The sequence below is a fragment of the Tauraco erythrolophus genome, chromosome 9 (assembly GCF_009769465.1).
Source record: "Tauraco erythrolophus isolate bTauEry1 chromosome 9, bTauEry1.pri, whole genome shotgun sequence".
Classification (NCBI taxonomy): domain Eukaryota; kingdom Metazoa; phylum Chordata; class Aves; order Musophagiformes; family Musophagidae; genus Tauraco; species Tauraco erythrolophus.
The window spans coordinates 5,370,487-5,442,575 of NC_141473.1; the positions used below are offsets into that span (position 1 = coordinate 5,370,487).

Sequence of the window (72,089 nt, forward strand, 5' to 3'; positions counted from 1 at the left end):
TAAAGCCACAAAAAATGCATGTCATACTTTGTTCTCCTCTTGTTTTTTTTGTGTACCCCCCACCCCCTTTCAGACTGAGCCTGAGTGTTTTCAAATGGTTAACTTGAGTCACCTCTTCCCTTCCATTGATTAAAAGGAAACCTGATCGACTTCCCTTTCATAACAGGTAAAATTCCACAGCAGAAACTGGGAACAGTAAACGAAAACCAACTCATTCTGTTTGATTTCTTTAAGCTTCACAACCTGATCAGATCTGACAAACTAAAAAGACATTATAGCTGGATAAAAGATAACCTGACTGCTTATATACTAAAAAGGATTATATTGTTCTGATAAAATATTTAACCTGGTGCAAGGAAACTCAGTCAGATGTAAGTTACCCAAACTGATTTATTGACAATTTAAATGTGACATATTTACAGCACTGTTTCTAAAATAATTTAACAATTTTCATAGATTTAAAAAAGTACTGATAAATAGGAGACCCTGACAATTACCAACCACAAATATTTCCCTATGCTACTCTGAACTACAACAGTAGTTCTTCTCTTTTTTCTTTGCTTTTTTTTTTCCTCTTTTTGTAAGTCCCATAACGGAGCTGCTTTACCTCCACCCAAATGTGTAAAATTGTCAATACCAAAATATAATAAAATGAACATGCAGTGTGAAAGCTGTACCAGAGCAAGTGATTTCAGATGTTAGACTACAGTAAAAAATATTTCAATGCAAAGTGTCTTCCACACAGAATGTACTTGTGAAAAAATAAGCTTTTAAAGAGCTATTGTTTTATCTTTATAGAAGTTAAAACCTACAATACTAGTTCAGACATTTACAGTAACTTCCAATTCTGTGCTAGTTTTCACATATATCTAAAGAGTCAAACAAAACCAGTAATTTACAAACACCACTGCCTGAAGACAGTGATTAGTTAGCTTATGGATAAAAAAAATGTGAAGGTGCTGATATAATTTAATGTTTTGTAAATAGATTGTATTTCATTCTTATATGACACCAATTATCTATCCTTGGATCAACAAATTATTGTGGTAAAGCCATCCGTATCTCTCAAGCAGGAAGTCAGTTTGGAAGTTGGAGAGAAGATGGACTTGTATGATATGCATCTTAGGTTCCAGTAGACAAAAAAAAGTATCACAAAGCTGGACGATCTGAATCACAATAAGCAGCAGCACGAGATATTTGTGGGGTTTCGATTAAAGCAAACATTTTTCAAAAACGATGAGAAGAACACACTCAATCTAATCCGATACTTGAAATGTAAAGGTTCTTTCTATTTGCATCACTGAAGCCCCATAACACAGTGTACACAAACAAATATTCTTTTTTTTTTTTTTTAAAAACATATTGCACAGCTAGTAGGTGCAATACCAGAACACTGGTATCCCCAGCCTAAGTTTTCTATTTTAAATAGCTGTTTCCAACTATGCTATTCAGAACAACTCCAAGCCAACGCTCAAAACCATTACGAATGGTTTGTGTACACGCCCAATCCCAAAGTGTTTCCAACAATGTGAGAAAAAAACCACAGGCACTTAAGATTATTAGTGCACCAAGAGTTACAGGCCCCAACTGCATGGCTATGAACAGTTCAGTACCAACAGTGATACGACTAAACCAGTTTTCCACTGCCCAAACCTAGAAACCAGGAACTGTTCACAAAGCACTGATAAGAAAACCATTCTCAAAACAGTAATCGAACGATACGTTTAGGCATTTGAAGAAAAATAATTGCTGCAGAGCCTAATGTAACACAATATAAACCCGAGTTGGTTCGAAAGATCTAAAGTGTCCAAATTTAAAAGTCCAATTTCTCTTCTCCCCCCTCCAAAACACCATTACATGCAGTCCATTAAAATCCAAATGTGCAAAAAGTTACAACCCACCTAAGGAGTGCATCAAAAATAAGCTGGCTATTCAAAATATTATTTAGTGGAAATTTTACAGCACCATAATTAGAATTCCAAGGGAGTTCAGAATTCTTGTTCTGATAACAAATCAGTTGACACTGTTGATCCTAAAGAACAGAAAAAACATTTTGTGCATTTCCTGGTATCTGAAAGTCATGGAGAGAAACAATTCTCATCTATGCCTAAAATCTTACTGTAGTTCAAAATGAAACTAAGAAATCACATCTGTTGGCAATAAGTTTTCCACAATATAGCATTAGTTGTGAATTTAGTAAATTTGCCAGATTAGGAATGAAAAGTTGCTGGTACCTTGCTTACTTGCAGAAGTACTTTTTTGTTTTTGTCTTTTGTGGGTTTTTTTTTTTTTCTTTCTTCAAAATTGTGCAGTTTGGCCCCTCCCTAGCTAGTGATTTACTATCAGGCTTTGAGAAGACACATAAGGTCCATTTCTGACCCTCAGCTGAAAGGCAACATACAAACACATTATATATACACGTGTGCACAGAAACACACACGTGTATAAAAATCAGTGTTATGGTTTTTTGTTCTCATTTCCTATAATTTTCTTTGGTTAAAAGTCCGAGCAAGGAAATTAGAGGACCAAACGAATGGATCTTTCTCCAAACACTTCCAACACTACACATCACTAACTGGAAGGCTTGCATCATCCAGATCCACAAGGCCAGGATCCTGTTCCTGAGTGCCATTTTTACTCTGGGGTTCCGAGAGGCCCCGTTCAGTCACTTTGGAAGCTGATTCTCTTGGAGTGACAACCTGGATCTTGTAGCTCCCTGGCCTGGCCTTGGTAAAAGATTCGTGAAATCCTCGCTTCTCCAAGGCAGGGTATTTGGTGTGAGGGTTTGGGACCAGAGGGCTGCTGTGAGAGGCTGTGGAATGTGAGGTGGCTGGGGCTGGGACGGCAGAACGGAGAGCATGGTTGGGTTCGGAAGAAGACTCGGTATGCTCCTGGAAAAGAAGAACACGTGTCAGATGAAGTCACTGACGTCATGTTGGAGAGATACAGTTTCAGACTTCACTCTCAGAAAAACAAAAAATCAAGACAGAAAACACAAAGCGAAGCATCAGCCACAGCAGCAGGAGGCAGGTGCTTTCTCAAGGCGATGTACGATTAAATGTGAGCTTACAGCAGTATGTGACAGCAACAGGAGTTTCTTCATGTGAAGAAATTAAATTTCTCAAATCCAGCTCAGCAGCTCTTTAGACTTTATAGCATAGTCCAGCAAATTGAAGCTTCTCATTTTACTAAGATATTAAGTAACCTTTTGAAGATACACACTTTAAAGGGCATCAAAAGTGACATCTTTCCAAAAGTAAAGTGTATTCAAATGTATTCATATACATCAGGCACAGAGATCCTAAATCCTGAAGTAATGAACATTTTACTGTTCCCTCTTCTTGGGGTATCAATCTCCCCATTTTTTTCCAGGGACTAAACAAATACAGTAACTATTTTATGCTATCAAGACTGCATAACAATTTCCAAAGTTAATAGACCTAGAAAAGAAATTGATCTTTAAGCTCGATCCTTCTAATCATCAAATTATTTTCTTGTGTTTATGATTAACTGCCATTCTGTTGACCTTTACATAACTCTGTTAGGTCGATACCATGGAAATAATCTCCCACCATTTCCTTACTGATAGAAACAAGTTCCCAGACTACCCAGGAATGATGTAGATGTTTAAAGCATAGGCACGAAGTGCCTTTTTAGATGTCCCAGGATATCCTGCCTGACCTACAGCTGTATCTCCAGAGCAGAATCTGAGGAATTTTTTGTATCGTGTATCTCAGTTCTGTCAGGATGATTCAAACACCTTGGGATATCTAATCCAGTGCTGGAGAGAGTGTTAAATGATCCGCTCTAGATGATGTGCAGTGATGCAGTGAATACTTCCCTCTGCAGGCATTAGGAGCTGCAGCTGCTGCCACTTCTGCCGTCACCAGCGTTAGTGCACGAGCTACAGGAATCGGTGAACCCGTGTGTATACACAAAGCGAGTCACTTTTCAAGCACATTTGTTAGCAAAAAACCACCACAGATGTGTGTCCAAGATGCAAAAATACATCCTCAATTAAATCCTTATTTTCACAGCAGTTTTCCAAGTTTCTTTTAGAATGCTATGACATGAATTCATAAATTCAATAATAATGGATTCTGCCAAATATTACGGTATTTCTTTTTATAAGTTAACTAATATTATTGGGTGAAGGAGCTGTGCAACTATTTTTGGACTTCAATTTCAGTTGTTTACGTTGCCCTATTTCATACCTGACTTGATACTCCACTTTAAGAAAAACATTTGCTTTAGGAGAACATATGATCCAGTGATTTACCTACTATTCTTCTTATAACTAATAACGTTAGTTCAACAAATAGGACAAAAGTAAGGGATACTAGGACAAAATCTTTATAATAAACTTTCTGCTGAATGGAACTGAAGGATACTCAGATTTCACTACCCACACTGACTGCAATTTCACAGTTAAGAGACTAGGCTGCTGTAGTACTCCTAAGGTGCACTGCTTTGAACAGTGTACTGATGACACATGATAACGCTTCTACGTTTGAACTAATAATTTCATGCAGAGACTTGTAAGCCATGCAAATCAGGCTACAACATTATCCTTCCAATTGCCAAGAGTTATGACGTGCGTTTTTGTGTGTGCACGCATCTGTATTAGTTCGTGGGTAGCTTAAACTTTGCTTTTGCGCAGTTTCAAAAAAATGTAAAGTAAAATGGAAATATGAACTCTCATGCAAATTAGTTTGAATACTTTCCTGTTAAAACGACATCACATAACTTACGTTTAGACATATAGTATGCTTTGAAGTATAAATACATGTTTTTGCCATTTTAAATTTCCAATTATTTTAAAAGCAAGAAAAAATAGTGCAAACCTGTAAGTGAATGACATAATTTATGAGTTAGTTTTCAGTAATGGTAATGACAACAGGTAGCATTATTCTTAGGGTTTTTTTATAATGCAAATTAGTCTCTAGTCCTAGCCCTCTGTTAAGAAGGCAAGTTTACATGAGAGCCCACATACGTGCTGCATTCACCAGTTCTTGATGTATACCTCTGTATACAAGGATTCGACAGCCTTCTGGCCTGCCGCATCTGGAACACAGTGCAAAGCTAAGATTAGAGTAACCTATACTTGGGGAAAGGAGGGAAGAGAGGGGAAAGGAAAGAACTGACGCAGACAGTAACAGCTAGATTGCTCAGTTAGCCCCACAGAAAGAAGCATACACAAAGAAAAGTTATCTGCATATCTTCATTCCCCCAAAAGAAACAAAATTTTCAATTTACTTAAAAACACGAAGCAGCTCCCAGCTGCAAAAACAGAGAGCTTAGACTGAGTTAAATGAAACATAATATCGATGCAAATGTGTAGTCAAAAGCCAGATTTAAATGATTTGATTTCAGATTATGGGGGTAATGATATATGCAGCTTATTACCAAATATCCCACAGCCAGGAAGTGAAAAACCATAGCTTGCAACATCTGAACTGTCAAGTATTCCACTTGTTAAATCTGGACACGGAGGCACTGTGACACTACAGTAACCGTCACTAGTCACAAGTTCGTGTACTTTGCACTGAACATCTAGTCGAGTTTAAATACATATAAAACGCTGGTATCCCCATGGCTTCACAAACATTAAGATTTGTCACAGTGCCCCAGTTCAGTAATGCTAGATGGTGTTCACACGACATTTCCAACAGCAAAAACCAATTCATGTGAGCACAGATCTCTTAGAGGAGTTACTTCAGATTTGAGATCGTCTCTGCATATACAATAAACTATCAACAACAGAGAATGAGTATTTAGCAGAAAGAGCTGTTAAAAACAAATTAGGATATTGTAATTTGATTGCAAAATTCAGTGATTAGCAGAAACACCTTGCAGGAATTCAAAAGTTTCAATTCTACTTCCAAACTAGCAGAGTAGTAGTGACAGAGATCATACTGAACTCAGAAAAATTCTTGTAGGTTAGCACTTGCATTATCTATGTGTTGAAGACAATGCAATGCACATAAAGTTACACACAGATAAGACTAAGTGCTCAGTTAAAAACACAAAATATTTTATGCCAGTCTGTATGAAAGTGCATGCAAAGATGCCACGTTACTACAGGACAGGATAGAGGACAGGAGAAAGGAAAAAACAACTAGAACTTCATGTGCACAAGTGAACATCAACTAATCACATTTTCTCTGGGGTTCAGAACAACATACGGAAGCTGCTGATCTTCCAGGTCCCCGCTGTGCTACAATGGCCCCAGAAATTGCTTTTATCCAACTGTGCATGTCTTCTGGGCTGTCCGCCTGGATCAAACAATACGAGTTATATTTAACATAAGCAGCTCTCAACTTTCCCAGTGTCCTGACCATCTGCGTTCCAACAACAGCCTTACCCTACTTTAGGAGTCTGTTACTTAAAGCCATAGGGTCTTCCATTTCTTAATCCAGAATTTACTACTATATAGAGAGAGTTGTATAAAATCATAAGCAAGAAATCAGTATTTTTACACTATTTGCATACTCTAGACTCAAGTTTTGACTTTAGCAAACAAAAAAATTAAAGCACCCACAGAAACTCTTAGAGGAGAGCTGCTGACCCCTCTCAGCAGGCTTTGGCCCACGACACAACTTGTCCTTTTCAGTCACTCTTGCACTTCGCTTCCATGAGATATTTACTGAAGAGTTAAATTAGTCAAATAAAAATCAGTCTCTGTCGGGTGTCAGCTGTAGGTGGTTTACTTAGAACTACAATCCAACAAGATGCAATAGATGCACAGTGAATACCAAGGGTGTACACGTGTCGAGAAAAAGACAGATAAAAAGCGAAAGCTATCTCCTCATTATGTTGTAGCTTTATTAAGCCAGCACAGCTACCCAGCAAGGATCTGCAACATGTCAGTTAATTATGTTCAGCTACAGGACAGCTCATAATTCAACATCTGGCACCACTGCCTGTGTTAGACTATGCAGGCCTTTCTGAGTCTACAACAGAAACTCAAAAACTGTTTCCAGTACTGTAAGCATCACATTCCCACACAGCTAGAAAAAGCAAGTCTGTCATTTGTATTATATCCAAACATTTAGAAGGTGACATGGTAATGGTAATACATATTACCAAATAGGTACTAAAATCTAAATATTGCTGTGCTTTAGTAGATATTTTAAGGTGGCGACTAACTTGAATCTGAGAACTCAATTACTATACACAAAAATTCAGTACTTCAAAATGAAAGATTCAATATATTGAGTTGATCCATCTGAAGACCCAAATGCCAACAAAACCACATTAGAATTTATTTTTTATTATTTTCATACACTACCAACATAACACTTGCTGTTATGTGGAATATTTCTTATATGCATCCTTCTGAAATATAAGGAAGATCACATTCCCTCTGAAAATCACAGCATAGTTAAATATAACTTTAAAAACAAAATAACAGCACTTCTTTGCTTTCGCTACGGTAGTCTCTTCGTATTGCCCAAAGTTTAAAAGAAAGAAATTACCTGTACATAAAAGGTTCGAGAAGTTGTTACAATTTCAAAGAGATTGTCTCTCATCATTATATCACTGTAAATGAAACAAAAACACTTCAACAGCAAGTACAACTTTCCCATTTTATTTTAAAAAGACTCTAGGATGTGCAGAGAATCAGAGAGTTTGTTGTCTGAAAACCTTTCAATTTCTTTATCACTCCACTGTTGTTGGTTTTTTTTGGTAAATACCAAGTAGAAAAAGAAAACCAGCATCTCTTACTCATTTTAGTCCTAACACTCTCTAGCTAATCGGTGGCATGTGTGCTACTACATATATTTTAATTGGAACATGCTAAAACATATGTTGAGTTTAAAAATATTTATTGCTCTAGTCAAATTTCTGTAAAATTTCACATTTATATTTTGTTATGTCTTCACAAAGCATTAGTTCTAAACAGCAGCCTGTTAAAAGAAAAAAATTCAACATCCATCATGGCTACTACAAAGGCAATTCATTCCTTAGCACATTGCCAGTTGGTGGGAAAGAAACGGCAGGAGGAAGAGTGTTCTCATCTAAATTCAGACATTTAACACAAGGTAGTGTCCTCTAAAGGTTTGGAGATTATATAAGCAGAATAGAGACTCCTAAAATTGCTGCCTCAAATCAGACAGCACTCATGCATCTCTAACTCATGATTGCACGATATTCCTTTGTTCCACCCTTGTCCAATGCATTTGCATTCCAATGAACGTTACAAGTTTGAAACACACGCTAATACAGAACCCTCAAAACCAGTTTTATTCACAAAACTACCTGCTGTCCTAGAAATAAAGAGTATCACACCTGCATACATCAACCAAAGTTATTAAAAAGTTCTCCATTGTTTCCAACGAGCAGTCTAGCCACGACAAAGCAGTGTACTACATCCCAGGTAATGGCATCAGTGCTTCTCTCCTCACCTTTGTTTGCATTCCTGAACTTTATGGACCTCCTTAAGTGGTATAACCCTGAGAGGTTCCTTTTCCTGAAAAAAAAAGTGAAAATATTTCAGTGGAGTATGCCTACCATTAGAATATAGCAGAAAGCTAGAGGTCAGGACTGTTGACAGGAGCAGACTTCTATAAATGAGACTTTCAAGGCAGTCACTTATGCAAAAGGTGCTGTCAATCAAAATTTAATTTGCTTTTCTAAGTATTAAACCAACCATGGCACTTGCAACAAAGAGGAGGCCAAATCAAGATGTGAAAAAACGTAAAACACTCCTTCACCTTGCCGTAATGGAGACAACCACCCCTGTCCCCCTTCCTTTAACCAGATCAGAAAACTGAATCTGGCCTCAAGCAGCTTATTTCAGTAAAACCGCGATTATACTCGTTTGCTATGAAAAGCTACAACACCAGATGCTTTGTTAATTGTACTGCATGACGTGGCTTTAAATAAGATGAATTCTATCCCATAGTCAATACAATTTCAAGTAATACAAATAAATCAATCGTACCAAAACCTGCAAAAGAGCAAGTATTCCCAAAGCAGATGAAAACTCTGTTACTGTAACAAAAAGAGGTGTTGCAATTCTGTCAAAGTCTCGCACAACAGGAAAAAAGTGAGAACATTCAAACAGAAATACTTTACATTGTCATGGCAAAAGTGAATGTCATAAATACTATTGTTTTCCTGTGGTTGTTGCCGTAAAACACAAACAAACAACAATTTATTTTACCTCCTAAAGTGTTTTCTTTAAGCAATGTCACAACGGACTACTTCATTTGGCTCCAGCTTACAGACCAAACACAGGCTGTCAGCTTCAGGAGGACTATTTTCTCTACAATTTCTACTACATATACTTAAGAGATTCGAGCAAACAGTGAATGTCACCCAAATATCACCATCCTCAAACATCAGTTTTCATTAGATCGTTTTTCTCTATAGCAGATCGAATGTACAGATTTTAAAACTTGATGTTTTCAGTTATTTTGCCCTTCTTCCCCCCTCTCCCCAGGTTCACTCATCCAGTACAATGGAATTTTCCAAGTAATATCTCAAACATGAACTGCAAGATTGTCCCTGGAACACAGACACCTGTTGCAGGTAAGACATCAGCTCAGAAATTGTAATTTTCTGAGTCTGATCCTGCCTGTATTCCACAATGCTCCACCTGAAGACTGACAAGGGCTCTCCCTTGAACTGAAAAGAGATGATTAAGGGGGAGGTGAGGGGAAACAGGGCAGGACACCAAACCACCATAACAAAAAAAATCCCCAGAATCTACACATTTTTAAATTAAAAAAACAACAGCATTTTTACATTTTTGAGAGCAGAAAACTCACATATTTCTACAGATGCAACACAACAGCATCTCAAGATATCCAGTAAGAGTCATCTGGAGTACTGGTGAGCAGGCTGGCTGCCAAGACAAACTAACTTCAAGTAAAGAGCCATACTTGACTGCAGACTGCAGCTACTGGGAACTGCAGTGCAACAGAAAGTTTTCCAGAATTAAAAGTCTGATGCCAGGCTAGCTGGATATGACCTCCATGTCACAGCCTTCTTAAAAACAAAGGCACGACAATCGCTCTTGAACTTTTTTGCTATCTTTGGGTTACTTTCATTAGGAAAAGAAGATTATTAGGGAAACAGAGATCCCACACATCACTGGAAGAAATCATTCACCACTTGAAACCTTCAGAAGAGAGCACTTTACTCTTTTTGTGTTTGTAGGAGATAAATAAAAGTCTGATGGACATATGGTTAAGTTGCTGCAGGTGTTTTCTTCTTGGTGGGCTGCACTCTGTGAAAGTTTTGCTCTTGCAGGTGCAGATTAAATGTCTCTTCAACATGTATACTTCAGACAAGGCAGATCCTAATTGTTTAAAAAAACTATATGAAAATCATTATCATGATAAGGTTTCCTCATCATCATAGGTTTCCTAACCATGGAATTCTTTGATTTACCACTACAGCCTGATAAAAAGGACACTATATTCTTTATCTATTCAGTACTTACTTTCCCGAAAAGAAGAGGAATGACTCTCTTAAAACGGAAGAAAAAAACTCCTGATTTCAGTAAAAATTGCGAAGCAGGATATACTTCCCTGTTGTCTGACAGCTTGTCAGTCCAGTACCTTCCTCAAGCTGCATCAAGGGGACATTAGTCTGAAGAATAGAGGACACTACAAGATTTTGCATTATTCGTTTCAAATAAACTGGGAAGGAGCATGATGAAACACTGAAAGTGTATGCATTTCCACCAGCTTTCTAGTATGCTCTCTCATAGTACAATTCTTCACTGAGTTAGAATTTATCTGCACTCGGATTTCATTTTAAAATTAAAATAGAGCGTTTATTATAGGCAATGTGTCAGAACTGTGTTGACAGTTTAACAAAGACAATGATGCAAGATCAAACTCCTGCTGCTGTTGTATCCCCTCATCAAAAGTAAAGCAAGAGTTCTCTTGAAAAATGGTCTGAAATTTGGCTTCTTGACATTCTGCATCTTACACTTGGCCTGTAAGCTCAGTTTTCCTTGATTTATAATACTCTACAATTCAGACTTTATTCCTCATGCACAGATGTTCTCATGGTTAGTAAGTGTGGGGTTCCTTTTTGAGGAAAAAAAAAAAAAACGTTTCCAGTACCAGCCACTTCATTTTTAAATGAAGCTTGAAGGCATTTAATGTTTGGCCAAAACCTTCAGGAGCAATGAGCGGAGAAGAAAGATCACGAAACCAAAACAAACTCTCTAAGTGTCCCTTTGCTTGGCTGCCCTGGTGAAAGGAGCATGTAGGGAAAGATCCCACCACTTGTAGGATAAAACACCCTAGAATCCTAACTTTAAATTAGCAATTGCAAGATTACAGTTCTATCTCTCCACATAATGCCAGCTGTTTCAAGAACATAATTCATTATATGTGTGCACAAAGTTACATAAGATGTTAACAGAAAAATCAGGGTGATGGCAGAATATGTCCCATTACTGTTCTTCAGTGCCCTACAGACTGGCTCCCAAAAAGAAGACCGAAGTCCCACCTGACAGCCACCCTATGAATTTTTTGTTCTTCCCGATCATGAGAAGTTATCACAGAACAGAACTAAGAGCTGCAGGATCAGCACAGCACGTTTTTCAAATACAAGTTTATTTCTTTAGATTTTCTCACAGCTACCACTGGAAAATAACACACATTTGGAAACTTACCAGTTCAGATTTGAAATATCCTATTGTGTTTTCATCTAACTGAAAGTATCTTCTCTTCCAGTTCTTCATCTGTTAAAGGAAAATATTTATATATTTTATATATAAAATACAAATACACCTACATTTTATATATTATTCATATATTTATGTACTTATTTACACTACAATTCTAGTTTATATTTATATGTGATACTGTATATTTCATCTTTATAATTTATAATATTTACAAATTTTACATATTACATCTATTTGTGTGTTGTGTGTATATGTATAGTGCCCCCAAAATATTTCTGCAAGACTCTGCCCAATTATTTTTTTTTAAAACTGTCAAAAATAATAGAATAGTAGCTTCTAGAGTTTAACAATTTTTCAACAATCTCTACTGAATACATAGCAACTCAGCAGCACAATACCCCATAAGAAACATTAAAAGAAGTACATTAAAGGTTTCTAGTTTGTTTTTAACTAAAAAAAGGCATGTTACAAAAAAGCTTCACAATCCAAAATAAAATGAGTCTGAGGACTCACGAAGCATGCATATCTTGCTTAATCTGAACTATCTGTTCCTTCTTTTAGCAGCAAGGCATCATGTGAATAGTTCCCCTTGTGTTAATCAGTCTGACAAGTTGTACAACTCTTCCTCTGAACAGAAGAATTCCTAGTTGCATGCACTAACCACAATGTTAAAGTCTCTGTGCACACAACTTTTCCTCTCCAAAACACCTCCAACAACGTAACACTGAATAAAGTCAGGAAAAGAAGTAACACAGACATAAATAACATGCTATTGGAGGGTAAATTTTTATCTTTAGCCATCCTTAACATTGTCAGTAGTGCTAAAGTTACTGGTAATTGTGTCTTCTTTTTTAAATCATCTAATTGCTGAGTAGCACTACCACCTTAGGATCTTTGTTCTCAATTAATGAAACACACTGATCTCAAATACTTACCACTGCTCCTTGTTTTACACAGTAGCCAGCTTTGATAATAGCATTATCTGGGGGATGCTTAGCAGTGAAATAAGGAAGGTGACTTTGTGATCGTTTCAAATAATTCCTATCAGCCCCTTCACTGCACTCACTGCTTTCTTCTTTCTAGGAAAAAAACAGGAAAGCTCAGAATATTCTCGTTTTTTTTCTAAAGATCAAAGAATAACTACAGTACTTATAACAGGAAATAATTGCATCATCCCATGCTCACAAATCCTATTTCTAATCTGTCCGAAAGGACAAAAATATTTCAACTGAGACATTTCTAGAGACAACTAATGAGACTCTCCAAGGGCTCTGGTTGAGGACTTGCAGGCTCCGTTTAGAAACCACACTAAGGAAGTGCTGAATATTCTCACACAATATGGACAAACACTCAATGAAGAATGTTACAGACCTAAAAGCAATGTCTATGCATGTATTTAGTGCAAACTCATAACATGACTTTAAGTGCAAAACACCAGAGGCGGCCACAGCAAAGAGCGAGCTATTGCTAGGACAGTAAGACACAACAGAATTCACCAACTTTTTAAATGCAGTTCAGATATATACAAGTAATTTACATGATAACAATCCAATCTGCAACAATTTTCAGCTCAGGGAACTTCCAGAAACAGATACAGGTCTATGTATTTGATACTGCATGGTTTTTGTTTCCATGAGCTTGTCCAATCTCTCAAACACAGAAAAGTTTCTTGCATCCATGCCATCTTTTGGCAAGGAGTACCTTATAGAATCATAGAATGGTTTGGTTGGAAGGGACCTCAAAGGTCATCTAGTTCCAACCCCCCTGCCACAGGCAGGGACACCTTCCACTACACCAGATTGCTCAAAGCCTCATCCAACCTGGCCTTGAACACTGCCAGGGATGGAGCAGCCACAGCTTCTCTGGGCAACCTGTTCCAGTGCCTCACCACCCTCAGAGGGAAGCATTTCTTCCTTGTATCTAATCTAAATCTCCCCTCTTTCAGTTTAAAGCCATAGTGGAGAAGAGTTTACACCATCCACTTCTGCCAGTTGTGATTTTGTAGAGCGCTTACATCCTCCTCTAGTTATTTCTTTTGCTCACAGAAGAGTACTAGCATACTCCATTGGTCCTCATATGGAGATCATTCCACATGGATCAATCATCCTCAAAATCTTTCTCTGACAGTGAGCAATGCCAAAGTTCTGTCTTTTTAACATCAACAATTCATTTCACGCACACAAAGATGTTTTCAGCATAGTGATACCTGTGATTAAAAGTCAATACTCAAGCAATTCCTTTGAGTCTTGTATAATTCTCTATAATCTTGTATAAAAGGAATAAAATCCTCAGAACAAAGAACCCAGTCGGTATCAATAAAAGGTGCACATCAAAGCTTAAGTCCTCTGAGCAAGGTGAGAAGCTGACAGCTACGTGGCGATACATAACCTATTCTCACCTGTCAAATGACAAAGCTTCCTCTAGCAAACACCACCACACTCGTTTTAAGGTAATTACCTGGGTAGGTGTAATTATAGGAACACCACCAACGATTTCTGTCCTGTAAGACACTTGCTTCTTTCCACCTGGGCTTTCAGCTTGACGGTTTGCATTATCCATTTGACACAGAGGATCAGACTGCTTTGGTACCTGAAGGGGGAATATGATCATTAACATAAAAAGTTTTATGAAGACCTAAAAAAGGCCTGTAGAACAGCACAGTAAGGCCATAAAGACAGGGCTAGAGTACTGAGACTTTTGTCAAACAGGATGCCTGACCACTGTGACATTTGCACTCACATTCCAGTGCTTGGCACGAAGACTGTGTCTATTGCCTCCATTAATCCTACATATATTGCTAAATTCTGTCCAAAACGACCCTAATACCTATTTCTAACTATCATTAACTATTAGATAATTATCTAAACTGTGGAACTACAGAACCACAGCAATTTAATTTCCCCAGTAAGTGTCTTGATCTAAAATGTTTACTCAAATTTCTGAGTTTGCACATGAAGTAAACACCTGTAACCTAAGAAACGCACTAACAATTGGCTACCGAAGACACTTTCATTTATAATCTCCTTTCACCTCTAATATTAATATAGTAAATTTGAAGTGACTTCAACAAGGAGACATCAAGAGTCTCACAACAAAATATCCTAGCCAGCAGCCTACTGGATATTTACCTAGGACATCCAAATTCCTTCAGAAAGGGACATGCAGATTGTCTTTACACCGTGCCTTACCATGCAAGACTGTGGCACACTCAAAACTTGAAACTGAACTGATCTAGACAAAAATAAAGCTACTTTATAGTGTGCTGTGACTGTAGTTCTATGCCCAGCCCTGCTTATTTAAAAAAAAAAAAGCCTGCAAAGAAGTACAAACAGTTGTAAGAGCACAAATGTCAGCCTGGGACAGCTTCCTCCTGGCCAAGCATAGGTGACACTCAGCAGCTTGCTCAGCTCAGGGCCAAGCTTGCTGCCACTTCCACCTTCACCCCGCACAACGCCCAGCTTTGCCAGCACAGGTGAAGGTGACTTGGTTCACAGACAAGTCTGGTGCTGAAGGATCAAGACCTTCTCCTAGTGCTCATGGATCACGGGCCTCAGCCTTTCAAGAGAAGGGCTTGCAGCTACAGCGTTATGGGGAAGTGCTTCAGCCGCCACAAACTCCCACTCACAACATTCAGACCAAACCCACAACCACCTTCTCAAATGAACGTGTTTTCAGATAGTCCTCATAAGTGTGCGAGACTGCAAAGGCTCATAGTTCTTTTGAAATTATCAGCACTCAGTAGTAAAAATGTCACCAATCTTGGAGGATTACAATCTACAGCAAGGAACGCTCATCTGAAAATTAGTAACAATGATCTTAATTATCGGATGAAATCACTGGCCATACTAAACAACCTCTGAACTGATTAACAGTTCAAAGTGTTTGTCCTTCAAAGACAAAAAATACTAATGGTTTCACCAGCCATTAAGAATGCAAGTTAAACATATGATGTGATGCAATTAACTATTCACTCTGCTTCTTGAACTGGAAACCATTCCAGTCTGGTTGTGCTGTGTCCTCCAGATGAAAAACTCAAGTGAGAAGGCTGTTTCTGGTTTTATTATTAGTAGCAACGTTTTTATAGCTCCAAAGAAAGTGCTACATTAAAACAACGCAAACAGCTCATGGAAACATCCTTGGAAAACCTGAAAATGAGAAAGTTATTGACAACAAACACGAATTGTGCACACCCACGCCCAGAACCCCTTCTTTGCAAGCGTATGCTCTCAAAACAGTTCATGTCGTCACTTCCCCAAAACTGGAGAGAAAACAAAACCGTAACTTCTGCCTCCTGAAAAGACTGAGGTAACACGTGGGTTTTTCTATCATGTCCTGGCACAAACCAGAAAAGTAATTTAACACTTATCTGAAGAATGCATTAATGTTTCTTTGAATGGATGTTACCTGAAATCAGGAGAGCGCCTTTGGAAGACGGCATGATGTGTTTGCTCATTATTTTAGTGATACTTTAAAAACAAACTTTTGACACCAGACAAACGTACGTGTACGTTTGCACTGCTTGCAAGTGTCTTCTGGATATTTCAATTAATGTTAAATGTGTATGGTTAATTTTAAATTATTAGAAACCATCATATGCAAAAGATAATCACATTTTTGTCCATTTTCAAAGCAAAAAGTAAAATAAACTTCAATCCAGGGGGAGTTCTGTACAGTTTCTCCAAGTCTTGGAAAGCCAAGCCAAGACTTGTTCGTAGAAATAAAGACTCTCTCTAGCCTAAAGACTGGAGGCAAAGGCTACATTTAAAAGCATTGCTAAATATCAATTAAACCACTTACTGTGATTTTGGTAGCTTTGTTCAGAACATTTACCCATTCAACTAGGTCCTGCTGATCATTGGCTTGTAGGAAGTACTTCCTCATCCCTGCATTCATAACTGTTAAAAACCGTTACGAAAAGTTAACAACACTGAAATTTAAAAGCAAACTTAACACCATCATAAAAAGATTTGATTTCAGATGGACAATCCAGTTGAAGTATTTAAGCTCTCTGCTGCATTTCTTTTCAGAAAGTCGTTTTAAGACACATACATCCACTTGACAGGCTTGCTTTATTCTAAAAAAATCTTTTTTGAATTTTTTTTTTCCAAGCTCTCTGCTTGAACAGCATCATACAGAATTTGTTAAATGATTTTTATTTCATAGAAATAAAATCTTGAATTTTATCAGAATTTTCTACAGCTCCATTTCCCTTTTCTCAATTTCCCTAAGCAACAAAGTTTTATAGTTGGGGACTTCTACAATTTCTCCTTTTAATCTTTTGACTAGTATCTGTTATACTTTGCAACAATCTCATCAACATGACTATGATCACTGGTTTTATTATTATTATTTTTTTAATTTGTAGAAAAATCATATTCAGTACTAAGGACCAAACAACTTTTAAATAGCCAGAACATAAAACTTTGTTTTACTTTAGTGACTTAGCAGAGAAAGCATAGTTTTAGTAAGTTTATATGGCTACCTGGCAACATCTAGCATATCTTTATCCAAAAAGGACAAACATGTTTCTATGTAACAGCAAAATAATCATGGCTAGTTTTCTCAAATTCTAAGAACTTATCTTGAAATTAGTTTTAAGGCAAACAGTGACTAAAACCTTCCCAGAACTTTGAAGCATTGCAGCTAAAGTCTGAACAGATTTCGCTGCTCTGTCTATAACATAAGAGTTCTTCAGGTCATTGCTAACAGCAAACACATGCCAGAAACAGATACTTTTTACTCTTCTATCATCTTTCTCCTTAAAGTGGATGGTTTGAAGCAAACATCATAGATGCAAATAGAAATTAAAAATATAGAACTGTGTAACGAGTTGACTGAAATGACTCCCAGTATTTAAATTTAAAAAAAAAAGTAATTTTTTTCTCTAAAAGGTATCAAAAACGCTTTAACAAATCAGAAATACTAAAAGCTTTCAGGCAGCATCTTGAATCATCAAGGCTCTTCAGAGCTGGCCCGCTGACAAGAGCAACTTTACAACTGATTGAGACAAATGCCCCTACACATGCACATGCGAATGACAGTAAATTCTGGACAAAGTTCTTCTAAGAAAAAAATGAAAAAATCATAAGAGGCTTTTATGATTAGCTAAAGCTTTACCCAAGTTTAAACAGGTTTAGGTATCAATAAACCTATAAGGTACTTCAATAGGGAGTGCAGCAATAGGGGTTGAAATTTAACATAAAAGCATTGGCTGACACTATTTTTAGATCAATTAAATCAACTTTTTTATCAGTACTACAAATTAAAACAGTTAAACCACTTGTTTTCAAAGCTGACAGGCATGCCATGTTTCTGAAAACACCGATCATTTTTGATTAGCTTACCAATGCCTCAAAAATTTCAAACATCTGAAAAACAGCTCTCACCTACTCTTCATTAAGCTGCAATATTTCCTTACGAAAAGCCACAAAAACAGCTTATGAGAAAGCCAACATTTCGCTCATACTAAAGAAGAAACAGTGAATAAAGCTGTTTTTTAAAAATACATTACTAGGTGTCCCTAGTTACAGAATTACATAACATTATCTTTGTTTCAAATTTCTGAAGAATGCACTTAATTCACATGCTGCATGAGAGAACGTACCAAAACAGAATTCTGCCTTTGGCCTCAGCTTCGTTGCATCGCTAACCTAGTAGGGAAATTAGGATTATAAATATCATCGTGCATACAAAATATACATCAGGTATCACAATTTTTTTTTTATTTCAAGTGGCTAAGGTTGTTAGATATAAAGATATACAGCTGTAACAAAAAACCCCACTATATAAAATTCAGTTCCAGATGTGCAACCTATGGTAAGAAAACAGCTTAAGCCACATGTTCCTGCTCCTCGAGTTTGAGGATTATCAGACAAGTGTTGAAATCTCAAAACATAACACTTCTACTTGCATTTTGAAGGCCTATGTCTCAACTGAACTGAAAATTCAAGTACAGCTCATACTGCCAAGGACATCACTTGTATTTTGGTTCATTAACATAAAAAGAATAATAGCCACTTTTCTTCAGGAACCTCTAAAACACTGCAGTGTTGGGGGAGGAGAGAAGCGGGTGTTCTGTTTTGAGAGAGGCATTGAAATTTTTACATTATAGAGCACTTCTATCAAGGGTGGGGGAGAAGGCAAAGCAGTCTCTCACATCATGTGTTTTGTTTTTTTTTTCAACCAGAAACAAAAACCATGTACTCTAACTTGAAGAACTATGGGAAGTTAGACAGAACATCTGCACAGGAGGCACACTTGAGCTGCCTTCAAAGGTGCACACAGGTGACCACCCTGCTCCCGTTAAAAGTGAGATACAAGATTTTAGATTTAAGATCTTGATAACTGTGAGGTCTGGGGCAAAGTAAGCTTAGAAGGAGGAAACCAGGAAGGACATAAGCAGGTCTCCACAGACGTTTCTGTACTCATGTTATAACCAGCATCAATATCTTTTACAAGAATAAAAAAGCAAAATAAGGAAGGCGGGAAGATGAAGTATGACAGCAAGAAAAGCAAAGGAAGGATGAGAAATGAGCAGAAAGACAAGAGAAGGTCAATTATTTTTCTCCACTTATTTGTTAATGCAGTATTTGCTACAAATTTAACCATGGCACTTTTAGGTAATAGCTTTCTTTCAGACATACTTAGAAGTGAATGCATACAGAGTGTAATGAACTAAGTATTTTCTAGAAATTTTTCTCTTCTATTATCCTATCCATTAAAGATCATTATTACTTGCAAACTCTCAATGACACTCAAAGACTTATCTTCCACTTCATAACCAGCCTGTCTTTTCTCCAAGACTAATTGGAATTCAAATACTCAAAGAACTGAAACATACAGTTCAGAAATATTAACTCTATGCAGCACAAAGAGCTGCCATTTGAAATCACAAAGACAACACAGTAATTAGTTTGTTCTTATTTAAATCTGACACTATTGAAGTGTTTGTAACACTTCAGGAGTAGCACAGAAGCAAAAAAGCTTCCCATGCACTACCTAAGAGGCTTTTAAAATAGTCTAAAGTTGAAGCCTTCAGAAGTGGCCCTTGGTAGTCATCACCAAAATTTAGCAACAAGTGTCTTACATATTACCTTACCTTCGAAATATAGGTAAGTTTAATGACTCCCACAGGTGGAGATCCAGAGGGAAGATTCTGAAATGAAGTGAAATTAGTTTATTCTCATCTCACAGTCAGTGTTTACACATAAAAAGCAAATAACTTAATTCCACAAACAAAAAGAAAATCCTCTGTGTTTTTATAGACAATACACAATGTACACTCGAAACAGGATCTAAACTACTTGTTTATTATTCACACATCTGTTAATCAACTGAAAACAGAAAGACTGCTAGAAACAATAGAAACAGTAATTGTTTCAGAGGTTTATGTATTTTACTAGAGGAAAAAGGATTCTTGCAGTTCTGCATCCAGGAAATCCGGAAAGAATACTTTTTCCTTAGCAGATGTTGGCGTCCTATGTATTTTGACCAGCGCATGCGGAAGGGACAAGAAGTGACACTCATCTATTATGTCAGATACTTCAAAGGCCGCCTCACATATTTTCCAAAATGGATTGAAAAATCATAGTCTTATCATTTAATATTAAAGTTATTGCAAAGAAAGACCAGGTACTTCCTGAAACTGCAGTTAAACTCAAGTATATCTACAGTTCAGAAAGGAGTTGTCCATTGTTTTTACACCCTTGCTTAGCACACCAGTCTTACCATTTACATTACTGTTTACATCAGCTAGTAGCCTAGAAATACAACAGTCGGACCTGAGCATCACAAACCGTGGTGAAATTTTTTATTAACTGTTGCTGATGAAACAGCCTTCCTAATTTTACTCCTTTAAATAGAGCGTTATTTTCCATACACTTTTTTCCATTACAATTTTTACTTTCAAAATGGCCCTTTATGTTAACAGTATTGTTCTTCCCACTATGGGCCTCCCAGGAGACCATAAAATGGTACTGCATGTGCTCGCTGATCCCTTCCCCAGCTGAAGTGCTCTTCATTACTCTGCAGTGCCTTATGAACTTCCAAATCAAAGATGAGCCTAATGCTACTCAGAGTCAGAAAAACAAATAATTGGTTTACACTTCATTCATATTTCAGAGGTAAGAAGTAGGTCAGGTTTACTACAGACTGGTAACACGGAAGCTTAATAAAAAAGTCGTTCCATTCTGCCCAAAATTTAAGTTTTACTTTATCAGAATTATTCTGATCCCAGCATACTCTTGTGTTATAATCTTTATATTAGGATAATAATGTGTGGCTAATGGTGGACTTAAAAACATCATTTCTTTGAACAGCTGAACTGATTTTCACAGATACAGAGAACTTCTTTCAGCAAAGGGCCCAGTGAAGTTCTGCACACACCACAGACCCATCCTATACGAAGAGTTTCATCACTTAAAGGATTAAGAATGGTCTCCACACAGTGGCTCTGTAAAAAATCTGGTTTTCAAAACTAAAGCAATGGAAGAAAATCAAGAAGTTTCAACTTGCCTCTTGCAAGGTACCCTTTCATTTGTCCGTGAACAATACCATTAAAAGAAAAAGCTAAGAAAGCCTAAACTAAAAACTCTTAAGAGGTGTGCACTGCAAATACCATTAGCCTTAAAACTTCTGAAGAACTGCAACTTCTACAGCATTTCAAGTTTTTTCCCACACACCCTGGTTATCACAGGAGAAAGTGAAAAAAAGAATTGCTTCATATCACTCATTGACATCAAACATTTGAAGTCTCATTTCCAGAAATTATTTTCTCTCCTCAGTAAGAACTGCTAAATGCTTCAGCCACAAGCCACGTTCATTGAGCTTGCACATCATTTAAACTTTTTTTTGTTGCTTTCTGAACAGTAGACTTCTACTGCATTTTAACTCCAGTCTTCCTGGCAGAGTGGTTCATGAATATTCTTCTGGCAGACCGTTGTTAGCTGATCTAGATCCTACACTTTCACTGTCTCTGTGCCCAAATTCTAAGCAATTATCTGTTCTCCCCTATGCTAGACATACACCTCGATGGGTGTATGTTGTAGAAGTAGCTTTTATATGAAGAATGCTGTCCATCATGACGGATACAAGCTTTCCCCATTCAGACAGTATTCGTGCTGTACTGAAATTGCAAGCATCACTAGAAATTGCTTCTCAATGACTGATCCTGTTGAGGTAAATATGAAACAGCTAACTGCCCCATGCAATGCAAGGAAAACCACACACTTCCACATCAGGTGTGTACTGAAACTCGTATGTGACTCGGCTCATCTGGTTGTGTCACACAGCACTACCCAGTGCCTGCAAGAACCTGCAATTCACACTCGAGACACTTCACAGAAAGTCAATACAGCACATCACGATTCAAAACCAATGACTGATTTATACGTGGGATCAATTTCAGATTTCCACCTGATCCCCAAATCTCCTGTTAATACTTAGATTCCATATGTTGGAAATTCACTGGATGTTCAAGTTGTTTCTAACCTTTTACTATTAAGAGCAATTGGTAACGTTTTACACAGAAATATAAACTTTTTTTTTAAAGACTGTACATATTAGCAAAGAAGAAACACTGATTTACAATTATTTCACTTATGTTACTATCCCCGCCCCTCCCCCAGCTTCTAGGTCCATAATATTAAAGTCAATTTTTAAGTAAATTTGTTAAAAAAAATAAATCTTAAGAAGTGGAAGTTGACAGAAGCCAGAAAACTATTGCCAAGAACACCTCACCTGTGGGTTATCCATGTACCACACCAGACTGTCTTCTCGTGTGTCCAAAATGAAGTACCGCCGCAGAAATTTCCCACTATTCTCATTTTCCTCAATATCTAGGAAACCACAAATGCGATTCTGACGATCCACATAAGGCATTTCTGACCCTGAACATCACACTGCAGAACAAAAAGCACAGAAGTTAAGTGAAGTTCCTCGTTACTAATTTTAAGACTGTTCTATGCCTACCCATGACATTTTCAGCAGTTTCAACTAGTAGCTTAAAGAAGTTTCTACAGAAGAATAAGTGAAGCGTAGCTGTTTCTCCCCACTACCACTGGATTTTTTACACAGGTCTTTCTTACTTCTTTGAAGCATATACTCAGGATATCTAATACCCTGAGGGCACAGATACAAGTGGTAAATAGCAGATGAGCATCAAGACGAGCTTTTACATGACCACTAAAAATAATCAAAGCTTCTCCTCCACAACTTGCACAAAGTTGAGACAATGCTTGGTTTACACTTCCTTCTTTGACATTGCCTTTCATGGTCAAGAAAGGATCTTTGTCAGCAGCTCTACTGTCCAATGTGATTTTTCATATTTTGCTTAAGCAAATGCAACAAAAAGGCTTTCAGAAGCATTGTTCACATTTTTCTTTTTTCCTACAGAAATAATTCCGTGTCTAACAATGTCTAAGAACCGACATCTTTTCATCCTTAAATAGTCAAAATGAAGTTGAATGTGCAGCAACAGAGATGTGAACACACCTGCTAGTCCAAAACCGAAATCTTCAAATATGGACGTGGTACTAAGCTTGTGGGTGGTGGGCTTTTTTTATTTTGGGGGTTGGGTTGGTGGGTTTTTGTTTGTTTGTTTTGCTTTAAAAAATAAATAGAGAAAAATCTGTACTGCTGACCACCTATTCCCATTTTGCCTGCTTCACCTTTTATGGCTCTGTCTCACTGCAGGCTATTGCATCATCTTTTTTTGCTTCCTTTTATTTTATGTGACAATCATTTTACCTTAAGAGCCAGCCTTGTAAGACCAAAGAAATTTGCATACTCATCTAAAAATGGCAATAAACCAACATTTAAATATGATAAAACTCAAGTCAACGCCGATTTTTCCCAGCCCAGGAAAGAAACAATTCAGTCCTCTTTACATTTTTGTTACAAAACTGAGAAATCCAAAATATCCAAAAATATTAACATGAGATATAGAACGTTTAAGCACTTCACACTTTTTGTAACATCTTCCAGCTTTCGCTGTGTAACATGGAAGTTTCTTTTTCATATTTCTTGAAATTGTTTACCTTTCCTATTTCCTTGCTTAAAGTTATTTGATTTAAAGATTGTTATATACACACACAATTAGGCAGACACCTGATAACTATCTGCAGCTAGTTACTGATGCACCACAGTAAAACCTGATAATTAAGCACATTTTAAAGCGTTTATTTTGGGGAATCAGCTATACAGATAAGCATACATTTATTCTGGGGGATCAAATACACAAATATGTAGACACATGCTTGTATTTACAGCTGCCATTTTATATGACTAATTAGAATTCTAGACAAATTTTGCTTCCACAATTTTTTAAAAATCTATTATCGCCATTCTGATACCATATTAGGAGAATTTCCAGTAAGCAGTTTTAAGGCATTTAGTTCAATCTGGAGAATAACTAACCTTTTCCGTGCCCAACAGCAAACCAATCTCCTGGTGCCGACTCAAGACTGCTACGCTAAGCCTGACATCAGGGACCGGATCTAACAAACCCAACTCAGCAATATCTGCAGAAAGCTGAAGAGACTGCAATATCATAGTGGTGACAGACTACTAAAATTTTCAGGTTTTTATATAAGCTATTAAATTCTAAAGTTATATGCATTTTTGTGTATAACAGAGCTACCACAGCTTTGTTTGAGATGCAAGACGTTTTCTATACAGCTGCAAGGACATTATGTGGGTATAAAACTTACATTAAGCGCTTGACTGATTTGTTCTTTCCACCTCCAAAGGTAAAAAAGACTCTATATGCAAGATATGCAACGATGGTTTAAAACTTCAAAGGCATAGGTTTGTTCTTCAATAAATTAACAAAATTTATTAAGGTAATGTAATTTTTTTTTAGTGTGCTCCTCAATTTAAATATCACAGATCTAAGACGAGTTCTGTAATTGAGTTATAAGCAACAGCAAAACCAAACACTTGGGCACTCTCAAGACGTCAAAATCGTAACCAACATTCACCAGTAATTCACATGCTGGGTTTTGAGATCACTTTACACTGAAGCAACATCTCATTACAAACACAACTGTAGCCATGGGCAAGCTCGAGGGCAGCTGTCCTCTAAATTACACCTTAAGCAGGCAGAACTTGGCATCACGCATGATTTCATTTCAATGGATTTTAAAAATTGTCATTTACCAGTAGTGCCCTCAGCAGTGCCAGGTGGTCCCTCAACGACATATACAGCACTTCTGGGAAACAGTTTGAGCTTAATATCAACAGTTTAAGCTTAAAGCCTGGAAAAGCTTGGTGGCTAAAAAAAGCAAATATTGGTGGCTTGTTTCCTGTTTGAGGAGGCTTAAGCTGCGTTTTCTACAAATGCGAAGAAAACAAAACAAGGAAAACTTGTTTTTGAAACAAGATAAAAATTAAGAATCCTAGAATAAAACCAACAAGAAGCTTTCTCTCATTTGTCAATAAACCAATTTTCACAGAAAAAAACCTAAATTCATACAGATTTTCTATTTCAAAGTACTACTAGTAATTTCTAGCCTACAGAATGATACTGTTTGCAATTCTTTTGTTCTCTGATGAAAATACAGGATAAACTATCACTGATTTAAAAACTTCAGTTGTATATACACTGCTGTTTTCTTCAGATTAGTTTGAAATTTCTCACAGATTACTGACATCTACCAGACCGATGCTCTTAGAGATAAAAAAATCAAACATGAAATAATGCAATTGTTTTCCAGTTTTAAAAGTCTGCTTCCATCATATTGCACCTTGGCAAGATCCCACCACAAATTAATAACAATTCTATTCAGCTTTCATTAACGAACCACAATTTGTAGCACTCAAAAAAAAAAATCAATTTGTGCCTTTCTTCCAGTTACTAAAGCAACTGAACACACATGACAAAACTGCCACTACGACACCCTTCCTGGCAACAATAGATTGACAAAAAAAAGTAACAAAGATGGAATTACCACATTACTTCTAAAGAGTCATAAAAGGAATTGCAGAACTCCAACATTAATCCTTCAGTGTAGGAAATCTGGCTGGAAGACCACCAGCCTAACAACTCACCAGAACTCCAAGTTAAAAATATCTTCAGAATATGGATCCTGTCTTACAGAGGTATGATTTATTCTTCATGAAATTATTATTTCAAGTGATTATAAAACAAAAATTTCCAAGTCCGTGTACATTTTATAGCTCTTATCACATGCATACTTCGTTATTTGCTGCAGCACAGAACAGTGTAATAACTCTTCTGCCCACTTTAAGAACCAAATATTTTAAAAATATTATGACTTAGAGAGAAAAGCTGAAGGTATCAAACCTGTAACAGATTACACAGAAGTTCGTTTTACTCAATCTTCCCTCCCCAGAGTGGGGGGCAGCAGGAAAGAGGGAGACAAGTGTCAGTGACATAGTGCTACTTCAGCAAAAATACCCCTGTGGTCCATTTTCTCTTGGTTCTCACCATAATCTAGCAGAAGCTAAAATATTTTTTAAAACCCATTTTGTGGTGGATAGTGACACTTACATGTAAAATTCAGAAAACTCTCAGCTCCTTAGAATTCCTTCTCAGAGGGCTGTGTTATAATCCAAACAGGAAGTCTCACTTATTTCTGAAGCCTTACATCCCTCTCTACCGTGGCAGTGCACTAATTTAACTGGGTACATACCTCACCAGCCCAGCTTCTCTCAGATTTCGCCTCTCGCTGCCCTGTTCCTCTGGGGTGTACCATATACCAACATTCCCCACCATTTACATCACAAACTGAAGGCTGCCCGGCCTCCTGGGTACCACTATAAATAAAAATCACGGCTCATCTTCTCTCAGTCTGTAACTGTAAATGCACGACTGCACAACTGGAACCTGCAGAGGCACACAAGCATCTCGTTTTCACCATCTATAACAGACTGCTTAAACTCTCCTACACTAATTTCTATTTTTTGTATCACACCAGCACCTGTTCTTGAGTTCACCTCCTTTCCAGTTTCATTGTAGACGCCACATCTTCGAGCACAAAGCCTACACGAGGCCTGTGTGGTAACACTTCTATGGCCAAGTCCCTCCTGTGACAGCTAATGCTGATTTCCACACGTAGGCACTGGCAATGGCTTGCTAGAGAAAGTGGAACTTCATATGAGTAAGAGGACAAAGCAACAGGCTTTGCACTATCCTCAGGAAAGCTTCGTTAAGGAATACAGCAAGATGAGCACTGTTCCTTAATGCCTGCCTTTCAGCTTTACTTTACATGTGTTTTCCCCAAGCTTTGTGTCTATTTTTTTTTAATTTCTTTAATTTAGACTAACACTTCTACTCCTTGCTCTATTAGCGTATGGACATTTTGAACTTTGGATTTAACTGACCACAGGAGATGACTTTGGGACTTTTTTTCTATTAGCTTAGAAGATTAAGAAACACACATTACCTGCTTACTCATCTCTCTGAACTGATGAACAGTGATAAATATAAAATGCCATGAGTCACGCCCGTCCCTCCTCCCACCCTCTTTTTAAGCTCTATTTACACGAGCTCCATCACTGCAAAGGGAAGGCACGCAGGATCTCCAGCAGTCTGCAGGCTTTCCTGCAGTTCCAGGGACAGCTTTTAATTATTGAGTGCTCTTGGCTTTTGCCTAAGCAATTACTATCAGCTTCCTGCTGTAAATCAGCTACTCTCCAGTTGGTCATCTCTTTTACTGGCCATTTACTCCATTTACTGACTCCCAAGGGTAAGGGATGAGTTCAGACCATCCTGCTTATACCTTGAAGAACACAGCAATGAAAGCTTTCCTTCTTGTACACATCCAGGACAACAAAGGAGGGGGGGGGAACACCCAAGCCTTAGACAACCATCTCAGAACAGCCTCTGAAAACAAGTCACATAAATCTTCCTGGATAGCTGTCCAAATTTCTTCATTTTCAACCCCTTGAAAATCTTCCAGTAGAGGCAGAACATTGTGTAGATAATTGAAAATGAGACACAATGTCTCTGCTCGTCTTTCACAAACCTCTTAAAGCCACAATTTCCTTAGTACCCAAAACAGGACTGAAAAACATTTAATCCAGGAGCTGGAAAGATGAGTTGGGTACAATTCTGATGAAAATGAAAGATAATTTAGGATTGATTGTTTTAAAATGACAGTTATAAAGCTGAGCTTTTCTATTTCCAAAAGATTCTTCACTGATTTGTTTTTGTTCCGGAGGGCACAACAGACATTGTGTGTTTCTGTTAAACAGAGAAAACATGGCTTTGACTTGCTAGAAGCGTATCAAACCATTAGCAACATTTTAATACATCTACAAATGAGAACTGGAAGTCTCCAGGATATGCTGCCCCTTAAATTTATTTTTTTCTCTGAAGTGGTCAAGAAAAAAGCAGGTGCCAAAGGCCAGTATTTACCTGGAAAAGAATTCCTAAGCATAAGACGTTAATCTTCAAAATTACAAAACCTGAAATAAGTACCAGACCTCTCCTATCCCTAATCAAACTATGAGGCATATCAAATAACACATCCTTCCCCCAGTACCTAATCCAGCTTCCAAACAGGCCAAAACACAGAAGAATCATTAGCACTGATGAATCATGTAACAAAACCAGCAGTCTTATCTTGCACTTAAGTCTTACTCAGTCATCATTCCGTCTTGGAAATGCATCTGATGTGCTGTTTTCCAGGAAGACTTGTTAAATCAGGATAAGCCAACTACTCCCTTCTTTTCCAGGGTACCTCAGCAAATCAAACTATTCAATCATTCTAAGTGAAATTACTATAATTTTATTGCGTACTATCTACTACATAAATGCTACAGCATCAATCCCGGGTGCTTTCAACATCCACATATAACCAACATTTACTGAAATTTACATCTTAGACTAGGAATGCATCAAAGCATACAGCTCGATATACCTTCTTTCAGTACAGACTGCATTCAGTAAAGCCTGCAACACTCCAAGCCCCTCAGTATAGTAATCTGGCAACGAGAAACAGTAAGCTCAAACTGAAGTGTGAAACAGTTCACCACAAAAGATGCACGCCATTAATTAACACAGACCACCCGCTTCCTCCCTTCCACGCTGGCAGTTAAGGTTTTCCATAGCCATTTCAGTCTGCCTCCCAACTCGACACACTGTTCACCATGGACAACACCATCAATCCATGCACAAGCTCTTCATCTTTAGGCCAAACTGCAGCCATGTTACCTTTGTCTAGGCAAAAAGGTCAGTATGTTTTAGGGGAAGACTGAAGTTCTAAGGAAAACGCTCTGAAGCTACACGAATCCATCACCCACTGGCCTATTTAAAACAATCTACAAGTTCCACAATGAAACAGTCTGGTACTTCCCCAAAAAACTTCTGCAGCTCCTAATTGAACTCCTTTCCTCCATTTTACGGTATTTGCAATAGCAGCCGGAGGCTTTGGGATATGATGAAATGAGGAAATGCACTGCACAGGATGCAAAATTCCTCTCTATCACTGATCCCTTAAGACAGCCAAAACAAAAAAAAAATCACCTAGCTAAAACAAGTATTCAAATTGTCCCTCTGAATACACTGAGCTAACACAAATAAAAGGAAACATCCTGTGCAATGAGGCCACTATAAAAGACACTCTTGAAATTTATCTATTAATAACTTATGAGTGATTACAAGCCTAGAAAGCAATACAGTAAAATTACAAAGTCAAAATATAGCAAAAGAATATGTTCAATAACACAAAGTTTTTACAACACTCAAAAGTAATTTTCATCAGCTAATATTAAACCTAGGTACTACAAAGTTACTCAACCTAGGTACTACAAAGTTACTCAAAATAAGCTACAACCAGAGATGAGTACAACAGAAGAAAACAAAATACAGTTACACTAATTCACTTTGACTTGTCTCCTACAATCCTCAACTTTTTAAAAGCTTATTAATTTCAGCTACAGATTAGGTAAAATGCTTAACAACAGGTTCAGAGTTGATTATTATTTACAATTATTTGTAAGGTTATTCTGGGACTTTTCAGAATTTTAAATTAATGCTGTATGTAAAACTTGAAACACAACAAATTAGGCCCTTGTTCTTGAAAATGCTTACATGCAACAACCAAACCAAATTAAAAATTAAGCAGGGAATAATCACATTACTTATTAGGATTCCTTATTATTACTAGTTACTCATTAGTAAAAAACCTGTTTCATTTCAATTACTAGTAACTGTTTCATCTAGGCCAACCACTCCAAGAACTCAGATTCCACACACTGTCAGCTATTTCAAATTCAACCCAAACTTGTCTTCAGACACGAAAGGGCAAGAGTCTCAAAAGCATCCCAACAACTCTGAAGCACAAAGACTATTTCCATCAAACTACAAATCCTGATGAAACTTCTTTGACTTGAGAAAGTTCAATACGAAAAGAAGGTGATGCTGGCTTAAAAAAAAAAGTTTGCCATTTTTGAGCCGGTGTTGTTGATTTTCACTCTGAATCCTGTGTACAAACTCACTAGCACAAACATAGACCTTCTTCCTGTGAAGTATGCAAAAAATCATGAGGCCAGCTGGTTAGGAAATTAACGAGTTGAAAATACCTTCTACAGTTTTCAGAGTAATCTTACATTGTTAAAGAAACAGCAGCATGTATGTAGGAATGTGTTAAATTAATTTTATTTTTAAGTAGTACTTTCATTCAGAATCATCTGCCTGAGTAACACCAAAACATTGTGCCGAAAACATTGGGTAGAAGCCAAACAGAGGGAAACTTGGAGCGCGTTGTAGCAGTAAAAGATCACCTTTTACATACAGATCCAAAGGCAAGTTCCAAGTTTAAATGCAAGATCATACTCGGACTGATTCCATTAAAGTGCCTGTATTTTAGACACTCTAAAGCCAATACCTGTCAACTGTGATTTCACATTATATATGTCTACTCATAGTACCACATACTACAGGCCATCCGAACACAAGGAGACATTTAATTTTGTTCTCAGTGAGCTCAGAACAAAGCAAGGAAGCATATTTGTAACGCTCGTTATCAAACTATGGAGTCTAACGAGGACTGTAAATAACTGATTTTTCAGTTCATTTAAAGTATCAAATAATGAAAAGAACACTATCAATCAGATGAATGTTTGGTTTGACCTTTTTTAAAAAATGTAAAAGGATTTAATGAAAGCAATGAAAGCACACAGAGCAAGTAACTGATTATCAAATTTGTTTTTATAGAACTAATTTAGCAAATTTGATGCAGAATAAAAAAATGCAATGGTTCATCTACAGTAATGCTTTGGGAAGGAAAAATTGTTGCCATTAAGATTTCACCTCACTTATTTTAATACTGTGGGACTTCACAGTATGGACTATGTTCAGTTCATTGCATAAGCCACTACACAGGCCAAAACTCCCACTACTGCAAAGACTAGACATCTCCTCCAGCATCTTGCTTATTTATCAATCATATTAGTGCCACAGAAGGATTCACAGCGATTGGGACTAATCTCGGAGCTCTTTGGGACATGCAAGGTTAGTGAAAGCTCTTTAGGATGAAAAAGGCTTTGTCTCATGCAAGCAAACCAACACTCATTTGCAGAACACACGCCAGCTCCTGTTCACTGTGGTGGGAGGAGGAAATTAAACTCCCATCAAATGGAAAGGCTTTCAGGTCATTACCTCCCTCCCCGCTTTTTTATACTCCTTAAATTACGAAAATGAAATCCCACCATAGTACATTGAAGTCTCATCTGAAACAGGGAGAAACCCCACAAAAATCAAAGCTTATCTACAAGGACAGCTTTTGCAGCACAGTGCCAGCACACTCACGCTTCACTCGAATCGTGGGAGAAGTTACAGCGAAGCACGTGTTTTATTTCCAGCAGCCTTCCTCCTTGGAAGCAAGCCGGGAGCTCTCAGAATTGTCCCCACATCAGGTACAGCCCATGTCTGGCTGCTGACCTTCTTCCTTACCTTTCTTCTTCTTTGTGCCACGACGCAAACACCAGTTCACTGCCCAGCTATTGTTCTGCACTGATACTGGGGTTTCTCAAAGCGTAAATGACGACGCACAGGGAGAATAACAATGCTCCACCTACAGAGTCATCCCAATACTACCAGGAAGTTATCAAGCTCCTGGCACTTTGCAGGATTGCTGCCTGACCCGCACACAGCGAGATGAAAATTCTCCAGAAGAATTGCAAGTCCTCTATGTGCAACAACACGCCTGGAAATCCTGAATTTACCATGACTATGCAACAGAGTGGTTTTCAACATACTGAACTGCAGCCCTCCCCCAAGAAGAGAACAAACATACCTCCCCAAGAAATCCCGCTCTTCCACCCAAAAATCAGGGCACCAGCACAAATCAGCAAGACAGTCTAAATAAATTACAGCACCTCCCTAAAGAGTTAACCGATATATTTAACGACGTCTTTTGAAGTGCAGTTTTCAGAGGACTGCTCGCTCTCACAACAAACCCGACATGTAACTGTTTTGGAGATTAACAGAAGAACATTTAATTAAGTCACTAGTCTGAACAAGTTCAAACGTATTTTCTTGGACATGGGATGTAAATGTGGTGGCAACCAAAGCACTCATGGAGAGTATAGACATCCAAATAATTACATGTTAAACTAATGGATTTATCACCTATCAGCACAGACAGACAGCTCCTGGGAGCGTTGACTCCCAACAATGAAAACACGTTTGCAAAGCTTGGTAATCGCTGTCTAGTCTGTGTTTTCAGTTTATAGCGATGACAATAAAATCTTATTTAAAGGATTTTAAATCCAGAATACTTTTAGCTCTATAAAGTTACCAGAGACACTGCTGTTTAGAGGTAGCTGCAAATCCTTTTGCCCCTTGGGGGAGTGGGGAGGTAAAGCAGCTGATCTTTTCTCATCCTCTTTCACAGAAAAAGACAATAAATCAGCCTGAATTTAAGAGATTCTGCCTATCATGCCAGCAGAACAAATGAACAAAATCGATAGCTAAAACAGTTGGATATGATGGTTAGCTAGAGTTAAAAGTGTTTTCCAAAGAAGAGAACAGTGGACAGAGGAACAGAGACGGCTTTGCTATTGTTCCCTGTGTGGCAGAATCATAATAGAAAAATGTTGCCTGGTTCATTCAGGTTTTTTCAGCATTGTTTTTATACTTTGTTAAATAAACAGAGCAATGCAGTGCTCCTTAAAGCTTTAAAGACTTGCTTTCTCTCCTTTTAACCAATTCAAGAGGCTTCCAGTCACAACTTATCCCCTTCTCATTCTCCTGATTTTACTCCTTCTGCCTGGAGCTTACCCCCAGCTTTTAACTCGGGCAGTCTCTCCACCCTCTCCCTCCTGGCATAAGGGAGCTGTGTGCCCCACGTTACCACTGCGCCTGAACACACCAAAACCTGACTGACACCCCTTGTAACACTGGTACCACTCTGCAGTTCCAGTATGAGAACGGAGGGACAGAGAAGCAGCTTGTCCCAGGCCTCACAGGAAGCTTTTGGCAACACAGTGAGCTGAACCTGTTTCCCAAGTCCCAGAGCTGCAACCTCACCATTGAACCACCTTTCTTCTACATAAAACACCTGAAACTATTCAGATTTTCAAGGCAAAGGCATATGTTCAAACCTGAAAACTGTTTAAACTGTTGAATGCCACAAATGTCTACTAGACCTGCAACTCCCTACTCGTGCAGATAACATCTGTTAAAACTGAGTGGCTCATACAGTTCTGCACCAGAAAGCTTAATAAGTTCCTTCTCCAAGATTAAAGAAACACCTACACATTCTAGATGCTTCTGCAAGTCCCTGGAGGGAGAAAACGCTGCTTAGTGCTGAGACAATGAACCAAGCTTCCTTCCTCAATAGCAACAAAACCCTGCTGCTTTACCTAGCACTAACAGGAAAGTGTTATTTATAAAACTGAGCCATATACAAACACGCATCTAAATGTTTCTCGAAGTTAGGCTACAGCATGCATCAAGAAGACCTTAAACTTACAAATTTTCGAAGCCCTAATTTAAGAGATCTGTTTAAGAGCAGAAAAATTTTTGAAACAGCTCAGCCATATCTCCCATTCCAATTCATTTCAGTCATTATGTGCATTAAAGTGTCATTTCAAGACCTGAAATTGAGCTGTACTTGTCACTCTGACCTCTTCAGCAGGCACTTTTTTTTTAAAGCAGCTACTTTATTTCTGTATGTCAGATAAGCTCACTTGAATTTTGATACTTATGTTTCTTATATAGTTTATAAAGCATTCAGAGCAAGTTTCCAGCCAGGTCTTGTTGCATTTAGGCTCAAAACCAAAAGAATACATGTTAGTTTTCTGGTGACATCTATAGCACTCATTTCACTTTGTAAAAACGTTTTATGCTAAAGCCAGTCACCTAAATTCCAATACTTTGGCACTGAAGTAAGTTACGATCCTGTATTTTCATGCAATCATACAACTGCGCAAATGTTTATTTGGCTCCAAACCCTATTAAGTATTTTCTAAGAATGTTTCTATTGTTCATAATTATCAGAGAAAAAAAAAAAACACAACCAAAACCAAAAAATCTTGCAAGAAAGATACACACTCTTGTACCACAAGCGATCGTTTAGACAAACCCTGACATACAGCTGGGTGTAAGAAAGCGCACATCACGGCACGCAAGGAAACTTCCCACTTACAGCGTGTACTCACTTCCTAGTGCTGCTGGTTTGCTGCGTTTTGAATAACCTACACATATTATGATAACTGCTACCTTAAAGAACCAGGAACATTCAGTAACAAAGGCATCGATGGAATTCTAGATCTGCTAAAATAGATTAAGAATTTTGCAGGCCTGGCAGTTTGGGCTATGTCCAACACTACACTGGAGACTGTATTACAAGTAGAAATCTGTTCACGTTTCAGTAACGTCCTCAAGTCCTTTCTAATCTGTTACAGTCAAAAAACTGACTTTTGCACTTCCTCTCTTCTACACTAACTCCCTGACACACAGGCAGCCTTTATTATTTCTGCTGATACAGCCTCCTTGCCTTCCGAAATAAGCCACAGCTACCTGGAAAAACCAAGGCCTTTTCCTGCAGGTCTTTTCCTCATACACACACCTGCCTTATTCCCCGTGTGTCCGTCTGTCTTCTGTCACTCAGTTACTACTCCTGAGGAAGAATAAATATTGAGGGAGAGGAGGAAAAGCACTAAGATGCTTCCTATTTTCCTCGTACACTGGTTCTTCTTTGTCACTTCTCTAATTTATGTGAAAGCATCTGCTCCTCTGAAACATTTAAACACTGCAATATACCTATCGGTGACCTACTGTGCATCTTTTTCTGCAATTCCTGCCCTTGAAACGTACAGCTGTACCATGGAACATAAGGCCAACTGCAGTCATAAACCACAGAAATGGCTTAAGAAAATAGATTTCGTCTTTACGACTTACTAACATGAAATCAAATTTTCTACGCTAACAAAATAAAATGACAACTTTTAAAAACTGCAAAAAGAATGCAGAAAGTTTTATGCAAAGTTGTCTCCAGCAGTCTAGCATTCAGTGATATCTAGGCTTCACAAAACCTCCGTGTATTGTCTCTTGAATTAGCACGTCCTGCAGCATCAGTGCTTACTTATCCCTGAATTAAAAGGCTCTCCGACAAATATGAACACCAGGCTAAGAACCTCTCTCTACCATGAGAGATTTCAGCCCACTTTTAACACTTACTCACAGGACAAACAGGAAAACAGCACTTTTACCCTTCACTGCTTTACATACCTGCCAGTTTTATGTATTGTTACTTGTGTGACACTCTCAAGTAAAGATAACAAGCAGAAGTAGGAGACAAGACTGCAGGGAGCTAAAAGGCAAGCCCACTGTTCCGAACCCACTGTTAAGACTTACTAGAATGCAGCGAGTGTCTTGTGAATCTATGCAACGTGCAGCCTCACGAGACCAAGTGATAAAACTTAAAGAAGTCTCCCTATATGCAATTGGATGTATAGACCTTCTCAAGAGCTATTGAATTTGCTTTAAAGTTGCCTCTGTAACCCAGCTGTGAAATGAACTGATACAAGACTTCATCATACTTCATAACTACTCTCAAAAGTATTAAAAAAAAAAATCTTTAAAAGTGCAGTACAGTAAATCCATTAAGACAGAATCAGAGAGCGACCAGCCGAAGCTGCCACGCACCGCTCCATCTCAATAAAGATCGTGTTTGTGCTGCATCATAATGAACACAGCCCAACTATAAAAAGGAAGTGGACAAATCAAAGAAAAAAAAAAAAAACACAACACCCTGCTGGATTCAACAGTGAAGCTATTCCTGGCACCTCGTAGGCCCAAACTGTATGATCAAATATGCCTCTGTCTTACAGTGTCAGGTATGGGATTGGGTAATGGGAAGAGAACAGAAAACGTATCTTTACAGACATTATGGCCTCTTGTAGTAAAATTTGTCAGAAGGCCAAAAAAACCTGGTGTCATTCAGCTTGTTATATGCAAGGATGTCTAGCAGCCTCTTTAAAAGTACTATGCTTTTGTAAGAAGGTGAAGCATGGTGAGATCTAGCTCTTAAGAATCTAAAAAAAAAAAGTAGTTCTCCCTCTCAACTTTACTCAGATAAACAACATCATTTTGCTCATGCCTAATTCACAATGCTCAGTCTAACAAATTAATAACTGTTTCTCCACTTGAAGATAAACTGTTCCTTTTGCTTGTTTATAAACTGACATAGTACACTGATTAGTGAAAATTACCTTTTTTTTTAAAAAAGCCTACTAAACAGGAGCCTGTTGCCCAAAGACAAATTGTTGTCCTCTTGATGTTACTATGCAAACATTTTATGCAATAATGTAATGCCTTTTATGAAGGTTATGCATTAGTTACACCTAAGGGAATTATGCACAATGCATAATTTAAGTCTGTGTTAAGTCAGTAGCACGTCAAATGCCTACCTGGAATATTACACGTGCTAAAAACTGCAAATATGACAAGGTTAGTTACAGTTTAACATTCGTTTATAGCCAAGTTAGCCATTTAAAGACACTTTGCTCCAGTAACTAACCAGCCCGGGTTACAACTGAGCTAGAACACAACTCGGAGGCGCAGCTTGCGTTGCTAGCACAGGCAGCAGCTTTCCCGAAGAGCCCTCTTCAGAACCAGCACCTTCGAAAGCTAAAAACCAAACTAGCCCCGAAACGTTGCCTCTCCCGATCGCGCTCAGCTCTCCTTGAAGCCGCAGCTTGAGATTCCAACCGAGGGAGGCCCGGCCGGGCAGCCGAGGTGCTCCGGGAGCCCACACCCTCCCAGGCACCATCACTGCAGGGCTCTGCCCAGATAAGATCGCTCCTTCCCAGCATGCTCAAAGACCGAAGTTGAGAAAAAGAGAGGAGAAAAAAAAAAAAATATATATATATTACGGGGAATGAGATCATCCTCTTACCTCGGAGGGTGTGACAGAGCCTTGGCTGCTCTAGCAGGGCAATCACGCCGCGGCCTCCTATCCACTGCCCCCGAGGTGAAGCGCGGGGCGAGCCCCCGCGGCTTCGAGGGAAAGCCAGAAGGAAGGAAAAGGAGAGGGAGGAGGGAAGCGAAAGGCACGAAGCGGCTACGACCGAGGAGCTACACAAAAGAAGAGACGCCGAGGGAACGGGACAGTGCCCTGCCCGGTCCAACACCGGGCAAGCGCGGAAGGAAGAGCATCAACCAGGCGCCTGCCCCGCAGGGCCGGGCCGGGCCCGGCAGCCCCCCGGTCCCGCCTCGGCGCCCCCGCCCCAGGCCGCGGCACTTACTGGAGCCCAGCGCAGTCCGGGAGCCCCCGTGAGGAGAGCCGGGCCGCGCGGGGACCCGCCGCCTCCTGCTCCCCCCCCGGCCCGGCTCGGCTCTGCTCGGCGCGGCGGGCGGCCCTTCCTCTTCCCGCCCCCTTCTCTCTCCGAAGAAACTTCACCGCCTCCCGCCGCCGCCAACCGCGGCGACACCGCCGACGCCCCCGCCCCGCCGTGCGCATGCGCCTCACAACTGCCTCCCGGGCGGCGCGGCGCCGCGGAGCCTTCTGGGATATGTAGTGCGGCGGCGGGAGGTGGGAGGTGGCGGCGCAGTGCCTGACGGGAGTTGTAGTTCCCCGGCGGCGGGGGCTGAGGCGGAGCGCCAGCAGTTACGCGAGTGCATGTGGCAGCGCTCATCCTAATTTTCTACAGCTTTGGGTTTTGAACGTGCAATTAGTTTGATTTTACCGTGAAATTTCACGGAGAGGCACCGGCAGGAAAGGCATTAACGGTTTGGCTGTGTGGAGGCTCTTCCCCTGCGCCTCTCCCAGGGGCTGCCTCACAGCTCCTTGAAGCCGTCAGTCGCTGCGGTCCGAGCGGCAAATGACAATTTCCAGTAATGATATTTCACTGATTTTAAGGGAAATATCATATATACTACATTTATACTAAAATACTTGGTGTTTCCTGAAACAGTCAGAGAGATTTTTTGTCCCCTGGCTTAAAGCGGCGATATCTGGGAAAACCAAACCCACCGGGACTCGGCCGCCGGGTGTAAATACACCTTTTGTTTCACACTGGCGTTAAACAACCGTACCTCGCGCTGCGACAAAAGCCGTGATCGGAGCTCAGCAGTAAAGGCTGAAGTCAGCCGCAAACAATGCCGCGCCATTCCCATGGCAACTTTTTCCTCTCAAAGCCCGGCCGGGTCACACGCTCCGCAGCTGCACCAGCCAGAAGCTTTCCAATCCGGGCTCCATTCACAATTATTCGTACATTTTTTTGATGATTTTCGCTGAACAGTGTTTCGCCGGAGTTCATGTGAGACAATTCCCAGTAGCCAGCACCGTGTCCCTCCCCCTCTTAGATCCTGGTTTGACGTTTCTGGTGCTGACAGAGCTGTCGTGGCCGCGGCGGCTCATTAAACGATGTGGCCTCACATTGCACTGTGGGTGGAAGAGCCCTTTGCGAAAATGATGTGCCCTTTTTGCAACCAAAAAGCCATGAAATCAAAAACCGTTTCACAACACGCACGCAGAAGGTGGCAGAATGAAAACCATGGCAGCCAACAGTCCGATATGCCTTAACTTTCACATACCTTCTCCAGCCTCTCAAGCAAGGTTTGAATAACAAAGTCTTGTGGTAATAGGACTCAGGAAAGAAAAAAAAAAAAAAAGATGATTACATATAAAAAGGGGAATATATTTTATTGGAATCAGGTAGCAAACCTCACATTGCAGTTTACTGTAGTTTCCATCACGGAATACTACTGCAACCTTCCCATGCTTAGTGAGGAAACAGATATATAAAGAACAATCTTTGTTTAAGCTGAGATACAAACTTTTTTAAATGGCCAACTTCTGTACGTTTCACTGTTCACAAAAGTATATTCACAAAACATGCACGTGGGGAACAAAAAGCTGAAGAGCTCAGCCCTTGACCAGTGTGAGATGGAGAAACCAGCTGCCACCGATGCAGCTTTTCCCCCATGAACTACTCAGAGTGCACGTGAGCCCAACAGAGTATGTGTCCACACTCAATCAATTAAGTATAAACCTTTGATGTCCAAGACAACCTTATATATTATAAATATAATAATTTCTAATGTTTCAATTTAAAGCAAAACTTACTTTCAGTAAGAGGCTGCTCATAGTTCTAGTGTTACAATGTTGTACTGGTACACAGGGTTATTAAAGCTCAGCTGAGCTCACTGACTTCAGAGCAATTCGATATTTTCAGTATTCCTTCCTGTGGAGTTTGCAAATGTAACAACTGAAAGAAATTGTGATGGCAAACAGGCAAACTTAGATCTGAAGTGATTAGATCACGTGGATGCTTTCCCTTTCTCCTACGAAACAAAATAGATGCGCAAAGATTGTGAAAGACAGTTTATTTTTTACCTACCATGCAGTGTCTAAAAATTTTCAAGGATAAAGTCTGCATTGGCTTCTGCCCCATGCAATGCCACTGACTTCAATTTAGAAATTGGCTCGGAGCCCAGTATATTCCAGCAGAATTATGAGACAGGCACTTATTTCCTCTGCAGTTGTCTCTATTCATAGTTTTCAAAAACTGGCAGGTATTCTCACAACAGTCTTCATGCCTGGGAAAAAATATTGGCAGGCTCCTCCTGTACCGATCCTTTACTTGGGAGCTGCTTGTGATTCTCATCACTGAAACGGGTAAGAGAGTAGAGACATCGAATTCCTGCTGGGATTCCAGTGACTCAAAATACAGCCTATAATAAATAACATTTGGTGGGTGACCTGCGGCAACACACACCTTTAAGAACACATGTTTTTTTCACAAGGTATGGAAATTCCCAGTAAAACATAAGGTGTGTATCAGTAATACCAAAAGGGCTAATATGCATCCATGTATATCCATATATAAAGATATACAGTTATAAATATGCATATCACATATACATCCTGTATCTTGCATGTCCTGGCAGTGAAGCAGAAATATTCAACAATTCCAAAGCAGCCCAGTTCTGAACTTTTCTAATTGTATTTTCATGACGGATAATTTTAACCGCCAGCAGAGGAGGTTCAGCAGCTTTATACGTACGCAGAAACGAAGCACTACGAACAAAACCTCGTTTCATTGCTCTAAAGAAATTAATTCTGCCTTAGACAAAACGGTTTTGTTAAAACTAACAGTTATGTTACAGCGAAAAACAGGAAAAAGCCTGGCCAGCATATTACTAAGCGTAGAGCAAAATGCTCTCACTATCCTCCTTTTTTATGGGTTCAGTTTTGCAAATTCCATCCACATGCAGTATGCCTCCTGGGCACTATTTTAAGAGGGGTGTTACTGAACTCGGTGGGACTACTTGTCTCAGAGGTTATGGTCGGACGAGGTCGTTACCCTGCTGACACCTTCAGAGTTGGCAACCAAGGAAAGCTTTTCCATCGTTAAACTTTATCTCAGGTGAATGTCTGAGTTTTCTGCAATGACACGGGATTGATTAAGTAATATTTATTACCTACTTAAATTATTTACTGTATTGTAAAGATAGACAAAGGTTCTCCAGGGTTCCTGCCAGTATGATCTGGGGAAGAACACCCTTCTGCGTCATACCCCAGGGTTGCTGGTCACTGTGACTTCAAACACATGAGCAAGGTGGGCTCTAAGAAACAAGGTGTCTTCTCCATCTTGGGAGTACACCCTTTTTCACCCCCAGTTATGGCCAGTTCCTGAAGCTTGAGAAGATAACAGCACTGATCTCCGAGCTATCACTAGCTAACCGGTAGCGAAGGAAAAATGTCCCCTGGATCGTGTCTGGCAATTAGCTAAAGCATTGAAGAAGGAGAATTCCCTGCAATCCTTGCCTCGCAGCAAAACTCTGCATGTGATGGGCACCTTGAGGGCAACACGGACAAGGTCATCTCTCCACGCCTCACGAGGGAGGAGAGGAGCAGAAGCATTAAAATCCCTGCACATATAAGCAGAGTTTAATTCAGAAGCTGCCTTAAAGCACATTTACAAGATGCATTTTGAAGCCTCCAAGTGAGAGCCAAAACTGCATCTCTTCTGATAAAATTATGTTGACAGAACTTGGAAATTTAATCTCACATGGAGGCTGGATTCATTTAGCATCAGCTTCCAGTTGTGGGATCTTCTTTTGAATCTGATACTGAGGTAGAAAAGCTCCCTGATGTAACTGCTGTGTATGAGTGCTGATACACGCTGATGAAGTAAGTAGTTTTTTAGCCTTTGGAGTTAAGTATTCTGCTTCCCTGAAAGTCATATTTAAACACTTTGAGCTCATTAGCACTAGGAGTTTAATATTCTTATGTTGCAGTTGTGATCCTCGTTCCAATATGCATAGTATTATACTAAAATGCATTATATGACAATTCTTCGGTTTGCACCAAACAGTGCATTTCTAATTTTTTTTAATCATTTTGAGAGATAAAGTTTTTTACTGAAAAAACGAAAGGCCCTTTTTTCCTCCTTATACTATTTTAGCCCAGAGCCCTTCCACTTAAAAAAAAAAAATAAATCTTTAAAATACAGCGTCTCTGTACTAAAAAGTTTGAAATGTTGGTTTTGTTTTGTTTTTGTTTTTGTTTTTTTTCAGTTGAGGACTATCTCTTTCATTCCAAAGCTTAAAAGACGAGAGCTTGATCTTCTTCAGAAAAGGGCGTATTCTGCACTGAAATATATGCAAACGGCCCGGGGGGCTTTCAGCTTGCAATGGTTGGTGCAGTCACTCAGCTCAGGACGGTGCTTTGCTTCTTGCTGTCCTTGGGCTCAGCAGCGGCGTACCGTAGGGAAAGCCAGCACACAATGCTGTAAGGGTCTTAGGATGAAGATGGAAGGCCAAGATGTGTGAGTTCTCTTCCTGGCAGTGCCACAGATGTGACGCTGGGCTGCTCGCAGCCTCCCTGTGCCTTTCCTTCAGCAGGTATCCTTCAGCAGAAGCTGGTTAGCGCTATACAGCTGCTCGAGTGATGGGTGTGAAGGCTGCAGATGAAGTACACAATAGTCTAAATACAGAAACATAGAATCATAGAATGGTTTGGGTTGGAAGGGACCTCAAAGATCATCTAGTTCCAACCCCCCTGCCATGGGGGGCTTGGAACATGATTTAGTGCTGGAAAACACGTTACTCTGTTGGAGCACACGGAATGTGAGATGGAGGTAATGAGATACACTATTTTATTTAATTTTTCACTATGCACTATATTCCAGGGATCATTTACGTTTGTATTAGGTAGCATAGTGCAGAGCAAAACAGATGGTTGTAGCTGCTCTCATTTGTACTTTTGCCTGGAACCGCAACATTATGCTCTGCCGAAACAACTCAGAGTCTCACAGTGACAGTCTAAGTCGCAGTCCACGATGGGTGGAAGTATGAAAGCTTTCATTCAGCTATAGCAAGATCCCAAAGTTCTTTGCAATGTCCTGCCCCTGGCACAGCCTTCTGACTTAGCTGTGGCTAGTATTTCCTGTGCTGGGGAATCCCTTGGCGATGGCACTCTGGGTTTCTCTGTCCAGCCATGCCAGGTTGAAGTGGTGTGCCACGCAGTGAGAGTTCTGCTGCTGATGTCACCAGCTCTCAACCCCTCTTGTCAGTACCCACTTATGGATGTGCTTCTCCAGCATAGACAGCCCCTGCCAGGATGCCCACATAGCCTTAGACCAAGGTTTTTAATAGGAAGAACAGCTCTGCAGGTGGGGATCTGAGCAGCAGCATCTAAAAATGTACTATTTAACATCAGAGGGGTAACTCCAGAGGTCCCCAGTACAAGGCCAAAAGTGCCTCAGCCCCATGACACAGAGCACGGCACCACCACAAGCTCATTTGATAGTTTCAGATGGGATCAATGTTTTTCCCAGCTTACTTTTGCCCTGGCAGGCTCTATGCAGGCTCAGGTATCACCTGGCACTCTGCAGCTGGCACGGAGGCGGTGTTAAAGCCGAAAGCTGGCGCGAGCTCTGGAGAACACGCCGTGGCTCATTCGGCTGCAATGCGGTTGTGTGCCCACACAGCCTAATCCTGACCCAGACTGTGCTGGTGGGGTACGTGGAGGTGTGCCACTTGAGGCAAATGCAGCCCAAGGAGCACCTCTCCTTGGGGCAGCTGAAGGGGAGACTCTCTATGACATCCCTGGCACGTGGGTCATCTCTGCACGCACCCAAATAAACGTTAGCCCTGCTCAGGAAGCAGAAAACATCAAGAGAAAGGCTGGTCTGGCTTCTCATGCTGGGGCAGGTCAAGTCCATTCTCCTTTGGCAGTAAAATTCAGCATTGCCTTCAGCGCAGAGGAAACAGCTCTTTCTGGCCCAAGACTGATGGACCAGTTTCATAAGCTTCAAGGATATATGCTGGAAACATGTTTTTTCTTTGTAAAAGCAAAGAGCTGTCTCAATTTCTGCATAGGCAGGGAACAATTTGCGGGGCTGGGAAGCAGCTGATATTAGTGACCATTAAAAAACATACATGATTTGAAGTGTATGGGGACCCTGGTTAACAACTAGCATTGTAACTTTTAAGATCATAAAATAAAAAGCAAGAAGCATTTATTAAAAGATAAGAATTTCTCTATAAAATTTGTGTTACATTACACAACTTCAAATAGATAACAAAAATTACAACTCTGTGCCTACATTTAAAAAGGAAAATAGAAACATTGGGTACCATTTCAGAGTATCTAGAAGGAACACAAAAATCTTTGAAGGTTCAGCTTTAGAAAATACGTGAAATTCTGAGGTTCTGGTGACATTCCCATATTCCAGCTTTTTAGCCCGTTGGTGTCCCCTTCTGAGGTTGTTCTTTCGGTCTGTTTACATCTCCTTCAGAAAAATTCTTTCATAATGTCTCAGGTTGGTTTGTGAGCAGAAGATGCCTGTCATCCTTCTAGGACAATCCCCATTTTTCCTCTCTCATTGCTTCTAAGGAGCTCCCAGTATCTTCCAGTATGATTTGCTTTTCATACTTCCTTTTGTGTCATCCTGCAAACTCTGCTGCCTTCAGTAATATCACTTTTTATTTACATTGGAGGAAAGATTAAAATTGACCATTGGGATTAAAGCAGCTAGAAATTTTGTCCTGAACTCAACCAAATTTCAGTGTTTGTAACTTCCAGCTGCTCTAATTTATAATATAGGAAGCCAAAGTCTTTGCACATCATGCACATTACACAATGGGTTGGTGATGTAAAATGATGGTGAATATTTTGCCATCAAAAGCTGCCCAACTCAGGTCTTACCGACTTAAAATTCTTGCATCCTTATTCCATTCTCTCTAGGATTTACACTTTTACCGAAGTCTGTGCAAGAATAAGGCTTTTTTAGTGTGTTCTTATAGTAACGGATGCAGTCATGACATTGTCTATAAAATCCCTTGTTGCCAGCAGTACCTATCCAGAAGCCACCTTGAACTGATAACTGCTGATGGGGGGAGACAGCTGGAACTGGAGCCAGCTCCAGCCAAGCTGAGCAGGGGAATGGGGTTTTGCACTGAGATAGCAGCCTCTGTGCCTGGGGCACAGCGAGCACCCTCCATGGGGTACAGAGGCAACCATAGCCTCTCCTTCTTGGCCTCCAAAGATGCTCCAGAAGATAACAATTTTTCTCTGGAGCCCTTTTTCTAAGCCTTGTTGCCATCAATGAGTACACCCAGGGCTCAACATGGATGAAATTGAACTGCTGCTGAAAATTATTTAACTAACAGTGCACCCAGCAACTTTCCAGATATTGCTGTAGCTCGTCTGGTGTTTCAACGTTTCCTTTCTCTCCACAGATTTTTCCACTTTCGCTAAAACCAGCTCCACGGGTTGTGGCAATAGCTTCAAGGGGTTGTGTAAACAGCAGCATTGCCAGGTCATCTGCGCCTCTGCTCAGCCGGTGACAACGCTAGCGTCTCTGTGCCCTGCAATCTGTCATCTTAAAGTAGACAGATGTTGACAGCTGTTCTCATGCTGAATGCTGCCTTTGCCATCAAGATGCCGTGCTCACCCAGCCATGAGTTATCTAAGTTAGCCAGGTGGCTTTATATTTCAAAAGTAGAGAGCCTATTTCTCTGGTAAGAGGATGGGATTTTTGTTTCCCCTGGTATCTGGAAAGGCAACATTTCCAGAAGGTGTATTGGGCTGCTCTGTGACAGTTTAGGATATTTTATTAACATTCTGTAGATAGCTGGGCTATGAAATGTCTTGTCTTTATGACTGAGTGCAATTCTGATATTAATGATGAAAAGGTGATGGGTTCTGTCAATCCTGTTTTGTCTTGGGGAAAAAAAAAGAGAAATTACTTGTTCTTTGGATCATCCGGTAGGCTCGTCACACCTTAGAAACGCTTAAAAGCAACTGTAATGGCATGGGCCATGTGTCTGACTGGGAATGACCTCAGTGCTGTGAAAATACCTCTGTAGATGTTAAATAATGTCTTATAAACCACTAACACAAGGATGAATTAAGGTTAGAAAGGAGTAAGGTAGAGCTGATGCAGGGGAAAAAAAGATAATAAATATTCCATGACAATTAAGGTGCATATCTTTTTTTTTTTTTACAGAGATTAATTGAGTTATATTTTTGTTAAAAGCAATAAGAACCCAACAGAAGTATCTTATGGCCCTGTTTTGAATTAATTAGTCACCAGCAAGAGCAATCAAAATCATTAAATAAATTTGGCTCCGTCTGTTAAAAGCATAGCAGCGCGGTTCGTGGAGGCAGAACAGGGCCAGATCTGACATTTCTAAGGGAAAGAAGGATGGGCAAAATAAAGCAGCTGGTTTTTGTGGCACATGCTGGGAGAGAGCAGAGGCGAACCCATGCCGAGGGCAGTCCAGAGCCGCGCTGGGACACAAACCTGCCCCTCAGGGCACAGCCCCGCGGGGCTGCCGTGCGTAGTCACAAGTGATGGCACGCTTCTCTACCAACCTCTGAGTCTATAAATTGTTTTACAGTTTTAGTGGATAAAAAAGTGGATAAAAAAGTGTCCCATTTGCTTAACAGCAAACGATTCCCTTGTTTGGAGTTGTACCCTCATTTATTCCTTTTGCGCCTCTTTCCTTTGGGAAAACAACAACCGTCGCTGCCAGAGACTATGGAATTTTAGCATTGCTCCTCCTGGGCGAAGGTTGGGAGCACGGTATGGAGCTGGCTCTTTGATCTGCGAGAGTGGTGGTACCCACAGCCATGGGCACCAGCCTGGACCGGTGCCTGACTGCTGGGGAAGCATCTTCTTCCTCGGGGGTTAGGGACCCGTCTAAGCGCCAACTGCCTCTGTGCCCTTAATTTGTTTAAATGAAGAGACTCCTGTGAATGCCATAAAACTGCAGTTTACTGAGAAATCAAGGACCAGCGGGCTGTGATAGGAAGCCAATTTAGCCCACAAAATGCAAGAGCCGTGATAAGGAAGAACAAAGGACAGAAGGAAAAAAGGCAGAAACCACGGCTAGCAATGGCGTGACTAACCCACTCACTCCTCTGCAATGATTAAACATTAAACTCCCACAAGCTAAGTAAACAACACACACAAAAAATGCCCTCTGCGTTCCCCCAAGGCTTTGTCTTCACAGCAAGGTCTGAACTTGAGGGATGGGCACGACCATGTCGTCCACCCTGGAGGTGTTGTCTGCAACGGGGGTGTCTGCAGTGGGGGTGTCTCTGGCCAGGCTGGCCTCATCTTGCGGTGCTGAGTGTGCTCCTATACCATCCCTATAGATGCAGCAGGGTGTCGGAGGCTCTGTCCCTCTGCAAAGCAGAGGGCTCCATCTTATCCGCCTGGTTTCTAGCCCAAAGAGGCAAAATGGTGCCTCTTTTTTCTCCTACAAAGGAATAATTTGGGTTTACCTCTCTTTAGCTGTTATAACCCCACCAGCTTGTTCGGCTTCATTTTATTCACCAGGCAGATCCCAGGCACGTGCAGATTGCCTGTAGCCTGAAATTTGGCTTTTGCTACTTATCGCCTGCCCTGTTTGCCAGCACAACTTTAATTATTTTGGCTAACTTCAGAAAGCAGAAGGAGATTTAAAATCATCCCGGGTTACAGAGCAAGGAGCTGAATTTACTTACACAGAGCAGCCTTGCCAAAACAAAGACCGCAAAAGGGGTTCTTTCTTAGGTGGACTCAACCACCACTTTATCAAAGAAAGGAATGGAGCAGCCGGCTTCCCACACGGCTCTCGTCCCGGCTCCGGCTCCCATCCCCGCAGAAACCCAGCTTCCCTCGGGAATGCAGCACAAGCACGCACAGGCATGCCGGAGCAAGCAGCACGCAAACAAACCTTCCTTTGCAGGGTCCCACGATGCGCTTGCTTAAGGAAAAGCTCGGCTTTCCACCTCCGCTTTGGTCTGCCGCCTGTGTTTGTGTTGCAGGCTGTAAACGGGGTCAGCAGAAGTTGCTGAGATTGTGATTCAGTTTTTTCCTGTGAAGAGCTGTGAGTCACTGAAAGGAGGGCAGGGGATGGGTTACTGGCGGGGAAGGCTCTGAGGTGGTGTTATCCCAGAGGCAGGTGTCTGAGGGCACCTGGAGAGAGGGGATTGAAAGTCTCCAGCTGCTGACAATGAAGACCCTCCCACTGGAGCATCTCCACTGCTGTCTGAGCCACGGTGCAGGTACCCAGGAAGGTCTGAGGCCATGGTGGGGCTATAATATGATTTCAATTCATCACTTTTAGGCACGTAGCGTAGGTCAACAGATATGCCCTGACTGCTCATTTGTTCCCAAATACACCAACTTTGTTAAATCGCCACGATAAATCCAGGCATATGAAAAGTCAGCTTTGCAAAAAGGATTTCTGTTTGCAAAATTTGAAAATAGAATCATAGAACGAGTCATAGAATGGCTTGGATTGGAAGGGACCTCAAAGATCATCTAGTTCCAAGTCCCCTACCATGGGCAGTGAAAACATCCCACTGCTGAAGCTTGCCTCTGAATGCCATCACTTGGAAGGGAACGAGGCATCCGAAATCAAAATCAGAAGTCTGTTATCATAAATGTTTATTTCTTCAGTGCTGTGGCCAAACCCATGTGGCACTTACGGTCTATGCCTGGCTGATATAAATGGGACTGCAGCGTAATGGGACGGCTCCTCAGTGCAACTAAAGATAAGGCTGGGCAATTGCAACTGGTCTAGTTATCGTGGCTAATAAGTTAATTCAGCCACATGAAAGGCTGACTTAAATGATCTGTTTTTTTAATGTTTGCAATAGGCTATGGACCTGTCTGCAGCTGGGGAATATGATTCAGTACATGAGAAGTGGCATATTAAGCTCAACTGCTTGAACAAATGCATGTGCAAATAACAGTGAATTAAGGACTTAGCTTTAAGGAGTAAGAATGTGAGCTCTAAGGGAGTTAGTGACCTGAACAGGGGGCTTGGAAATGGGAATGGTAAAATAGGAGAGGAAAGGAATAGAACAGGGAGAAGTAAAAAAAAAAAGAAAAAAAAAAAGAAAAAAAAAAAAGAAAGGCAATTACAGAGCAGACATAAACCCAGAGGAGATTACCAAGAAGAAAACAAAAACAAATGGAGACTGGGTTGTCCTCTTTCAGATGGTGATGGTGAAATGAAAAAACCTCACTGGAACCTAGAGCGGTCACTTGAGTTCAACTCCCCTGGACAGCCTCATAAAACCAGCACGATGTACCCAAAGATACGGAAAACAGCGAGTACCGCTGCTGTGTAATCTGTTTTCTTTCATTTGATGGAGGTCATGACTTTGATATTTTCCACCAGACTGGCCTCATTTGAGTGTCAGGCTGTTTGTTTGTTTACAAATACAGAAACGTCTCTGGCATCCGTCTACATTCTCCTTGCAGCTACCTCATGGTTCATGCCACTTCCCACCCTTGCCCACGGACCTTTCTTGGAAGGTTCGTTTAGTTTGTGTTCATTTAAAACACCCTTTAGATGAACTCACTTAACACAACACCAGAATGACGAAGTTGCAAAGGATGAAATCTGTCTTAGCCTTTATGTAATGTTTTGCTAATTTTAACAAACAGGTTGAGTGGTAGGAACCGGTGGGGATGCTGAAGAGCCATAAAGAGATTACATAGTTGGATATTTCTGGAAACGTCTAGATTTCTAGAAACACAGATGAAATCATTACGAGATCAGAGTGCAGCTGTGCACAGAAGAGGCAACTCATTTTTCACCTCCGTCGTCAGGCCAAAATTAGTCCAACAGCAGTTGGAGAAGTGATGTGGTCGCCTGGCTTTGCAGCAGCTAGAACAGAAACCTGTGAAATGGCCACGAGCTGGATGTTAATGAGTCCCTTGAGCCCTTGGAGCAGCTCCTGGCTCATCCCCGTGTGCATCCCACAGCAGGTTGAACCTGCAGCTCACTTCCTGGAACATCCCTTGGGGTTACCTGGTGCCACTGCAAGAAACAAAATTAATTTGGGAAATACAGGGAAACCGCAAATTCAAAGCCTCAAGCGGAAATTTTGCGAGGAAACAAGTTGTTCTCTGCGCAGCCAAGTAATAACCTTACAGATTTGTGTCTGACCCTTATCCCCACGCTGCGAGGCTCCGAGCTCCTTCCCACATCCTCCTGACCATCCCCTGGGGTGGGCCGGGGCTGTGGGCAGCTGCCCAGTGGGCAGGGCTGCAGCCAAGGACCACGTGTCTTCTCCGCCAGCACCCCGACACACATCCCTCCTCCCTACCCCCTGCCAATTTTTATCATATGGGCAGGGATGTCATTATCTTTTGGATTTGTTAGGCTCTTGCAAATATTATTTTAATAAGCCAGCGGGTTCTGAATTCTGACAAAATAAATTTAGCTTTAATTCTTCTTTAAAACTGGCTTCTGTGTAAGAACACGTGAAAAATGACTTGTGCGAGCTCGGGAGCTTACTCCCTATACTATTTATCTACTAACGGCTATCCCTAAATGTTTTATATTTCCTACAATATATCAGTGTTATAATGGCAGCTGCTAATTGAGCAGGGGTTTTATTGAACTGTCTCTAGGAACAGTTTACACTTAAATACTCAGCCAACTGTTAACTGCTGAAGCTTTTACAGAAATGATTGCCTTAAATTTCCTTTCAAAATTGTGATTTAGTGGGAGCACAACTGCCTTTTTTTTCAACAGGCAAAAAATAAACTTTATGCTGTAGAAATGTGCACATGGTCCTTGGCAGACTGTTTTCCTGACCTCAGAATTACTATGAAACATGTATTTTGAATACTGAGAATCTCGAGAGTGAATGTATTTACAGGAATGAAATCCTGACCAGAATGATAAATGAATCAGGCTTAATCAGAAATAAACAGTGGCCTATTCATAGCTGTTTCAAAAAGGCAAGAATTTTGCAGATGTTGTTAGGTCAAGTTATATAAAAAGACAGTTTATAACGAGCAGAATGTGTGTGCTGAAGTCAAGAGAAGTCTTCACAGACACATGTTTTTCCCATAGCTACGTGACTCTATTCCCCGATGGCGTGGCTGCGTTTTGGTACCCGCTCCTTTTCGTCTCTGACCATTGCACCATCCCCCGCGGTGGTGGGATGGCTGGAGAGCACAGTGAGAACTTGGAGAGACACGGGAAAACAAAGTTTAGGCTTAAATCCCTTAAGACATCCCAATCCATATTCACAGGAGGGATGCCCAGTGCTCAGCAAAACCTGCCCTGGGAACCTGCGCGATGGCCGGCATGGGGGAGATTGCTGAACCACCTAAAACCACCCGGTTTTAGGCAAGGTCAAACATTATTCTGATGTGTCCATCAGTGCCCCCATGGTGCCCACTCCCTGTGTGCGGGAAATGCTTGCTCAAAGGCAGCTCTGGCTCCCACGGGCGAGGCTTCATCTGTCTGGAAATGAAATTTTAAGAGCCCTTTGTCTGGAGTCCAGCAGGAGTAAAGAGCTCATCTGGAGCTGGAGCCCATTTTTCTCCCATTGGAAGTGATGGGAGAGTCAGGCAAAGGGCTGCAATTCAACCAGCGGCAGAGTTGGGGTAAAGCCAAGATGAGCTTTTAAAGTGCTCAAGAGTTGACACTGATTTTTCAGTTGAAAACTCTGATTATAAAGCATCTGCACTGAAGCCCAGAACACCAGAACCTGTTCACTGGCTTGGAGCCCAACACACACTCCATTAAACCACATTTCATTTATTCTAAATAAATAATCGGCGTCCTTAATGGCACCATGATGTATCTCAGGTAGTGTCTCTGCTGTTATTAAAGTAGAAGAGGGGAAAGAGATTGATAGCTGGTGTTTCATGTGCTGAAAGGCAGAATTAATCACAACCCAGGTAGAGGATGGCACTGCTGCATCAGCTCTGGCCTGAGCCTGCCCCTCCGTGTATCACCATGTTGCACAATATTTCAGCTGTAACACGGAAATTTTGGAAGAGAGTCATCCTGGAAAGAATAATTTATACCCAAGGTGTGGGTCTAATGGCATTAAACGAGATCTCTTGCTCTGAAAAAGGTTGTATTTTGTCCTTTCTGGGGGCAGCTGGGTTGCATGGGTGGCTGCAGAAGAAGTCAGACCTGCAGGGGCCAGGGGCTGCCAAGAGTCGTGCACTAAAATTCAAAGTGTAGAAGTGGGGTAGGAGGAAGGGACATAGGCTGGGGGGTCGGAGAGGGCACGGAGCAGCTTGTAAACTGATAAGGATTTGCAAAAACTGTTGCACAAATGATCTGGACTCGGCTGTTTTTTGTGAAGTTGGAGCCCACTTGGAAAGTATTATTCAGTTGAAAAGAAATTTAAAAACATGTGTGGAGCTGCGGGAAAGCTGAGATGCCAACACCCCCAAACTTTCTCTTCCTATAATCTAGAGCTGGGTTTCGTCATCCGAGCCTTAATACAGAGGAAATTGCTGATTTTCAGCAAGAACCTACAAGTGATGGAAACAGGCTCTTGATCAGATTTACCCTTCAAAGGAGTGTGACAGGAGGAGAGGCTGCAGTTGCTTATTTTCACTCTGTGACAAACATGATTAGTGGGCTAAACTGATCACTCCCTCTTCACCAGCCTCATCAGGTGCTAAAATCAGTTCTTCAAGTGAGGACACACTAGGACTGACTCGCTCAAGGCGGTGGAAGACAACAAGCGTGTGTCTCATGGCTTGGAAGGACGGTAGCCATGCTTCAGCACCTACGCCCAAGCCCAAACCAGGATCCATATTGGAGGAATTGATCTAATTTATTAGTCATTTAAAATTCTAAGATGACTTCTGGCCAAGAATTTGGTTTGGCAAAATAGCTGCAATCTCATTGCCGTGAACTTTTAGCAAAAAGACAACTTCTTTTCAAATGAGGAAGGGGTAGCTCTAGGCACTTTGGTTTCTTGCCGTGAAGCAGACAGGGTGTAATCTGTACCTGAAATCTGAGTTTTGCAGGCAAAGTGAAAAGAAACACAGTTTGACTTCTGAGTAACTTTTCAAACGTCCTGACGTAGGAACCACAGACCGTGTCTCTTAAATAACTTCTTTGCAAAAGCTACGCAAGCGATTCACAGGTCTTCACAGGAACTTGGTATTTTGCTGGGGAGCATAATCTTTTCTAATACTGTTAATTTTAATAAGCTCTTTCTTGTCTGGTGGTTAGACCACACGTCTACAAGTCATAACACAGGGGTATTGTTTTTGCTCTTTGTTAGCCTTGTGTCTCACCTCAAGCAAGACAGTTAAATCGTTCAATTTCTCTGAATCTTCAGCTTTAAAACTGTAAAATATTTGTCCGTCTCTGTTGCTCAACTGAAACAAGGTTTGCAGAGCACTTTGGGTTGTCAGAGGAGAGACATTATTTATTGGTGTAATTTCTGATTTCGGTTACGCCCACACAACCTGCTTGTTCATGTGGAACAGCGTCATTTCTCTGACTTCCTTTCTGTGCAGAGGCTTGGTGTTATCTGCGCTAGGAAGTATGATTAAGGAAAGAAGCACGCTTCTTTTTGAAGTTTTTTTACAGATATCTACTTAGCATGGGCTTTTCCTTTCACAGAAGTCATTCTACTTTTTTCTAAGCTGGAAACCTGGCTTCAGTGCATTACGATTCTGAGATAGCTGATCAGCATTTTCCATGAGGGCTTGAGTCCATGTGCCACCAAGTTTTTGTTTGAAGTGCTAAGCATCTACTTTTGACACCAATTTCAATCAAAATTAAGGGAATCAAATAGTCCAGAGTTGAACCTTGGATGGAACAGTTCTCATGGAGACTGTACATGCTTGGGCATCACTGGTGGAAAGCATTGGCTTTGATGCACGAAGTATTCTATTCACAGAATCTATGCTTATCAACCATCTAGCTCACCATGACCCTTGGAACACTCTGCAGCTTCCAGAAAGAGCCAAGGTAGTTAATGGTCGTATGTAGATGTGAAGACCAGTGGGCAAAGGCTGAAGAAGCAAGTCTAGAAGAAAAACCATCAGCAATGTGTTGAATCAGCTCTTTGAACAAACTGCTGGATGTCGATGTCGGGTTTTGAAGTCTTATGTGCTGACAGGCCCTTATATGTGCCTACTAATGGCAAAGGTATTATCTTTGTCATCAACTGAGCAACAATAAGCGGAGACAGCATTTTTGTCATTGACTCAGCAGGTGTTGCAACAAGCCTGATATTTCTCTGGTACTCTGTGTCTGCCACCACATTTTTAAACTCATAGACTACGCCTATTTTTTTTAATATATGTCGTATGTTCATATGTCCAAGCTCTTTTACGTGCAGTGAGCATTTACTTGCCACAAATACCACATCAGCGTTCAGACATAGCAAGAATAACTGCAGTAGAGTTTATCCTTTTTCAAATGCCTTTTGCAAGAGGATCGTGTCACTCTGGATTTGGGGTGAGCTGATCAGTACTGGTCTGTGTTTGACTCTATGAAGAGGCAATGAATAAAATACAGGCAAAAACCTGTAATGCATATGGGAAAACCGACTGCTAAATATTGTTGGTGTTAACTGGAAATTTCAGTTGAGGCTGGGAGACTGTAGCCTCTGGTTACATGTGGCTTTTCTCAGGTATAAACAGAGATAAAGTTCTCCAAGGTGTTTCCAAGCAGGAGTAAAAGCACTGAATCCCATGCCAAGGTTTGCACAACACGTGTGATTTCCCTACCGTTTTTACTATTAGTTCAAATTTGTGGGATGCTGAAGAGTTTTCACCCAGAATCATGGGGTTCTGCAAAATTGCCACATGCAGGTTAAACAAGAATGTGATTCTGTGAAAAGTAAAGGGATTCCCAGGTAGGGACGGCCATCCCTGCCAGCAACGCTGGACAACACGTTGGAGAGGACCAGGTGAACACTTTCTCTGCCAGCCCAAATGAGAGGTGCGTGTTCCAAACCCAGACACCTCATCGGTGCTTCCGGTGCTTGTACCACACCCAGACTTGGTCCTGCAAGTGCAAATTATTAAATGTTTGGGTAAGAAGGAAGATCAGTTTTGCTTCAAAACGTATCCCCTCCATGCTGCTTTGGTGTTCAGTTCTGAAGGCACCTTTCAAACTACTCCTGCACCAGCCCAGCCCTGCGAGCACAATGGTTGTCTCGGTGGGGGTTGAGACTGAGCCTGCTAAGTAGCAGCAGCTCTGGAAAGCCCCAAGCAGCAGCAGGCTGGCAGCACAACCTGTGTGCTGCAAAAAAACCCCGTGTTCACCACCATCACCAATATTATTAATTGGCCCACGGTTTGCTCAGACAGGAAATTGTTACTGACCACTTTAATTTTGCTAAACAAATGAAACCACCCCATTACTCATTCAAATCTAATAAACCGCAGAACACAGAGGAGGAAGTGAGCACTTTAAAATGGCTTGGAGAAAAGTTCTCACTTTGTTTTGCCATTTAATTAAAGCCAGGCTCTTTACAGGAACAGGAATAATTAAATGGCAACAACATGTGTACTGTAATAATCTTCTCCATTGGCATCTCAACATGCAACTTGATGTCGAAGGCAGAGGGACTTTTTATGCTGCTCTTTACATTCCCTGAGTATTATAGGCTCCACAGGAAGAAAATAATGAGAAAATATATTGAGTACCAGGATGGATCTTTTCTGTCATGCCCTGTTAGTTAATATGGGGCTTCATGAGAAAGGGGCCGATAAAATAAATTTCCTGACACTTAATATCTGCAGACGTTCAGAAAGTGACTTCCTGAAGATGAGCCCTGTAAAACACCTGACAAACAGCTGGTTTATCAATGCCTTGGCATTTCCTGATCGTCAAGTCTTTAAAATATCAACAAAACACCAGTGCAATTTTAATATTTGCAGTTCTAGCACCATTTCAATAACCTGATATGATTTGTATGCATATGTAAATACTGTCTGCGCAGTCAGAGGGCAGAAAAAGCGTGAACGTACTTGCACTACAGAAAACGATTGCTGTAATTGTTTGCCTTTCTTCTCAACATCAAATTACTACTTTAAATGACAGTAATTTCACCAACAGGCAGAAACACCATTTTTGCTATGGGAATTCTTACTCCGGCATAAAAGTTGTATGATGGAGCTCCACGTTTAACTGCTTCTACCTGGAAGGAGAGTTCATAAATGGGAATTATTCCTGTGTGGCGATTTGGCTCCTAAAAGATGATTAAAGAGGAAAAACACTGGTACCAGATAATCTCAATAATAAGGGCAAACATCACAAAAACTCTACATGCAACGTGTTTTTGTAGCACCGCAGAGGCCATGAAGGCATTTTTCAAGTATATACGAGCTCGTGTCTGTACAACACGTGCTCTTTGGGACTGTTGGCGTTTGGCTCCTTCATGCTGGCGAGGACGGACAGTGTTTGCTGGAAGGTCCTTGCCAACTTGGAGCTGGACCGAAACAGCTCTCACCTGGTTTGCTCTAGACACCTGATTTACTGCAGCCCTAATCCAACGCACACAGGATGAAAGTCAACAGGAAGATGCATTAATTGCATTGTGTATTAAAGAAGCCTGCATACTCAGTAAAATCCCCTTTTAATCACCGCCAGAAAGAACTGATAAGAGAAATAATTTCTATTACCATGCATCAGTCCCATGCAGGGAGCGTGTTCTCCGCACGGCACTGGCGTGGAGCCAGCCCCTCTTCCCTTCCCCATCATGGATGTGCTGCAAAATGGGGTGCAATCTGCTCTGCTTCCAACTCTTCAAAATATTCTCCCTAGCAGTTTGGTGAGTCTTACTTAATTTGTTTTGATATTTGGAAGGAGTTACAGATTTGACATCCTAGAAAACAGCTGTCATTTTTACAGGAAAAAAGTATGTGATTCATAGTTTTCCAGAAATATGCGCATTACACATGTAACATATTGGCACCTTCTGAAAAACACGCTAAATCTTGAAATTCGTACCATATTGTTTCTGTTTCTCTGCTTTACATACCTTTCAAGGAAAATAATTCAAAATGATGCCATTTTGTAATGGCATTTTCCAGTGGCTCAGAGGACTTTGGAAGATCCAAGAAGATGGAGTATCGGGAGCTGTAGGACAGACCTTTTTGCTAAGCCAGAACATGTAAAAGAAATTCATAATGCAATTCTGATTCAGCATTTAATTTCAATAATCACTTTCTGCTCGTTTGTGTTTTTTTTTTTTTTCCTTTTTAAATGCAGCATCCTCAGCTTGCCTCATCAAGAGCCATGGGTTAAGACACTGTGCTGAAACCAGTTCATCGCGACAAGGGTCCTGAGGGAGGTCAGAAAGAAATGCAATGGAAAGATGTCATGGCCAAGATGATCCTCAGCTCCATCTTCCTTCTTGCTATTTTGAGAGGTGAACTTGCACATGTTGTACAGAGTGGAAAAAAACCTCATAGATACTTGAAAAAAGTATTAATAATTGAAGACAGTGAGCGTTTCGTAATATGACAGTGAACACTCAGTCTCAGAAGGAATAGCTGGATATCTTGAATAATGCAGTCTTCAGAAACCTCAAGAAAGTCAAAAAATTATTTATGAAGTGCATGTAAGGATAACAGTAGTCTATCCACTAAGCTAAAAATGTCTTTCTTTCTGTCCAATACCTTTTAGCATCATTTACAGGGTACCTTATATCCCAAGGTGAACCACCAAAACCATTTTATATGTGCAACAGCGAAGTAAAAGCTTTGCAGTTCAGAGGTTGTCTCTGACACCCTTCTTCTGGCCCAGATAGAACCAGGACTTTGGTCCTGGTCATGACCAAGGCACTTTGTAAGTCTATGATACAGAAAAGCAGTAACCCGAGTTTCAAGGAATAACCTCCAACGTTTTCTATTTCTGTTTTGCGAATGATTCTTTTATCTCATGCAGCGTGATGCTGGGCTAGGACCCTGCCAGCTGAAGAAGCCGATTCCCTGCAAGCCCTCCAGCTGCAAGAGTGCCAAGATGAGAGCTTGGCTTCGACAGCCGCCCGCCCAGCCCGATGCCACCCTAATGCCCTGCATTCCTCCACACGGCATTATTAAGACAGTGGCATTTCCTGCCTCTGAAACTGGACGTTCCTATCGCTTCCTCTGAAAGGATAACTTTGGCGTAAGCAAACAGCAGCCTTCAAAGGCAGATTCCACTGTTCATCCTGGCTTGCTGCAGCTCTGGGAGTGACCGAGCTCTCGGTGCCACTGAAGCAGTTTTTCACCAGTTTTTTCCTACAGATCCCCACCAGCAAAGAGGGGACGAGGTGGGGGAGCCCTGATCAGGGCTGATTTTGTCCTGTGTGCACCTTTTTGCCACCCCTGGGCTGCAGGGACTGGGCTGCAAGAGGCTTTAGGAGTCCACGTTGCCTGCGAGGTACAAGGCTTACTGACAAAAAAAAAACTCATTACGCAAGTGCTGAGGGTCCTCTTCTTCTCCCATCACCTCCTCAGCATGTAAGAAGTTATAATATGTACCTTATAGCCTTGTTAAACAAAAAACCCCACCAAGCCCCCAACTGTCAGAGCATTTTTAGAATCCTTTCCAGTATACCTCATCCTTCGTGTTTGCTTAAACAACTGTTTAAACAGTTTGTGTTTGCTTAAGCAACTACATTTATAACCTGGATCAGTAAATACACCTGTAATTGTATGCTTTCTTACAGCTACTTCTACCCTGATTATTGCGAAATGAAACAAGTAGGAAAAAATCACATACATACAAAGAAAACTGGTCTCTTTAATGAAAAAGATTAGAAATTATAGATCTGGTTCGATGTATGCCAACAGACACACAGCCAGTCGTAGCTGCCTAGCTCCAGGATTTAGGTTTAGAAGCATCTCTCTAAGCAAAATGATGTCCAAGCAAAAACGTTAGGGGAGATGATAAAATATGAATCCAGAAAGTCTGTGAGTTAGATTCTACCGAGCTTTGGCTGGAGTTGCTGGATTGAGGAGCTCTGTCTCCTCTGGCTTAGACATTACATAGCAGACCTCGTAATATTTCATCCGTTCTGGAATGTAATTTTGCAATAAATACCAATTCTAACTACTAGGTGCAAAGGAATTTTTTAAAATAAACTTTTACATTGTCCACCTGTGTTCAGAGTAGGTAAGAGTTTGGAAGGAAGGTGCTCCCCTGCCCGGGAGAGACGTACTGATAGGAGCTGGGCTGTGCACAGACCTGGTACTGGCACTTCAAATCTTTCCATCTGAAAATAGGGGCCAGTAAGGTTTAAATCACAAACACACAATAAAACAAAAACGTACTTGAAACGAGTCCATGTAAACGAAGGGATTGAAAAACAGCTATGTATCTCTGTCCTATTTCCCTTTCCAGGAAGGAACATCTCTTGGGTAATCTAAAAACAAAACAAAGTAGCAGAAAACTTTACTTAACCTCCAGCTAATTTCCTATCCGGCCTAAATTTAGCTGTTTAGATTTTGTTTAGTGCGTGTGCCTCCCGACGAACCGACTTTCGGAGGGATGTTTGCCGTTTCCCTAAAGCGACGGTTGCAGCACTCCGATTCAAACTGGCTGGTTTAATTTCCCATCTTGGCGTTAATTTTTAACATGAAATGTCACGTTATGTTTGGAGACGGCAGCGCTGGAGCGGCCGCAGGAGTCTGGTAGGGCTGATCGCTGAATTTTGCTCACTGGAAAAGCCCAACCACCCACATAGCGAACAGCTGCTGGGAACTGACTTCCAGTGACTTCTGCCTCTCAAAGAGCAGGCGAGGGAGAGAGCAAGGGGATAAAAACATTGTCATAAAAGCTTCTCCACGCTTATTTTGAAACAGACAGTCATTAATTCAAGGAAGATCAAGTCAGGGACCAGCCCCAAACACTTAGATTATTTTTCCATGAGTCAAGAGTTATACTCAAAACAAAAATTAGCCTACAAATACCAAGGCCACGCTGGTGCACTGAGCATTTCCCAGCACAGGTCACTGCTGCCAGCCTCCTGCTACAGAAAAAAAATGATCTGAGAAACGGTTTGGAAAGTTTTTAAAACTTTATTCGTTCCATCCGCCTCCGCCTTTCTTGAACCTTTAATTTTAAGGCCAGAAATTATTTGTGCTGCCGTCAGCTCAAAGTGTATAACTTCTGCAAGGAGCGTAAAAGACTAACAAGTTCATTTAGAAACTCTCTAAAATTGAAAGCAAGTAGTTCTTCTGGATGTAAGGATTTGGGGAAGCTGAAGACCACAACAAAGTGCTGCTTCTCATGCCTAACTGAGAATCGCATCATCTTCGTGGTGCGAGTCTTTCCAGAGTAAGGGGATCTCAGGTTACCAATCTATCACCAAAACTATGACTAAGTAATATCTGCTGCGAACCTCAGTCCGGTGATATTGGAGGAAGAAGAGGAAGGGAAGAAAAGAAACTATTTTTAAGCGAGTGAATTTTTTAAAAATCACAGGAATTTGAACATGTGAAAAATAACACCTTTATTAACATACTGCTTGAAGTTAACGTTAGAACAAACCCTGTGAGATGGAGTCTTCCATCTCATACAAGTAAAATGATTGAAAGAGAATGAAAAAGGCATCAACAGATTGGCTAGCAATGTAATTTCAGACTACGTTCCTGCACCATGTCCCCCCAGACCACCGTAACCCACTGCCACAGCCCCCTGCCTGGCTTAGCCCTCCTGCACTGGGAGCTTCTGTGGCTGCTTGACTTTCCAGCTCAGCATCCAAGGTCCCTATTTCATTACAAACCAGCATTTGAATGCTTGAAATGAAATAAAAACCTTCATGTGCTTATAAATCCAGCGGCACAGGCTGGATGTCTTTTCCTGTTGTGCTGGAAGGAGCAGCACCTGGCACAGGCACAGGCACACGCACCGTCATACTGGGCATCCAGCTCTTGCCAGATCTTACCTTCTTTCTGTTTTCTTGTTTATAGATAAAAAAAAAATAAATAAATTGCATAAACCACCTTTGTTAAATTGGACCTCTATTTTCTTCATGAACTGAAAGGTACATTTGAGATTTTGCTATTGACACTAAATGAAAAGAAAGCTGTACTATATGTCATGCCGGCAATTTAACCTTCTGTAATCATGAACACTCTAAATCCACAGCTGATTCACTTTGATTTTTTCTTGATGTGAGAATTTAGGGCCCTGTCTGATTTACAAACCCATATAGCCTCTGTTAGAAGAATGGGACTGTGCCAGATGCAAGCCAGGACTGAAGATGATTTAAGATTGTTTCCACTCTTACAGCAGTAGCTTGTCTTTCTGTCTCTGGCATTAACAAATAAACACAATCACAGGCAGGGCAAGAAGCAGCAGCTGGTTACTAGTAGGAAACAAAGTGGTAAATAATTCAAACAATTAGCTCTAGGAAGGAAAAAAGTAAAAAAAAAGAGTTAAGTGCAGGTGGTGTCAATGACTTCAAAAAAAGCTATGAATAATACTTAACTGAACTTTCATTGAATGATTATTAATAGGAAACACAAGATCTGAGATAAAGAAGTCTCTTAGCTGGCAGAATGGGGTAGAGATCATAGCAATGCTGAAGTTATCAATCCACGGGGCTTAGATGGTGCTCAGCAAAAAAGGAAATGTATTCTCCCTTCCATTTCCCCAAATAGGTGTGAGTGGAGCAAACCAACATCCGCAGAAGGCAAGAGAAAAAAAGCCTCTGTTTCTGATGCAACTTCCCATGTGTTTTCAATCAGAATTTTCCCTGTGCTGCCTTTTGCTGATGTGTTTTAAAGCGACAAAAATGCTCTGATTGCAAAGGATTTATATATGTTTATGGGCTGGCTGAACACTGCCACAGCTTCTGAAGGAAATGAAAGAGGAAGATTAGTCATTTGCTCCTCCGAGGAGCTGTGCATTCGTGGGCCCTGGAAACACAGGTACTATTTTGCAAAGGGATCATTACAAATTAGAAAGGAGCCATAAGTCCATCGCATCTCCGTCCCTCACGTTGTGAAAGATCACAGTTGACTGGGCCCCATTGTAGCTCAGCTCAGAAACCGGTAAAGGAACTCCGAAGTTGTTTTTCCCACCCAAAAAAAAAAAAAAAAAGGAAAGAAAAAAGAACAATTGTACACCACTTCCATGTTCTGAAGAGGAAATGGTGATTTGTCTCAGCCGCGCCATTGCCTGGGAATTCGGCAGCCTTTGGTAACAAAGGAGTTAAACAGCAAGTTCGTGTTAAAGCTGGAAGAGAACATCTTGTCTGAATTGCTTCTTTCCGGGGCAAACAAGCACTAGTGCTTCATAGCCCCTTTTCTCTTCGAGGTGCACTGTGTCCCTGGCTTGGCTGGCTTTTGTTGAATCCCACCTCGGGTCTGACACAAATAATGTGCCGCACCTGAAAGATGCAGCCACGCTGGAAAATCTCAGCCTAAGAAAAACAAGGAAGAAATGCACTGAAAGGCTCTGAAATTCATTCTCCTGAGCGGACGTGAATTCCAAGGCACAAATTAATTACATTATGTGGGGCTGGCTCATCTAGTGAGCTGTGGTGGAAATCCAGATGAGTATCCAGCAAATGCATTTTTCACTGTGGCCTTTTAAAATATAGTGTCGCTGGAGAAGCCCCAGATCCTCTTTCTCTGTTGTTCTGAACCTGCTCCTCCAAACCGTACTGCTAAATTTCACTCCAGGTCTCGTCTCCAGACGCAAATCCGTTCTGTCTCCTCAGCATGAAATCCTACATAATAGCTGTGCTTTCGACAAGTCTTTCCCATATTTACTCTTTTCAACCCAGAATGTGTGCTCTGGACCTCTGACAATGGGTGATGGCACACGTGCTAGTGACAACCCAGTCCCTCTGAATGACATCGGTTCTCCTTGTGAGGTTATCACAACTAGACATAGGGGAAGTTATACACAAAGGCACATTAAATTATGAAAATGAGTTAAGAATACCCCAAAAGGGCACTTGTTCAGCCTTAGATCAGCCTCACATAAATCAGCCCAATCAATAGCAGTTCCACAATACTACTTTCTCTTTTTCCGGTGTGACACCTGCCTGTTTCCCTGTGGAGGATGCCCTGTTTTGGGCAGGAATCAGGCTTGTTTAGGAAAAGAGGCCGGGTTGCCTGTAACACCTGATGTCTTAGTCGATTCCCCCCATAGTCACCAGTTATTCACGATTTATTTTCTGGAGACCTCTGAGTCAGAGCTTCAGAGCTGTCAATAATACTCATCATAACTGGGGTCAGATAAAGTTGCGTGTCAAATAAATGAAATGCCACATACCTCTAAATCCTCTGGAAAAACCCCAAGTCAGAGACAGCAGCTGGGCAGAGAAGGTGGACACTTCGGATACTCATTTCTCTCTGTCCTTGATCCCCAAGGAAGGAATTTAGAGGAGTTGAGTCTCCAATTGGTATGAAAGTACGTTGTCAATAAACATCTGCCATGTTCACTGGGCAAGATTGAGACGGGAACCATCATAAACTTGTTGGTGAGATTAAATGTCATGATTTCAAAGAAGTGTTTGAACATCATATTGCAAGATGCAGCAGGCAATAAGCAGAAGACAGAACATGCAGACACCTCATTTTTGAATGCTTCTCCACTCTGCAACATGGATGTGATGACAGAAATGGTTCTTCAATTATTTATTATAAGGCTCTGTTATAATGCTTACACAAAAGGGTCCTGGATTAAGATTGCACAGGAATTTTAATCATGTCATTTCATTGTTTTTGTGGACCTGACTTTGACAGCCTAGTAGCATTCTTCCCTGTAATGTGCATCCTGTGCTTGTAGAGCATTTGCTTGTAGCTGACAGTAGGCTTTACAAAGAAAACTGTGTGAAAAGTCTGTATTTTTCACTGCATTAACAATGAACAAAACCCCAACTCACCATAGCAATGTATATACCGTTCTACACATTGTTCATGTTCTGCAAAGGAAGAGGAACGGGGCCGGGCTTCTTCAGAAACGAGACAGAAATGCCATTGAGATCTCGTTTCCTGCACGGGAGCTTGCGAGAGCTTCAGTCCCTGCAGTCCTACGTTGGGTTTTGAGTAGTGTCATGGTTTGTAAGATCTGCTACTTCTTCCCACAATCACTCATTCAAGATGAAAAAGGCTAAAAGTGGGCCTGCTTTCAATTTAAAGAACCCGAACCGCTTGAGCAGATTGAGCTGAGGACAGTTCCTTTGAAGGGGGAGCAGAGATCTCACCTCTACTCCTGATGAAGAGTGAGAGGGAAGCCTCAGGACATCTCTACAGCTAGAACAGTCTCAACATGTCTGGTAATTAATAGATTGTCCCTGACATGTCCAATGATGGTCAACAGGCCCCCTGGTCTCCTTGCCACAAGCAGCACAGCATATGCCCAGTTGGACGTCAAACCCCTCTGAAGTAATTGTTTAAAGTAGTTGCAGCCAAGTAGAAATAGGAAAATGTTAGATGCTGTTTGTGTGCTGGTTGTACACATCGCCATTCAGAGTCGTTAATCAGACTCCAAAAATTGTAGGATGGCTTAAAATGTTATTTGTCAGTTATAGTTTAGGGGCTCTGCTTGGTTAACTCCGGTTTTCTGCAATCTCAGATATTTTAGGGTGATACACATCGATTTAGCTGCTTCCAGGGTGCTGAGCTTTTAAACTCATTCTTCCTCCCAACTAAAAATCATGGAACTTGTGAAAAAAGGGCAAGTTGGCCATGCTATCCGTGTATTGGGTGGCTTTTATGGGAGGAGGAGTCATTGATAGCTTCTACTTTCCTCCACGTGCTGGCATGGAGCATAGAAAGGCAATCTCATTGCCACGCCGTCTTATCTCTGCACGGTTGCAAGACTATTAGTCAAATCAGAACATCCAGCTGCACTTTAAAAACTCATCTTCAAATCCAGAAGCTATCCTGGGAGAATTGGATCATTAAAGTTCACTTCAACCAAGAGAAATAATTCCGAACAATATTTTAGTTTATTTTTTCTTTAAGTATATCGTGGCCTTTTCTGGGAAACTAATTTCCTCATCTCCTCTTCCTCCTCCTCCCCTCCCACCTGAAGTGATGGCCACCAGAAAAGAGACTTCTCGATGCCAGATGTGTTCCATTTCCCACAGTAAAAATTACAATCATTGCCTTTTTCATAAATATCTGCCAAGGATGGAGATGCTCTACTTAAGAACTTTCTGCAACCGCTTTAGTTTAAAACGAATAAATCAGTAAGATTTGACGAGCTAGCCAGCATTTTCTAATTTGTTTCTGCTGGCAAAAGTGCCGCAGTGAGTTACATCCAAACAAATTTGGTGGCAGCATCTGCTTTATAATGACCTAAATGTCTAAAGCTAATTTTAGAAAGTGACTTGCAAAGGGTTCAAGCAAGGCTTTCAGAGCTTGGTGCAGATTTTATTTTCACTCCTTTAAGCAAAGAGCTGATTCATGGCGTTTACGTACTCGGTGTTGATTTATGGATCCATGGTGGGGTCCTAAGCCGAGGAGAGCTGTGACCCACACGCAGTCGTGCATGGAGTGAGATCCCCACGTGTTCAGAGAAACACACCAGTGCTGTTTGTGATGGAGGTGGAGATGGAGGTGGAGGAGGGTCAACCCTTCAAAGCCACAAATGGTCTGACGTACCAAGAGGCAAGCCTGTAGGTAGAGGTTATAAGTTCCCCGTGACCACGTTGAAGAAAAATGGGCAAACCTTGGTGTTTAGTAAACCGTCAGCAGGTGGATGGTTCGGAAAATCCTGTCTCTGGGCAGTCTGTGATTTCCTTTATTCTCAGGAGTGACCTTTCCAGGTCCAAAGGTTCGGAAAATCCTGTCTCTGGGCAGTCTGTGATTTCCTTTATTCTCAGGAGTGACCTTTCCAGGTCCAAATCTCCCTACTACAGGCAGCAGTGGTTGGCTTCCAGGATTTTGGTGGCTTGGGCTGAGCTGCCTTTGGGGTCTGCCATTGGGCTGGAGCTCAGGCAAATAGCACTGCTGGAATTGTCTGCCAACTGGAAACGGTTATCATCCACCTGGAGTTAATACTAAAATGCCCTTAAAAATCCTGCTAACGAGAAGGCCTCTGCGTGTTCCTCCAATTCTTAACCATTTTGCTGAGGCCTTTCCAGCTGTTCCTGATGGAAGTGGCTTCTGGGACTCTGCCTCTGGCTACTGCATCGGATTTTGATTGCCAGGTTTTGGTCTGATTTGCTTTTTTCTCATCTGGAATTTGGTTTTATTCCAAATTTGAGGTTCTGAGCTTAGATAGTCTTTAGTGCCCAAGATTGCTCTGTCTATATATATACATATATATGATTTTTACAGCCAGGGTATATAGATGTTTAAAAAGTGCCTTATTAGGTTGTATCATATACACATAAAAGAATATAAAGACATAAACAAGATTATGTTTCTGAGCCATGTAAGAAAATATACTCTTGAAGAGTGTTTTATATAAATAAGACACCATTCTATAATAAAACTAATCACATTAATAACTGATAAAATATAAAACCAATGTGAAAAAATATAAGGTATTATTACTATATATGATGTAAAGAAACCAGTAAAGAGCATGTTTAGTGTCTTGAGTCATACATAGCTTTGGCCTTGTGTTTTATGGATTTTATTGTATGATTTTCTTTTAAAGCTGGTGGTAAAAACATATCTCAGGTCAAAATAGTAAATAGTGAATCATCCACAAATTCAGCTCATTTCCTATCTCTCACTGAAAAAAATGTTGATTCCAGGCATGGGAGCAGAACTTTGAGCCAAACAGTGATTTCTTTATGGTGTGCATGACTCATAGGAAAGAATGCCTCGTGGGGATAGCAGGAGAAAAAACTGAAAAAAACCAACCGTAAGTATATTCGCTTTAAAGAAACAGGCCTTCGAGTAAAGGGCAAAAGGTCAGAAAAGGCCCTCAGCCATTTTTGCATTGCTCCTGTGGTCTTCACAGTGTCCTCCAGCTCCTCTCCCCTGAAACGCCGTAGCTCTTCCCTTGGAGTTCCCAGGCAGCTGCCAGGGCATGGTGGGTATCAGAGGGGGCAGCACTCCAGAGAAGAAAGGGGCCAGGTTAAGCCCATCAGCTGGATAAAGCAGACAAAAATCAGAATTATGAACTATTTTCACACCATCTCACAAGACACTGGGACCAGATGCTTTCTTCACTGGGACCAGATGCTTTCACTGGGACCAGATGCTTTCTTTTCAATGAGTGCCCACAGGTTGCCCCTGGTGTGAATGAAGCCCCTGCATCCCCCACCCTGCGAGCTGACCCTCCAAGGCACGTGGCAGTGATTCGTGGTTGGAGGTACGGAACAGTCAGCAGACACCCTCTGCTCTTTTTTTCTAACATCCAATATCTTGTTAGTAACTTTACTTAAGTCTCTCTTCGGCGTTACTCTTTCCTTGTTCACAAATGCGAATAAAAGCGGTTTATCCTCCTCCATAAGCTGCTTTAATTATTACAAATATTACCTGTCCTCCCTGGAAAGTGTCTCCTCCCTCGGGCAGATTTATTCAGCAGGTAAATCAATACTCATCAAGCATATTTCATGAACACTGATTGCAAAATGAATCAGAATTTCGACTCCGCCTTCAGCAGCAATCTCTCATCTGATTTCCATTTCTCTTCTCTTCCAGCGTGCTAATGGATGATTAATTTCAACAAGCATTGCTATGTACATTTACATAATTATTTATGAGTAATTAAAACATCTTGCCTCCTGTTCCAGAGTCAATATCACATGGCCAGCAATACAAAACTAGACAATGATGCAACGTTAAAATGTAGGGTAGCTTATTCCTTAAATTATTTGTATTATCTCAGTCTAGATCGTTACTCTCTCCCACGCAGTTTAGGAGCTTTCCAAAAAATGCGATTCAGGTTCCAGCAAGATATAATGTGGGGCCTCGGGGTAATATCCTGTTCGGCACCTTTCCTTCATAGGGATGCTGCGTATACTGTGATTGATATAATAAATAAAACAGATTTCTCAGGTTCTCCATGAACACTTAAAAAATGAAATAAACATGTGCACTTTGGAACACTTTCTTTTTTAAGAACTGATTCCTGATGATGTAGGAAAATGTATTACAAAATTAAAATTTGTATTTCAAAAAAGGCTTGAATTGGAATTGATTTAATTTCTTTCCTCTCAAATTGACTTTCTTACCTGCTAAAATGTAATAGAGCTGTTTCACGAGCTGCAATTATCCAGACAGTTGGATTTATCCCTTGGAAGATCCACCAGAGAGTCGTTTTCAGCAGGTGAAATTCACAGAGCGTAAATAACCCCGATGTAGAAAAGAAATGTTAAGAGCATATTGACATAAATTATTTATTCCATATTTCCACGTCAGGGAGACATCAGCCCTAAGCCACCAGGACACACTTGGAAGCATTAGAAGGGGAGTCATAGACTGGACTTCTACGAATATTTGAGAAATCATAAGACTGTGTACCTGGAGTGACTTCTGTGCTGGAAGATGTAACACAGATCAAGGACTGATCTCTCACCGTATGTCTGCTGGTAGAGGCTCCAGGGTAAGGACTAAACCATCTAAAATTCTCTTGCTCTTGGACACGAAGCTCTCCAGTGCTGAGTATCTTCTTGCAGACCACAGATAAGAGCCAAGTGATTTCCTGGTTTTGGGTTGTCTTGTTTTTACTTGGCTTCAGGGGTGAAAATGCCTGCTAGAAGACACTGAAAGAGCAAGAATAATGAACTTTTCATTTCAGAGCTTATAGAAGGGTAAAATACTTAAGTCTTGAGTCCAGAAGCCTGTTTCATCAAATGTCCTTATCAAAATGATAAATACGACAGATTTCTGCTGTGCCTTTGTAACTACTAGAGACATACCGGCCTTCCTTGCTTATTAAATTGTGTTTTCCTTCAACATAAGAAATAATTTCTATTTTATACAGTGGCCACCTGATTAATAGGGAGGAGAAAAGTGGCAGATGATTTGGGCATTAGAAGGGAAAGGATAACAGTTGGAGTAATGAGACCAACACCAGGACTTGCCGTAGGACATGAGGATTTCAGATCAGCCAGGGAGCACCAGCAGCCTGGAGGAAGAGCAGGGGTGATGGGTGATGCATTTTGGCATCAGAGGGTTACAAGGGGCTGCAGAAGAGAGGTTCTGAAACAAGCTCAGGCTGCAGGAGATGAAATTCTAGGAGCCCTGTAGTCCACATCCAGCATTAACTCGAGAGGTAGAAACTGGGGAACTCATCCCAGCCCGAGTGAGCAGGTTTTCTAAGGGAGCAGTTTCAAGCCAGAAGAAGACAGAAAGTATCCCCGGCTGACCATAAGGAAACCAAGCCTCGCCAGAGAAAACCTACGTGTCAAGGAGACCACTCAAAAGGTGAGTGCATGTGTGGAGGAATCCAGTGACCACGAGTGTTTGCCGATGACAGCTGGTGTAAAGGAAAAAGTACGGATTTGCCAGTGGAAAAGGTGACGTCAGGATGAGTTACATCAGAAGCGGGAAAAGTGCGCTTTGTAGTGGAGGAGCCTAACAGGAACAGCCATGTATTTCTGTTTTTGCTTAACTCTTGACAATAAAATCAGAAAATTTGGTTTAGGAAGGAAAAAACAATTAGTACAGCTGGTAACCAACACTTTAAAAGTTTGAAAGAAATGGTAACCTCTGCAAAGGAAGGGTCGGGTGGTGCACAGCAAGTTACAGGTAGCAATACAGATGCTGGGTCCTTCTAAATTATGTTTATCTATCAAGACTATGCTGGGTCCTTCTATATTATGTTTATCTATTCTCATTTTACAGACTTTCAGATCCTCATTAGATATTAAAACCAGGAACCTGCAGGGAAAAAGCCCTTCATCACATTTATCCTAAGTCAGTGTTTGTGATGAGTGGGTTACGGCACTCTGGTCATTGCTAACTGTCATTAAATTCAAGTTTGTTTCTTATTAGAACAGAATTAACCAGATGGGATTTTGTCAGAGAGAAACTACACTTAAAACCAAAAAACAGCACTGCAGTTGAAGGTGGAAGAGATCAGAAACAGAAGCCGGGGAGGTTAGAATGTCAATATTATGAACCTTCTCACAAATCTAAAGACTGTTTCATTTCAAAAGGGCAGCAACGACAAACCTTCCAGAAAATTTTCTTTCATGTTTTCATGCCCATCGTCATTTCTTTCGTGTTTGTTTGTTTTAAAATGCTCCACGCCACTGGTGGCCATGGTATGCTATGTTACAACACAGTGTTTCCAGACATGGAAGAGTGTTTATAAATCTGTGGGGAAAGATTTAGCTATCTTTTAAAAATAGGCTATTTATGTATCTGGGTGTAAAAGACTGATGTTCACTTTACAGCCTTGTCCCTTCAGCCCTCCCTCTGCTCTGGGTCACTGTGGTCGTGTTTACAGAATAGACCTGGAACTATTTTTTTATGGTTGCCTCTGTAGCTGGAAGACATGACCATGAACTTCAGAGCCTTCATAACAAGTAAACTCTTAACGATGCCAATGTCACATAAAATAGTTGCAGGAGTTTGAAATAGATGAGAATAAAATAGCTAAAGAGAAAGAGGTTTGTAATATAACTTTTTTAGGTAAGATATTTAGGTAAGACAGGCTGAGAGAGTTGAGGTTGTTCAGCCTGGAGAAGACAAGGCTCTGGTGACACCTTCTAGCAGCCTTCCAGTACTTAAAGGGGCTATAAGAAAGCTGAAGAGGGATTTTTGACAAGGGTGTGTAGTGACAGGACACGGGGTAATGGCTTTAAACTGAAAGAGGGGAGATTTAGATGAGATCTAAGGAAGAAATTCTTCACTCTGAGGGTGGTGAGGCACTGGAACAGGTTGCCCAGAGAAGCTGTGGCTGCCCCATTCCTGTTAGTGCTCAAGGCCAGGTTGGATGGGGCTTCAAGCAACCTGATCTAGTGGAAGGTGTCCCTGCCCATGGTAGGGAGGTTGGAACTAGATGATCTTTGAGGTCCCTTCCAGCCCAAACCATTCTATAATGATTCTGTGATGATATTACAGTCAATATGATGTAAGAGTTCTTACATTGAGCTCAATCCATTTCACCTGTCTTACATATTGATAGGTTTTTTGGCCGCTCAACAGCGTATTTGCCTGATTCCACTTTACTGCACTGGCATAAAGAAGTCGTTCTGTGTAAGTGAAAAACTAGAGCATAGCTGGTCCGGACACTAGTCTGGGGTATCTGCAGAAAGCAGAAATTCTGAAAAGGAGCAGGACAAAGCTCACAAGCTAGTACTCACCCCACAGGGAAAGGCTGGTGTAGGCTCGCAGCACTGCTCCAGTGCTCCTTGACTGCACCCCCAGGGAAATGGCATCCTTTCGTCCTGGGGGCAGGGAGCTGAAGTGGGGATGAATGTCCAACAGATCTAGTATTTGCATATAGGGAGATCTGGCAAGGGATCTGTAATAAAAACAGATCTGCAGGCACCTGGTTCGGGAAACGGGTCTTCTGGTTGAACTTTTGAGAGAGTGCTTGCAAGGTCACCCAAGGACAGAAAGAAAGGGGTCAATTTGTGATGTAGCGCATTATTATCATCCTCCTAAAAAAGTGTGGACACCTACAAAGATATTTTAGGATTTTTGTGTAGAAATGGAACTCAGGTGGGGAGCCAGCTCCCCAGTTCAGCCCAGGTTCATACTGGAGACTCAGCCCTGTCTGTTATATCTGTACAGCTCTGAGCGCGTGAGGCTCGGCTGTGCCTGGCTTGTCTCACGCTCACGATGGCTACGGTCATCGCAAGGGTGGGATGCATGTTTGGCAGAGGAATGCTTTTCCAGGATGCAGTAGAAACGGCCAGCGCAGGGTGTATTTAACAGGAAGTATCACTTTTAAGGACAATAAAATGACGTCACACCTAAGGAGGGGGGACCTACGAGCCAGTGTGACAGTGGGGCGGTTTCCCTGGTCGGATCTGACAGGGGAGCTGAGGAATAAGGTTTACTTCGAGGCATCTTTTGCGGTCTGCTATGTTTGCTGGTTGAATAATCGGGAGGGAGCCCGAGCCCCGCGGACCGTATTTATTTGTGAGCCCCGGGACCCATCTGGTGGCAGCGGCCGGTAGTGCCGCGGCCAGCCCGGGCTGCGAGCACCGCACTGGTTTTGATGGGTGTAACGTCTGATTTCCTCACATTTGTTCGTGCTCGTCAAATTCAAACTCCCCAGAGAAGAAATTCAGCGCCTGAAAAGATCTCACCCCAGATAGACATGAATTGATGGGTGAGTTATTCAACATCTGACATTTGGGTAGATGCCATAGTCAACAGATTTCACCCTGATTTCTGACAAGTAACATAATACAGAGACATGTACATCCAAAGCAGCACGGCCAGCAGATCGAGGAAGGGGATTCTGTCCCTCTGCTCTGGTGAGATCCAACCTGCAGTGCTGCGTTCAGCTCTGGGGCCTCCAACACAAGAAGGACATGGAGCTGCTGGAGCGGGTTCAGAGGAGGCCATGAAGATGATCCGAGGGCTGGAGCACCTCTCCTGTGAAGACAGGCTGAGAGAGTTGGGGCTGTTCAGCCTGGAGAAGAGAAGGCTCCGGTGACACCTTCTAGCAGCCTCCCAGTACCTAAAGGGGGGGCTATAGGAAAGCTGGAGAGGGGCTTTTTGCCAGGATGTGTAGTGATAGGTCAAGGGGCAATGGCTTTAAACGGAAAAAGGGGAGATTTAGATTGGATATAAGGAAGAAATTCCTCACTGTGAGGGTGTTGAGGTACTGGAACAGGTTGCTCAGAGAAGTTGTGGATGTCCCATCCCTGGAGGTGTTCAAGGTCAGGCT

General features: G+C 41.1%; 1 protein-coding gene across 5 annotated transcripts; it reads right to left on the reverse strand.

Moving 5' to 3' along the window:
* Window positions 1-372: 372 nt before the first annotated feature.
* On the reverse strand, window positions 373-37,419 carry PLEKHA1 (pleckstrin homology domain containing A1). Of its 5 annotated transcripts, none has more exons than XM_086616429.1 (13): window positions 37,376-37,419; window positions 22,394-22,554; window positions 19,755-19,811; window positions 18,261-18,306; window positions 16,454-16,551; window positions 14,114-14,245; window positions 12,592-12,735; window positions 11,642-11,710; window positions 8,409-8,473; window positions 7,479-7,542; window positions 6,186-6,275; window positions 5,024-5,098; window positions 373-2,891 (listed from the first exon to the last, which is right to left on the reverse strand). In XM_086616429.1, the coding sequence occupies exons 2-13, from the start codon at window positions 22,532-22,534 to the stop codon at window positions 2,562-2,564; spliced, it is 1,311 nt and encodes a 436-aa protein (XP_086472555.1). In that variant the 5' UTR covers window positions 22,535-22,554; window positions 37,376-37,419; the 3' UTR covers window positions 373-2,561. The 5 variants fall into 5 exon arrangements, with proteins under 5 accessions (XP_086472555.1, XP_086472556.1, XP_086472559.1 ...); XM_086616432.1 differs by having other exon boundaries at window positions 2,632-2,891; window positions 5,024-5,064; XM_086616431.1 differs by having other exon boundaries at window positions 2,632-2,891; window positions 4,994-5,064.
* Window positions 37,420-72,089: the final 34,670 nt, after the last annotated feature.

Excerpts from the sequence above, each read along its gene's own strand:
- PLEKHA1 (XM_086616429.1), bottom strand. The coding sequence starts at position 22,534 with ATGCCTTATGTGGATCGTCAGAATCGCATTTGTGGTTTCCTAGATATT. Across the intron at positions 16,552-18,260 it reads AAAGGCAGAATTCTGTTTTG|TTATGAATGCAGGGATGAGG; the intron begins GTACGTTCTCTC and ends GGTTTTTAACAG. Across the intron at positions 8,474-11,641 it reads GATATTTCAAATCTGAACTG|GAAAAGGAACCTCTCAGGGT; the intron begins GTAAGTTTCCAA and ends TTTTTTTTTCAG.